The sequence below is a fragment of the Gastrolobium bilobum genome, unplaced genomic scaffold, assembly GCF_033153095.1.
Source record: "Gastrolobium bilobum isolate Gb01-03AN ecotype WA unplaced genomic scaffold, APGP_CSIRO_Gbil_v1 utg12771, whole genome shotgun sequence".
NCBI classification, from domain to species: Eukaryota; Viridiplantae; Streptophyta; class Magnoliopsida; order Fabales; family Fabaceae; genus Gastrolobium; species Gastrolobium bilobum.
In genome coordinates, this window is record NW_026896441.1 from 1,419 (window position 1) to 72,696 (window position 71,278).

General features: G+C 32.6%; 6 protein-coding genes, 2 long non-coding RNA genes and 1 pseudogene across 10 annotated transcripts; 8 read left to right on the forward strand and 1 right to left on the reverse strand.

The window, feature by feature from the left end:
• Positions 1-5,755: 5,755 nt before the first annotated feature.
• Positions 5,756-11,696, forward strand: LOC133299759 (protein NARROW LEAF 1-like). 2 transcript variants are annotated; one of them, XM_061499241.1, is made up of 6 exons: positions 5,756-5,969; positions 7,040-7,540; positions 7,674-7,817; positions 9,418-9,658; positions 9,756-10,256; positions 10,992-11,696. In XM_061499241.1, exons 2-6 carry the CDS (start codon positions 7,052-7,054, stop codon positions 11,423-11,425), a joined length of 1,809 nt encoding a protein of 602 aa, XP_061355225.1. In that variant the 5' UTR covers positions 5,756-5,969; positions 7,040-7,051; the 3' UTR covers positions 11,426-11,696. The 2 variants fall into 2 exon arrangements, with proteins under 2 accessions (XP_061355225.1, XP_061355226.1); XM_061499242.1 differs by having other exon boundaries at positions 7,052-7,540.
• A 1,665-nt stretch (positions 11,697-13,361) lies between these two features.
• Positions 13,362-19,114, forward strand: LOC133299762 (serine/arginine-rich splicing factor SR45). Its single transcript, XM_061499246.1, has 12 exons — positions 13,362-13,598; positions 14,324-14,392; positions 15,407-15,495; positions 15,969-16,015; positions 16,103-16,183; positions 16,278-16,443; positions 16,539-16,767; positions 16,843-16,911; positions 17,015-17,134; positions 17,739-17,802; positions 17,882-17,916; positions 18,773-19,114. Exons 1-12 carry the CDS (start codon positions 13,411-13,413, stop codon positions 18,840-18,842), a joined length of 1,227 nt encoding a protein of 408 aa, XP_061355230.1. The 5' UTR covers positions 13,362-13,410; the 3' UTR covers positions 18,843-19,114.
• Positions 19,115-21,420: 2,306 nt separating this feature from the next.
• LOC133299751 (uncharacterized) lies at positions 21,421-25,909 on the forward strand. The gene is made up of 3 exons (XR_009749976.1): positions 21,421-21,502; positions 25,571-25,679; positions 25,775-25,909. It is a non-coding gene; the product is annotated as an uncharacterized LOC133299751 (long non-coding RNA).
• A 498-nt stretch (positions 25,910-26,407) lies between these two features.
• On the forward strand, positions 26,408-27,764 carry LOC133299752 (uncharacterized). Its single transcript, XM_061499235.1, has 4 exons — positions 26,408-26,494; positions 26,892-27,017; positions 27,273-27,453; positions 27,577-27,764. The coding sequence occupies exons 1-4, from the start codon at positions 26,408-26,410 to the stop codon at positions 27,762-27,764; spliced, it is 582 nt and encodes a 193-aa protein (XP_061355219.1).
• Positions 27,765-28,291: 527 nt separating this feature from the next.
• Positions 28,292-31,849, forward strand: LOC133299750 (uncharacterized). The gene is made up of 3 exons (XR_009749975.1): positions 28,292-28,319; positions 31,406-31,667; positions 31,753-31,849. It is a non-coding gene; the product is annotated as an uncharacterized LOC133299750 (long non-coding RNA).
• Positions 31,850-31,929: 80 nt separating this feature from the next.
• Positions 31,930-33,762, forward strand: LOC133299753 (uncharacterized). Its single transcript, XM_061499236.1, has 8 exons — positions 31,930-31,933; positions 32,046-32,097; positions 32,393-32,525; positions 32,619-32,776; positions 32,852-32,975; positions 33,091-33,273; positions 33,374-33,439; positions 33,529-33,762. Exons 1-8 carry the CDS (start codon positions 31,930-31,932, stop codon positions 33,760-33,762), a joined length of 954 nt encoding a protein of 317 aa, XP_061355220.1.
• A 65-nt stretch (positions 33,763-33,827) lies between these two features.
• On the forward strand, positions 33,828-37,304 carry LOC133299754 (uncharacterized; annotated as a pseudogene).
• Positions 37,305-38,560: 1,256 nt separating this feature from the next.
• LOC133299764 (uncharacterized) lies at positions 38,561-44,304 on the forward strand. Of its 2 annotated transcripts, none has more exons than XM_061499247.1 (4): positions 38,561-38,681; positions 39,201-40,295; positions 42,325-42,689; positions 43,636-44,304. In XM_061499247.1, exons 2-4 carry the CDS (start codon positions 39,254-39,256, stop codon positions 43,696-43,698), a joined length of 1,470 nt encoding a protein of 489 aa, XP_061355231.1. In that variant the 5' UTR covers positions 38,561-38,681; positions 39,201-39,253; the 3' UTR covers positions 43,699-44,304. The 2 variants fall into 2 exon arrangements, with proteins under 2 accessions (XP_061355231.1, XP_061355232.1); XM_061499248.1 differs by having other exon boundaries at positions 42,325-42,661.
• Positions 44,305-58,119: 13,815 nt separating this feature from the next.
• Positions 58,120-62,851, reverse strand: LOC133299755 (uncharacterized). The gene is made up of 4 exons (XM_061499238.1): positions 62,640-62,851; positions 60,870-60,925; positions 59,415-60,522; positions 58,120-59,296 (listed from the first exon to the last, which is right to left on the reverse strand). Exons 1-4 carry the CDS (start codon positions 62,849-62,851, stop codon positions 58,120-58,122), a joined length of 2,553 nt encoding a protein of 850 aa, XP_061355222.1.
• Positions 62,852-71,278: the final 8,427 nt, after the last annotated feature.

Consider the following 71,278-nt stretch of genomic DNA (forward strand, 5'->3'; position numbering starts at 1 on the left):
ACCTTCATTAACCATAAAATGGCACTTTTCCCAATTCAGAACAAGGTTAGTCTCTTGGCACCTTTTCAAAACTTTAGACAAGTTAATTAAACAAGAATCAAAACAAGAACCAAAGACGGAGAAGTCATCCATAAATACCTCTAAAAATCGCTCTACCATGTCAGAAAAAATAGAGAGCATACACCTTTGGAAGGTGGCAGGTGCATTACAGAGACCGAATGGCATTCGTCGGTAAGCGAAGACTCCAAATGGGCAAGTGAAAGCTGTCTTCTCCTGGTCTTCAGGGGCTACTGGAATTTGATTGTAGCCTGAATAGCCATCTAAAAAGCAGTAATAGGCATGGCCCGCCAGTCTTTCCAGCATCTGATCAACAAAGGGTAGTGGAAAATGATCTTTCCTGGTAGCCGTGTTCAACCTTCTGTAATCAACACACATTCTCCAACCTGTGATAGTTCTAGTTGGGAATGACTCATTGTTTGCATTTTTGACAACGGTCACACCACCCTTCTTTGGAACAGTCTGAACCGGACTTACCCAAGCAGCATCAGAAATTGGGTAAATCATACCTGCATCAAGAAGCTTCACAACTTCTTTTCTGACTACCTCCTTCATGATCGGGTTAAGCCTTCTTTGCGGTTGTCTCACAGGTTTGATGTTTTCTGCCATAAGAATTTTGTGTGTGCAAATAGAGGGACTAACACCCTTTAAATCAGAAATAGACCACCCTATGGCAGTCTTATGAGCTTTTAGAACTTCAACAAGCTCCTCTTCTTGACCAGGAGATAGTGCCGTATTGACAATTACAGGATAAGTCTCTTCATTCCCCAAGAATACATATTTCAAAGTATCAGGCAGAGTTTTCAACTCAACCTTGGGTGGCTTATCTTCTATATCATCAGCTTTTTCTTTAAGCTCTTCCACAGCAACTTCTTTGCCTTCAAAAGGAACATGATCACGGGCTCTCAACTCATAATCATTTTCTTGTGGACGCATCTTCTTATGTTGCTCTTGAAACACTTCAACTTGAAAACAATCATCATTCTCAGCTGGTCTTTTCATTGCCTCAAAAACATTGTAATTGAGTTCCTCATCATGCATCCTTAATTTAATCATTCCCTGCTCAACATCAATTAGAGCACGGGCTGTAGCCAAAAAGGGCCTACCTAAAAGTAGAGGCTTATCACTTCCTTCCCCTGTATCCAACACCACAAAATCAACAGGAAAGATAAACTTGTCAACTTTGACAAGAACATCTTCAATGATCCCGTTAGGTTTCCTCACAGATCTATCAGCAAGTTGAAGAGAAACTTCTGTGGGTTTCAATTCTTCAATTCCCAGTGACTTATAAATAGAAAGAGGCATCAAGTTGATACTAGCCCCAAGATCACAAATAGCTCTGCCAATGGCAATATCATCAATAGTAATGGGAATATTAAAACTACCTGGATCACGAAGCTTAGCAGGAATCTTCTGCTGAATGAATGCACTACTTTTTGCAGTAAGTTCAACGGTTTGGCATTCTTGCAGTTTATTCTTCTTCAACAGATCCTTCATGAATTTTGCATATCCAGGCATATTTGCTAAGGCTTCTGCAAAAGGAATATTGATGTGCAACTTCTTGAAGATGTCTAAGAACCTGTCATAATGCTTGTTAGTAACCTCTTTCTTGAACCTTTCTGGGTAAGGTGCTTGAGCCATTATATATTCATGGGTCAATGGGCAGTTCTTATCAAAGAAGGATGGTTTTTCCTTTTCAATGACGGCTTCTTTCTCCTTTTCTTTCACAATTACTTCAGCCTCTGGTTCAATTGCTCCTTTCTGCTTCTCCGCTTGTTCCTTGTCTTCCACACGATCAAGAATTGGATTTGCAAGCGGTGCTACAACTTTGCCACTTCTAGTGATAATAGCCATGCAATCTTCCTTTGGATTGATAACTGTATTACTAGGAAAAGTACCCGGAATTCTTTCTGAAACCTGCTTTGCAAGTTGGCCTATCTGATTCTCCAGGTTCTTTATGGAAGCACTTGTATTTTTGTTGTTGGCTCTTTGCTCCTCCATGAAAGCATTTGAATGTTGAGCCATCTGTGCCACTAGCTTTTCCAATTCAGAGGGTTCCTTTGCTTGAATTTGTGGAGGCTGCTGGTAGTTATTAGATTTGTAATCCATGCCAGCTCCTTGAGTTCTTCGCTGAAAATTTCCACCACCACCTCCAGCACCATAATTATTGTTCCTTGGAAAGTTTGACGGCTGAGGCCGCTGGTCATACCATATTCCATTCACCTGTACTTGTTGAGGTGAATCATCTGATAACGAATTAGAGCATTCGTTGGATTTGTGAGCTTCCTGAGGAGTTGATTGAACATGAGACACTTGGAATTTTTGAAATCGCTGCTCCAAACTGTCAAACTTACTATCAATCTTTTTGGATAACAGTTCAGCGAGCAAAGTGTCATTGTTTTCTTGTTTTATCACTCCTCTTTTTACTGAGGCTGGAACACTCTCATTTTCATCTCTTGCCAACTTCTTTATCAGATTGAGGGCTTGCTCTGAGGTACTCTGCCGAATAGAACCTCCAGCTGCACCATTAATCACCAACCTTGTTTCAGGAGAAATGCCATTAAAGAAAATTGCTACCTTTCTGTCATTGTCTCCCTCCCATTGTGGACACTTCCGGATAAGTTCTTGGAACCTATTCCAAGTTGCACACAATGATTCTCCTTCAAATTGACGGAAATTCGTGATTGCATTCACCAGCTGATTATATTTCTCCATAGAAAAGAAATGGGCAAAGAATTTGTTTGACAAATCTTCCCATGTTGAGATACTATTTGCTGGTTGCCTTTCTATCCATTTGAGAGCACTTCCCTTAACAGCAAAAGGAAATAGTCGGAGCCTGATAGCATCAGCTGGCACACCATTGTGCTTCGTAGTGTCACAAATCATCAGAAATCGATCTATGAACTCATGAGGGTCTTCCTCGTCAGCACCAGAATATTGAGCTCTTGCCACCAAAGAAATCAATGATGGTTTCAACTCAAAATTGTTTGCTTCCACCGTCGGCCTGACTATGCTTGAGTTTGGCCTATTGAACACTGGTGTCAGAATACTTTCCAACAATCTTGGGGGTGGATTGTGGCCTATGCCACCATCATCGTTGTTGTCTCCTTCCATCTCTTGTTTTGGTTGTGCAGGTACGCTTTTCAAATCTTCCCAAATTATCTGCCTAGCCGCCTTCCTCAGTCTCCTCTCAGTCCTTGAAATTTCAGGATCAAGCAAAAAGTCTTTAGATGGAAGTCTACCTCGCATAAAACTCAGAAAATTTTGTTAATAGCACCTGTAAAATGCAAACAAGAATAATAAAATAAAATAAAATTCAATCTCAAAGATCAAAGATTATTTATAATATTGAAATTTTCAATCCCCGGCAACGGCGCCAAAAACTTGATGCTATCCGGCAAGTATACCGTTTCGCATAAGTAGTAAAGTAGTAAGAAAGATCGTCTCCTCAGGGATTGAAAACCAAGTACTAAAATAATCAGTCACTTTAAGTTGAAAAACTTGATCTTTTGTTGGGAATATTAAATTGAATCTTAGTAACCATAAAAGTAAAGACTTATTTTTGAGTTTTTGTATTTTCAAGAATGAAAAGAAGAATAATAATGGAGTTGGTTTTGAAAATATGAGAAAGAATTGCAGTCAGGGAACACTCTCCCTATGATCCCCACTTATTACTTTGGATTGATACAAAATACTTATTTATATAATTTCTCAGATAATTATGATCTCAATATATTAATAGTTAAATCCCAATCCCTTGGTAACTTAACCCTTTAACCTCACTTAGAATCCTAATCCCTTAGTAACCCCTCATGAGAATTAAGCAATGAACACAATAATTCCAACATCTGCAATTAAATAGACATCTATCCCTAGTATGCATACCAATAGTTATCTTATCTCCTTTCGAGATCAGAAACCCCAATATCCCTATTTAAGGTTCTAACCCTCAAACTATTTTCAACTATCAAATTGATCAGGTTTAATAAAGAAAATATCAAATACGCACAAGATAAGATAAAGAAATTTATGTAAACGAGTACAATAATTTAAATCAATCCGTCATAACAAGGGTTCACATAGGGTTGTGACCCTAACTACAATAAAAGAACTTAGCCAGACATAGTCATATCCGACATAAACAAATATTCAAAAGAAAGCATAAAAACTATAATTACTAGAAAGAATGGAGAAGAATTCTTGATCTTCAGTCCTCTATTGCTTGCTCTGAGTTGTCAATTGGTTACTTGGTTGTGCTCCCAATCTCCTTAATTATAACCACCGGCATTGAGCCCATCCAAGAGTTTGTATTTGATTTAAACTTTGTTTCCTTTTTTTCATGTAACAACCTTGGAGATTTGATTGATAAATTAGAATTTCAAATCTTGATTCAATCTTACCACAAATCATCTAATCTTATCTCTAATTTGGATAGAGATCTCATTGCTGAATCAAAAACTTGATTTTTAAATCTTTTTCTTTTCCAAAATTGCCCCGTTGCAAAACACGGGGTCTGAGAATTCGCAAACTGACGCTCTCAGCGTCAACTTTACGCTTCAAGCGTGAACGCTTCTGTCTGAAAAATTTCTTCCACGCTGCCAGCGTGAGATCCACGCTTTGAGCGTGGATTTTGATTTTGCAAAATCCTCGTTTTGCTCCAGTTTGTTTGCTTTTTCCTACAAAATTAGCATAAAATCAGTATTCAATCCTTGATTAAGATTCTGACAAATTAACAGTGATTCTTGCTCTTTTTCTCAAGATTTCATCAACATTCTTTCTCTTTTTGGCTCAGATTTCCTTATATGCTAGGCGCATATCATACCTCTTTGAGGCGAATCAGAACTTCTGGTATCTCCACGGGTTCGACTCTTTGAGCCGCCTATGAGACTAATCCAGAGTTTGGATGCGAGTCCAAGGATTACGGTACAAAATACTATCTTATTTCTCTCATGTTGTTAGAGAGAATTCCTATCTTATGGTGAGACAAATAAAGTGGGACCCATTATTTAAAAAAAAGTACCATATCTTAGGTGAAATGAGAAAATAGTTTTCCAAAAACTAATTATATATAAATCTAAATATAAATTAAGCACAAGATTAACAACGAGACAAATACATGCCCATACAATTATACAAACTAATAATAATACTAAAATGAAAGAGGTATGGTATACCGTAAAAGAATGAAAAAGTTAAAATGTCACAAAATATCAAATTGTTCATAATTAATTTGTTCCAAACATAAAATTGTCGCACGACACGACCGGGTGCATGTCTAATAAGATAAGACCCTCCCCAATATGTTATTTTAACTTCTTTATCAGTATCCTTATTGGTTATATAATTTTTGTCAATTGTTAGTTTTAATATTAAACCTATAGAGTGCATGAAATATAAATAACGTATTAATAATTAATAAAAATATCTATATTTGATAATATCGATGCTGGAAATATTTCCATCCTTCATATATTATAAAAAATTGTGTGATAAAAAAAATAAACACACGTGTAAATATGTAAGGTTTAATGTATCTCTAATCAGATAAATATTATTTTAAGGTCATAATTATAATTAATTATTAAATTATATTAATTATCTTCCAAAACGACTTGGTTTTGGGTATGTAATGACAAGGAGCACATTGTGTGTGTTGGTTTACTTTACCACATTACAAAGTACAAAGAGACACTGAGCTTACTTTACCACATTTCTATGCAGCTTATGGGATTGAATTGCAATCACCACTTAGCTCCATTCAAACCACCCTCTAAATTCTGCAACTTTTCTGCAAATTCTCTTTCCAATTGGCCTTTTGGATGAACTGGGTATCTCAATGAGGCTCTTCCAATTTCCACTCTGCCCCTGAACCGATCACTGCTCTGCCCCTGAACCGATCACTGCCTGCCACTGTGTGTTTGTTCTCTCTCTCTCTCTCTCTCTCTCTCTCTCTCTCTATATATATATATATATATATATATATATATATATATATCTTTTCAGCATGAAATGGCCATCCTTAAAGCTGATACATGTGTATATGCTATTTTCTTTTTTCTTTTTTCTGAATTTTTCTTTTTCTTATGGTTTTTGGGTGTTTTGGGTCACTGGGGTTCTGTGGAAACCTGCAAAATCTTAGCTTTATGGCGTTTGATTGTTAAACTATAGACTACCCATGTTGAAATTTCCGGAAACTAAGTCTCTGACACAGAAAGGACGTATCTTTTGTGCTTTAAGGACCTTAATTTGTCTAATGGAGGAATACAAATTTGTTCTTTGCTGTTTTTTTTTTAATTATTATTTATGGATGAAGTATCCTGAATTTCAGTCTTTTTTTTTTGGCCTTGTTTTTGGCGTGTATGGTAGCTTCCAAAAGAAGTTTAGCATGTCTGAAACTTAGGGGGTAAAACTTGCTTCTGCTATTCATTCATGGGAGTGACTGTCACTCTTCTATGGTTTTCTGATTATGTAGTATGCTGTTCTGTTTTAATTACATACACATCATGTATAATATAATACCATGGGATACTTTTCTTACTCACCATTTAACAATTTGTCATAGTTCATAGGTGGCAAAATTTCCTTCTTACATTTTATAATCTGGTTTTCCTTTAATCTCCCTTATCATTGCTTGTACGTTGTACCTTCCTTTGCCTTTCTATTAATTATTCTAAAAGTAATTTAGAGTTTGATATTTTGATTTGATTTTTTTTTTCTGTGCTTTCTCCTTCTGTTCAAATTTCTTTTATTTATAAATGAAAACTATAGGCTTATGTGGTGAATCTCCCCCATACAAGTCCCCATTTTTGTTAACAATATGTTTAATCAAAAGCTGATTTTTAGTTCTTTTGTCCTAAAATTGATGTCCCTTCTCTCTTTCTTTTGAAGTTTGATTTAAGCTCGAGTTTGTATTGCTATCTTCTTCTTTGTCATTTTTTGAATTATATTAGTCCCCTTTTGTTTAAATAAAACATTGTTTTAGTTTAATCAAAAGATGGAGCGCCCCAGGCTTAACATGAGGGCTCGTTGCTCTGGTTCGACTCCATCGGAAGAATCAGCTTTGGATCTTGAAAGAAACTGTTGTGGTCATTCTAATCTGCCTTCACTGAGTCCACCTATGCTTCAACCCTTTGCTTCGGCTGGACAGCACTGTGAGAGCAATGCTGCTTACTTCTCATGGCCTAGCCGCATCCATGATGCTGCAGAAGAGAGAGCAAACTATTTTTTAAATCTACAAAAGGGGTTACTACCTGAAACCCTTGGTCGGCTGCCAAAAGGGCAGCAGGCAACCACATTACTTGAACTCATGACAATTAGGGCTTTTCACAGCAAGATACTGCGTTGTTACAGTCTTGGAACAGCAATTGGTTTTCGCATTCGGCGAGGTGTATTAACAGATATTCCTGCCATTCTAGTGTTTGTTTCCAGGAAAGTTCACAAGCAATGGCTCAGCCCAATCCAGTGTCTACCTACTGCTCTTGAGGTTCTTGGAGATGTTCTACCTTAACCTCTCTGATTCAATTTTTCTGTTCTATATATATTACCATGAATAGTCAGTAACAAGTTCCGTAGTACCTAGTGCTGCAGTAAAAATAGATGTTTACTTTGTGAATCAGGGGCCTGGTGGAGTATGGTGTGATGTAGATGTGGTGGAGTTCTCATATTTTGGTGCACCCGAGCCAGTTCCAAAGGAACAGCTATATACAGAGATAACAGATGACTTGCGTGGGGGTGATCCTTGCATTGGTTCAGGATCTCAGGTGTTTCTTTGCACTCTTAATTAATGTTTCCTATGAAGGGATTCTTCCAATTTACAAAAGAATAGCTTTTGATTAATATTCCAAATATGTGGTGATCAAAGAAGCATTTTTAGCCTGATATTGGGCAACCTTTTTTCACTTAAAAATCATATTGTGATTTGTAACTACTGTCATTAAGGTTGACAATTCGGGTTGACGTGACACAACACACCATGAATTTAACACGAACACGACACAAATTTGAAAAGGCTCAAAATCTTTGACACAAATACGATCCGTTTATTTTGCTGGTTGACATGATATGAATAACCTGTATACTAAATGTTACTTTCACCAATGTTGTGTTGACACAACACGACATGAATAACCTGTAAGAAGATGTTGGCGGGTCAATATCATGTTTACGGGTTGACACTCAGCATGACAGGGATTTTTTCGTTTCAATTTTTTGCAACACAAACACAACGTGAATTTTGAAAATGGGTCGACTTGAGCACAAATTTCTTGCATCGTGTTGAAAATTGCCATCCCTAACTGTCCTTTGATTCTATCAAGTATCATATTTGTTTTCCATGGTGGTGTTGTTCTAGTGGAAAGCTTTGCCTACATGAGTCTAACTTCGCAGGTTTTGTAACTTCGACAAAGCATCTTAAGTTTTCTCAAGACTCACTTTAACTTCACAAAAGTTCATGCTGGTGTCTTTATGTGTGGATGGACTTGACCTTCTATGATAGACTACTAGAGACATAGCTACTGTTGATTCATGACTTCTTTAAATTTTGGACCTTAGATTTCAAGATTCATATGAACTATCTAATGCTGCCTGGAGCTATTATGCGGTTAAATTTTTTATCTATCTTTATTTGTTTCTAATTTTTAACTGATACCTGTAGATGGATGTGTATGCTTCTAAACAATGGTTTAAGTATTTGATTTCCTCCCTGATTTGTATACGTGGCATTCACAGCATATATGTTTAACAGCTTTTGAAGTGGAACTTAACCATAAATCTGGTTCCCAATGTATTTTCTTTGACGATCTTATTATTGGAATGTCTCTGGCCAGACCTATGGGAATCAGCTTTTCTTTCTATGATCTTTCAACCTGAGCTCTTTGAATATGTTTTTGGGATACATAACTCTATATTTCTATATTTTCTGACCTGATTTACCTATAGACTGCACTTAGATGTTTCTCCTTGGGTGAGTGCATGAATTGACTAACATCTAAGTGCAGTTTATAGGGTGCTCTGATACCATATTGTAATATGTAAAAAAAGGGTTTTCTGAATTGATACAAATTTGTATGATAAATTAAATATCAGACTTTCAGCTGACCATTGTCCTCTTAATAAGTCAAATTTGTAAAAGAATTTGTTAAATATAAAGCCATTCTTGAACCTTTCCTACATGTATCTCATCCCTTTGTGTTCTTAAGTGAGTTGAATGTCCACATTATCATTATCATAGAATAGCTATCTAGCTATGGCAGATCACTTCACTTACTGTTTTCAGAAATCAATGCAGTTCATTGAAGCATTACTGTTAGTAAATTCCTGTAATCGTGTTCTATTTGATGAATTTATTGAATCTCTAACCAGGTGGCGAGCCAGGAGACATATGGCACTTTGGGTGCCATTGTGAGGAGCCAAACAGGTAGTCGGCAAGTTGGTTTTCTCACAAATCGTCACGTAGCAGTTGACCTAGATTATCCAAATCAAAAGATGTTTCATCCTCTTCCACCCACACTGGGTCCTGGGGTTTATCTTGGTGCAGTTGAGAGAGCAACTTCATTTATAACAGATGAACTTTGGTATGGCATATTCGCTGGAATAAACCCAGGTAACATAATTTTAGGAGTCTGATTGATTTAATTGTGGCACTTAACATTTGTTCGCTGCACATACTCATCAGTCATCATGGTGCGTTTCTCCTGCAGAGACTTTTGTGAGAGCGGACGGTGCATTCATCCCTTTTGCTGATGACTTTGACATGTCCACTGTTACTACTTCCGTGAAAGGTGTTGGAGACATTGGTGACGTGAAAATTATTGGCCTACAGTCTCCAATTAGTAGCCTTATTGGAAAACAAGTAGTGAAGGTTGGAAGAAGTTCTGGCTTGACTACAGGAATTGTTTTGGCTTATGCCCTAGAGTACAATGATGAGAAAGGAATATGCTTTCTAACGGATTTTCTTGTTGTTGGTGAGAACCAACAAACTTTTGACCTTGAAGGAGATAGTGGAAGTCTCATCATGTTAAAAGGCGACAATGGTGAGAAACCACAACCAATTGGGATCATATGGGGAGGAACAGCTAACCGGGGCCGCCTTAAGTTAAAAGTTGGGCAACCTCCTGAGAATTGGACTAGTGGGGTTGATCTTGGGAGCCTTCTCAATCTACTTGAACTTGATTTGATAACAACAGATGAAGGACTTAGAGGTATGTCATTCAATCTCTATCAGATCATTTTTAGGTTCCTCTGTTCTTTCATTTATTTTATTTTTTTGAGATTTCTCCACTGGTTCATCGATTAATTGACTATTCCGGTGGAGCCGAGCAGGACCACAAGGGTGGCAAAACTCTCCCTACCAAGTTTTTAAGTATATATATATATATATATATATATTTAAAAGCCCTCACCCCACCCTCACTATTTAGGGTTAACGGGGAGTTGTTATATTTCCAATTTAGCATTGTCAAATAATGGATTAGAGCTTACAATGGGGTGTGTTTTTAACTTATGATATACCAAAAGGCTTCTTCAAATTTAAAATGAAGTTTGGAAGATGTCCACAAAAACATCTGGGTGCTATTGATGGTCCGGAACTATGTCAATACTCGAAGGTATATGGTGCAATAGGTGGTAATTGACTCTTCTAATCTGATATGATCTTAGTAGGGTTAGTTCCTATATTTGCCTATCCAAAACCAAATCTAGCATAAAATCATTTTCTTGAAACCTGTTACTATATTACTATGATAATATTTATTTACAATGAAGATAGTGTGAAAATATGGACACAATTCATATAGTAATCATATCATATGGAGAAGTTTTTGAAAAGTTTGTTCTTTGAATTGATTAGGATTATCTACATGAAGTGAAATTAAAGGTTAACTACTAAAATCTGAAGTAATAAATCCTGATCCTGTTTTTGCTGCTGTTACATATAGTGGCAGTGCAAGAACAAAGAGCTGCCTCAGCTACAGCAATTGGCTCTACTGTTGGAGATTCCTCAACTCCTGATGGTATACTCCCCAAAGATAAAGCTGAAGACAAATTTGAGCCACTTGGTCTTCAAATTCAGTCCATTCCCTTAGGAGTTGAACCTAGCAGCCAAGACATGAAACCATCAACCATGGAGACTGAATTTAAATTAGAAGATGGAATCAAGGTAGGTCCGAGTATCGAGCACCAGTTCATCCCGAGTTTCATGGGGCGGTCTCCATTGCACAAGAAAAACATGCTTGACAGAGCTGCAACAGAGAATTTGTCTTCATTGAGGAATGAGTGTGATGAAGATTTAAGTGTTTCACTGCAGCTGGGTGATAATGAAGCTAAGAGAAGGCGTTCTGAAGCATCAACTAGTACTGAGGAACCTCAATGAAGTAGAAGATTATTTACATAAGCTGGAAGAAGTCAAGAACTGATTTGTTATGAATTTAATCCATCCCAGAATGTGTTGTTTTATGATCACTGTGATACTTTATTTATGATTAGCAGCTATGAGAGTGAGCAATGATCTGAGTGGAGTTCACATTGTCTTTGAAGTTCAAGTGAATTTGTGGTCTTGGAGAGTCATATGCAATTCCTGAAATGCTTGAATTTCTGAAGTTATGTCACTTTTCAGTTAACATATGCAGACTTTGCCTATACACTGATAGTTCACAATTTCTGGAGTTCACATTTTTTTTTTTTTACAAAATTAGACTAAAAGAAAAAGAAAAAAAACATATCTAGACTGTTTTTTGTTTTCTTTATTTGGCAAAAATTGAAACTTACATCCAAATGGGATTGGAAGGTGAAAAAATAAGTCAATTTGATGTTATAAAGTTATATACATTATGTGTGTCTAATATCTAATTTGTAAGAGATTAATTACATAATTGAACTGAGACCCGCTGAATCACATAGGTTTGAAAGAAAGAAAAGAAAAATAAATACATGATTTATCCCACCTTAGATTTTAGAATTTTATTTTTCAACACTTTGCGTAGAATAATTTTCACAAACCATAGGTCAAGTCTCAATCTCATATCTGATTTATCCACCTTTCCTTTTAACTTAATTTATCTCTCTAAATGTCAAGATGTCAACAATATATTTTAAACATTGCTTTTTGGTGAAATAATATTTTTTTATTAATTGAAGTTTCATGTTTGTTCGACTATGTTATTGGATTCTTATTTCTTATATCAATGTTATGAAAACCCACTGGGATGAGTGAATTTTGGGTGCAGTATATGTACGTACATCTTGCTCAAAAAAGAAAAAAATTTGGGACGTAGATGGAAACATAAGTTAAAAACTGGATTTAAAAAGAAGAATTTTTTTCATTTTTAGAAAAAAGATGTAGCCAAATGGATACGTCTACTGTAGTTAAGAAATTTTCCAACATGCTGATTCAATCCATAAATGATTTTTTATTTTGAAATTCTTACCAATTGACCAATGTCTAAAAAGCGAGCAAACTTTCGGTGTAAGGGGTGTATTTACACCTGATTAAATAAGTAAATTTTTTGGGATATAGAAGGACATTTAAAAAAAGTTTGTTTTTTTACGATGTTACTTTAGATAACTTTATCTAATGTTCATCAAAACGACGTCGTTTTGGGACGGAAATCATGGTATTTTTGTAATTTTAATTTATTTCAGGGTTATAATAGTCTTTATCACTCTAATTTTTTAATTTTTCAACATCAAAATGACGTCGTTTCGATGAACATTAGATAAAGTTATCTAAACTAAGATCAAAAACTTTTTTCCCTTTTAAAAAAAGGGTTAAAATAAATTTTTTATCCATTTTAATAAATGAGTGTACGGGATTAAGTACACCTGTAATATTAATTTTTTTTTTTTTTAAAAGCATAATAAATCAGTCATTATGTCAGAACCAATGTGAATCGATTTGACTAGTTTGATTTTTATAAAAAAAGTAATTTTTTTTATGTTGTAGAAAATACTTTTTTCAATAAACAAAAGTAAAATTATTTTCTATATATATAATAGTGTGTGAAATTCATATTTTTTTTTTCTTTGGGTCCATATATTTTTATATATATAAGAGATAATTAAATTACATACAATGATTGTAATACATACCTAAAAAATAACATTGAAAGAGATTTAAAATCTTAATCCGCCTCGAATCAAATTAGTTGCAAAGGAATGAACCGAATATTTAAAAAAAAAAAAAAATTAGGAATGAAATGAATCCATGAAAACTCGGATAGACCCGACCCGGAAATGACCTGCTCCAAAGTCCAAATAACAAAGGGATAAGCGCTTTGCACCGTGTGTGTGTTCATTCTTGGGTTCACTTCACTTCGCCATTAGCTAGGGTTTATCGAGGGTTTCGTTCTCTCTCTAACAATGGCGAAACCTGGGCGAGGTCGTCGCTCACCGTCGGGCTCCGTTTCAGCCTCTTCCTCTCGCTCCTCCTCTCCTTCCGATTCTCGCTCCTCTCGCTCTCCCTCTCGCTCCAGATCTTTCTCTTCCTCCTCGTCCTCTCCGTCGCGTAGTTCCCGGAGCCGGAGCCCTCCTCCTCAGAGGCGAAAAAGGTAGCCACTGATTTCTGAATTAATGTTTGCGATTTCGAAGTCGTGGAGGTAAAAATTGGAGCGTGAATTGAACTCGAGGTTCTGCAGCTTGTTTGTGTTGTTGAATTTGGCTTGTATAGAAAATAAATGCGAGTGTGCGTTATTCTCTGAGCTCCTATTTGATGTTGAAGTTGAGAACTTTAATTTTTCATTTTTTTTTTTTGGGATTTCATGCTGAAGATTTGAGAATTCAATCCTTTTTCGCTTGCGATTTTGCATTTTGAGTGTGGGTGCAGATTTTCGATTCTGGATATGATTTCGATCCCCTAGATCGATTGCTCGTTTTGTGATGTTTTTGAAGAGGATTGTTTAAGCATGTCAATGATCTCTTGGATTTTCTTTTTGTTGTTTGTGTTTGACGAGTTGTGCGATGTAATTATAACTGAGTAGGAGTTGGTCTGCAACTTTTCCTGGTAACCTGTGACAACTGAGTGCAGTTGGCTCTTTAAAAGTATCAGTAGCTCAAATCTGTTATCGCATAGTCTAGTGTTGTGATAGGTATCAGTTAAAAATAGCTGGTTAATCAGGGTACATCATATCATTACTTTCAGCTGTATAAAGTACAAACATCAAATTAAAGAGTAGACAGTGGAAGCAATTTTCCTTCACTTTGTGGTCAATTATATTGTTATTTAATGGTAGAGCATAATTGATATGGTACTATTTTTGCTTTTTTTGTCCTTTAGTCCTCCTGAAGCAGCTAGGCGAGGTCGATCTCCTCCAGCTCAGTCCAAGAGAACTTCTCCTCCTCCAAGGTAAAATGATTTCAAATTTACTACTTTGATTCTACTTTTTTTTGTCATACTTCTTGAGAATTTTGCATAGTAGTTAATTGCACTGCAATAGTGTCACGAGCCGCGCCGTATGGGCGTGGCGGTGCATTGCCGCAAGAAACCGTGCCGCGTTGCACCAGAACGCAATAGCGGCCATTGCGATCGCATTTACAGCCAAATTGCAGCCATATTGCTGTCATAAGGCAAAATGTCAATTTTGTCCTAAATTTAATTGTGTAACTGAAATTTTTTAAGGTTTTTTTAGTCAATCTGTGTCTCTTTCTATCACTTCTCTCTATCTGCCTTTAAAAAATGTTTTTTTTTGTCATTATTTTTGTCATATATCTATTCTGCTATTTCCGCAGCCGCAACTCGCTATAGCGTTTTTCAGGGTTGGCCGCCACATGCCGCAATCTGCATTTGATAAATTTGGAATTTTGTCCTAGAGACTCGAAATTGTTATTTCAATTTATGTTTTCTATATGCCGCATGGATACGATTGCTGTCCTTGTTAATGTTTAACATGGTGTATCATGCAAGTCAGTAAGATGCAAACTAATAGTGGAACACGACAGTTGACACAGATTTCTAGTGTCAGGTTTTAGCCTATTATTTCTTTTGTTGATAAATTTCTAAATGCAGACATTTCAAATACTTTGATCCCCAGTTCCTTGCTGACTAAAGTGATGTATGGAAGATGGCTAGTGAGTAGTAAATGTCCTAAGGTCACATTTGTTTTTATAATTTTTAGTGCAGAACTGAACATTTCATATTCAAGATTTAATGGATTTGAATTCTCATATGATCATATCTTTCAAATATTGTAAATTGTAATATTTATATATTTTTTATTTTGATGTTTCACTTCATAATTTTAAATTAAATTCAGCATGCTATTTATGTGATCCTTTTAAGTTCTTCAATTGAAAGACTTTCTTTCTTTTTGTGTTACTTGTGCCTTTTTCTTATGTGTTTATTTCTTATGCCTGATCTTAGGAAGCCTTCTCCTGTACGTGAATCACTTGTTCTTCACATAGAGAAACTCAGCAGGAATGTCAATGAAGGCCATTTGAAAGAAATTTTCAGTATGTTCATTTCTTTCTAACATCTAGTTTCATCTTATACTGTGAATGTGATAGTATAGGTTCTATGTTGACATCCTCATGGTTGTCAAATAGTCGGATGAGCTCTTATTTGGTAATTCACATTTAATTGGTCTTGTCCAATGACAACGTGAGCAATCTCTCATGGCAGTGCAATGAGCATCCAGAAATTAAGCCCAAGGAAACTTCTCTTATGTTTCTTTTTTTATTTATGTTTCGATGTAATTATACTGTTACTTTTTCGTCACCGAGATAGTAATATTATTATTAACTTTTAAGACATTTACACTATCTTATTTCTTACATGGAATATCAATAGTCGAAAGAGACCTTTTAATAACCTTATGGAGCTTATATCAGTATCTGGAAGAGAGATTTTAGTGACCTTTATATCTTTAACGTGCTCTTATCCTCTTTTGGTGATTTTTTAGTAACCATTATGCATTAATTTTCAGGTAACTTCGGTGAGGTTGTTAGTGTTGAGTTGGCAATGGATCGAAATGTAAGTTTGCATAACGTTGGCATGATAGCTTGAGAGGGATTTAGTGTGATATGGTGTTTTCAATTTGCTTTTTGTTCTCATTTCCAGGTTAATCTTCCAAAAGGATATGGATATGTGCAATTCAAGACAAGAGGGGACGCTGAAAAAGCACTTCTGTTCATGGATGGTGTAGGTTTCTGTGAACTGAGTAGGACTAATTTCCATAATCAAGCTTGCTGGCTGCTGCATTTGGAAAGTGATGCCTTTATTTTCTGTAATGCAGGCCCAAATAGATGGCAATGTCATTAAGGCAAGATTTACCCTACCTCCAAGACAGAAAGTTTCACCACCCCCAAAGGCTTCTGCTGTTGCTCCAAAGAGAGATGCCCCTAGGACTGATAATGCTAGTGCAGATGTTGAAAAGGATGGGCCAAAACGGCAGAGAGAACGTATATACCTGATGTGTTTGTGCAGTATTTTTTTTGTTTGCATTGATCATGTTGGTGGGTTTTATGCGTACTTAACTGCAAATTGATGATACCAGCTTCTCCTCGGAGAAAACCTCCTCCTTCACCACGGAGGAGATCTCCTCTGCCTCGAAGAGTTGGATCTCCAAGACGACCAGATTCTCCTCGCCGCCGTGCTGATTCTCCTGTCCGTCGTCGATTAGACTCTCCTCCTCGTCGTGGTGACACACCACCTAGGAGGAGGCCTGTGTCTCCTGGAAGAGGTCGTTCTCCATCTCCACCAAGGCGCCTTAGATCCCCTGCAAGGTTGGCTTGTAATTGCATATGTTTGATTAACATTTTCCTTGGTCAGGTCTACTGATTTAATTATCATTTCTGTAGGGTCTCACCTAGAAGGTTGCGTGGAAGCCCAGGCCGGAGACGTTCTCCTCCTCCTCCTCCTCGGCGCCGGTACCCAAATTGATTGATCACTTTCTTTGATTATCATTTTGTGTTTTGCTTTATATCATACATGCTATTGGTTACCCATTGAAAAATAAATATTTTCCTCCAGTTCACCCCCACTCAGACGAGCTCGTAGTCCTCCTAGAAGATCTCCAATCAGTCGCAGACGCAGTCGCTCTCCAATTCGTAGGTCTGCACGCTCACGTTCAAGATCATTCTCACCTCGGAGGTAATTTTCTTTCATGCATATGTCTCAGTTTACTAAATAGGCTGATGTTCTTCCTTTGTTCCCTATATTATGCCCTATTTTTTAAGTATTCATTTGCCTTTTTTGCATTGTAATATTTTGATAGAAGCAAAAAAGGTGTGGGCTGTCAATGAGCATGTGAAAATATGATGCTTGGCCCTGATGGATTTTGTAGTTACCAAGATCCTTTCAAATGGTGATATACGCAGGCCCAATGAAGGTTAAATTGATGCTTAACTAGTAATTAAGGATGTAGACCTGCATGTGTTAGAAAAATGACTTTTATCACCTGATAAATAATGGCAGAAGAGAAAGAGATTCAATAGAGTAACAATTGTGTTGCTTAGGAAGAATCAAAGAATTGCTTATTTATTTTCCAAAAAGAAAAAAGAAAAAAGAATTGCTTATTTCACAGAATATGTCCACTGTGTACTTCAATATGCATCCGAAATACATGAGAAGTTTTAATACTGTTATTTCTGGATTTCTATTTATGTTATGCACCAATTGATCCATTGAGATTGAATGTTTGAATGCTAACACTTCGTAAATGTGTCAACACTCCATGAAATTTACCTTTTTACAGAGGTCGACCCCCTGTGAGACGCGGGAGGTCCTCGTCCTACTCTGGTTCACCTAGTCCCCGCAAGGTTTGTGCCCCCCTTCTTTGCTTTTGACGTTATTTCTACTTTTGATGTTCTATAGCTTAGCCCTTCATAATTTTGACAGGTATCCCGGAGATCAAAGAGTCGCAGTCCAAGAAGGTAATGTATATGGTACTTTTGATATAATTGTTTTCTTGTTTAATCTTTCATTTTATTTCCTTTTCTTGTTTGGTAACATCCACAGTTTTATTTTGCTTGGCAGATTGCTTTCTATTGTGTTTAGAAGCTCTGGTGTTTATTTTGTTGCTGCTGATGTGTTTTTCTCCCTTTTCAACTTCTATAATAATGTAATCATTTATGGCGTAAAACAAGATAAAAATAAGCTTCATGTTGTTTAGAATTTCCACTGGTGACTCTCTTGGTATAAATTTTCCGAAGAGAAGGATTAGTTCTCAGTTCTCTTCTTTCAAGAAAGGCACTTAAAAATATAATATAAATGAAAACCAACACTGACTGCATTCAAAGCTCAAAAGCGGTAACGGATGACCATATGAAATTGATTTAACTGATATGGTTTTGTTGCCTGTCAGACACCAGTTTGTTTCGGTGCTTCACACATGACACGAGGATGCAATCTTAAGTAGATGCTTATATGTTTGATGTAAATAAGATTGGCAATCTTACGTATTTTCCCTTCCTGAATGCTAACAATTAATCTGCAGTAGGATCTCGGGTACTCGAGTTTTTTTTTTGTGTGTGGTGGTATTCTCTTATTGGAATATTTGAACTAGTATTAATTAATTTTTTCAAGCGCACATCTCCAGGACAACCTCCTAGGCTTGTTAAAATAGTTTAGCATTTGTAGATTTTCATTAAATGATATGTTAATAAGCGATGTCAACTTTAGAGTTAACTTGCAAAGTCTGCATTGATGTTTCTTCTAATTTAAGTTATTTAATTGAATTGCATCTTCATTTCAGTTCTTTGCTGTGTTAAAATTTCTTCCTAAATGCAGGCCTTTGAGAGGAAGAGGTATTAGCAACAGCAGCAGCAGCAGTTCACCACCCCCAGCTCGCAAACCATAGACAATTCCTGTACATCTATTGTCTCATTCTGTTGATGTATTTAAAAGATTCTGTACTGAAAACTTACTCTAGCTGCAACGTGCTTGGGGATGTAGCTTTCTATTGTCTATTTTCTAACATGTTTTCTTTTAGCACTTAAAATAGTTTCGGAAACTTGCTGTTCCATTCATTTGCTTGGATTTCTTAGCTTTGTCAATTTTCTCTGAAATGCAAATTTTGGGAGATTATGGTGCTTGAATTTCTTACATCCAATTTTGATAAATTGGTTGAATCTATTTAGAAATTCAGTGGAATCCCCCTAATTTCTTCAGAAATTTGAGAATGAGAGTAAAGTAAATGTTTCATGTGATTTAGTTTCTTAGAACTAGTACAAATGCAAAATATGAGATAAGCTCTATTTAGTTTCTGAGCTTGGTTATCATTTATTATGAAGGCCATAATATACGGTGTTTTGGAAATTTCCATTGGTTATTATTTGTATCAAATTGTCTAGTTTGTGGTGAATTGAGAAAACAAGCGCACCGGGCTTCAAGATATCAACTGAAATTTTAAGTTTGGAAATTGTATGACGAATATTTTTTTTTCTGGTTGATTTTTTTTTTAACGAAAAATTTAGTTTCAAATGAAATTTCAACTAGTAGTCTCCCAGTGTATAAATTTGTTTAGATTGGATGCACTTGAACAAATTTTTAATCAGATGGTCAAATGGTTGTGATTTAATTTTTGAAAGCAAGTCATCTGCTGAATGATGTTGTACGTAACTAATTCAGCTTTTCTGAATTAAAATAAATTATAACTATCTGTTTCATATAATTAGAAGTTGTATACTTATTCATTTCATAAAATTTATAAATTGTATTTAAAACAAAATATTATTAAGTGCTAGATTTTTAATTTTGTAAAAATAATAATAATTAATTTTAATGTACGTACAATGTGTTTGGTTTCCTGTTTCACCTTAAAATTATAGATTTGCCAAAAATTATACAAAATATATTTGTACATAAATCTAAATCGAAATAGCATGATAAATCAATAGATATTGACAGCATGATTTATAGTATATTAATAAGGAATAGCTTAAAACCGTTAGCTATCGTCGATAGATTATTTCCTACTAATAGCTTGTTGGCCATTTTTTTTTTTTTTTTTAAGTTAACAGTTACTTTTAACTAAAGATAAAAGAAAGAGCTTTATTTTAATTTTTTTTTTTTTTTGTTAACTCATGCAATACTAATACCAATTGCGGATAAGGATAGAGACAATCATCATTCAAGATAAATAATGTCTCTTTTTTAAGTATAAGACATCAAAATCTCATGATATGATCATCATCAAAATCTCATAATATGGCACGATCATCATCATATTTATTACAATTAGAGGTGATTTATCTACACTATCTTCTTTACTGTCGTGATCATCATCACTTTACCTCTTATATTCTTATCCTTTTTTAAGTGTTATCCATGCATTAATATCCATAATCTTAATAGCAAAATACATTTGATCGTCACAATCGATTGACTAAAGCACATCAAAAGCTCTTACGCATATACATTCAATATTTATGGTTTTACTTTGCACAGAAAATGTTTATGACAATAAAATAGAAGAATTTTGGTTACCTTTTTTTTCTTTTTCTTTCACAAGTGGCAAATTGGCCGCTTACACTTATCGTTGGTTTCTTAACTTAATCTGGCATGTAATTCAATCCGAGAGTGTATAAACTTGTTTATATCAGTATTGAAGATTAAAGCCCTTCAAACTTGGCAACGGAACCTCAGTTATTGTTTTATAGACCAGCTCCATCAAGATTAACATGTTTCTTGAAGCAAGATGAATATAATACAAAACAATTCAATTTCTATAATAATTAAATGAAGATCTGAATTGACATGTGACTTACCTAAGCAATAAAATAAAAAATATATATTTCAATGTAAGTTAGAACTTTACTACTTGTAGCTATTCTTCTGGATCTTTTTATTTGTTGAAATTTTTACAAGAACATGAACCATGTCCGAAATGATGGAATCTAGTTCTCTCCCTAACTATTAGTTCACTACAGTAAGCCTCTGAGACCAGTTTTGCCATTTGGTGACAATCAACACACATTCTAGTTTGTAGTCACAAACTTACAAATACATACTTGAAATTATAATTTGGGAAAGGGCAAGGAGAAGATATATCCAATAAAAAAAACAATCAATACTAAACGATAAAATCACATTTCTCGCTCTATTTGAACACGTACGGGAAATCAGGTGTCATCCACAAAAATATAAGTCAATCCAACATAAAGAGTAATAGTTGGACACAATCAGTCATGTGATAAACCAATAGATGTAAGAAATCAAATTTATATAAGAACTAGTCCTAAATCAAACATGTTACACATTATCTTCCCTTTATCATAGGGAGGAGGATGAAATAGATAAAGAATCTAGCTCAACATCCCTAATGTCAAAAATTAAACTTTGACTTTGCCACTCATTATTGACCCACCGCCATACGAGAAAAATCTACAGGACTTGATAAAAATAAGTTCTTCCGCCATCTACTAGAAGAGCCTAGGAAGAAGGACATAGCTTAAGATATAAAGCGCAGTGCAGCCACCCCGACTTCCGTCCTATCCTAATAAGAGACCTGGAGAACAGGTAAGCTCCAATACATAGTTCATCTATAAAGTTGGTATCTTCTACTGCCATTCTTGATGTTTCCAGTTATGATGAGTTGCCAATAGAAAAACAACTTTTGGTTGCCGACAAACAATTCAGAATTAAACAAATAGCAAAAAAAGGAAGAGAAGACAACACAAGTCGGTAGTAGCAGCCTATAAATACACATGTATGTTTAGGTGTGTATTAGTGAAAAAAGAAAAGCAGAGTACCCAATAGTAGAAAGAAAGTGTCGTGGCACTTAGAAAGAGAAAAAAGAAAGGAGAGAGTGACCGTGAGATCAAAGAGTGTGTTCTTGTAATTTTTTCTTTTTTAGCCAATTTTAATTTAATGCAAAAGTTTCTTCATCTATCATTCTTCATTTTTCTTTAAATTTCCAACAAGTGGTATCAGAGCCACGCCACGGTCGATCAAAGATGGCGGAGATGATGCAAACACAGATTCCAAAATTGTCAAAGAGTAATTATGGAAACTGGAGCATTTAGATGAAGACGTTACTAGGTTCCCAAGATATATGAGACCTTTGTTGAGGATGGATACATGGAGCCCGCCAATGCAGTTGCTGAAGCAGTTTTATTAGATGCTCAGAAAAAGATCCTTAAGGAGTTACGGAAGAAGGACAAGAAGACTCTTTTCTTAATTTTTTAAGGTGTTGATGAATCAACCTTTGAGAAAATATCAGATGTAAAATCATCCAAGGAAGCATGGGAGATTTTACACAAGTCTTGCCTGGGAGTTGACAAAGCTAAAAAGGTACGACTCCAATCACTTAGAGTTGAGTTAGAAAACTTAAAATGTAGAATACAAAGCCAGTTATAGATTATTCCCACGAGTGCAAAAGGTGGCCAAAAAGATAAAAAGAAATGGAGAGATTTTAGATGATGTCCGAGTAATGGAGAAAATTCTACGGTCACTAACAAGAAATTTCAATTATATTGTCACTGTCATTGTCATTGAAGAAGCCAAAGACTTGTCATTTATATCTATTGATGAGCTTGTGGATTCTCTTCAAGCTCACGAGCAAAGAATGAATCTTAATGAAGGTTCTAGCAAATTGGAGCAAGCTTTGCAAAGTAAGTTATCTCTTGATGTAAATCATGCCAGCAGCAGCAACTATGGACGTGGCAGAGGAAATTGTGGTAGATATAGAGGAGACTTAAACACCTGAGGTGGATTCAACACTCGAGGTGGTCGTGGCATACGCGATGGATATAGTCAAACAAATAGAAGATTTCAAATTGATGCAGCAGCATATGGACGTGATCAAGGAGCATATAATCATGGTCGAGTTCGTGGTTTCGTGACCCGAGGAGTAGGAAAATTTCAACAAAGAGGTGATAAATCTCACTTGCAGTGTTGTAATTGCAATAGATATGATCATCTCGGCTATGAGTGTAGAGATGTTGCTAAAGTTGCGGAGAGAAGTCATTATACAGCAAATGTAGAGAAAAATGATGAACCGATCATGTTGTTCACTTACAAAGGCGAGGAAGATAGTGAGAAAGATGATTGGTACCTTGATACTGGAGCTAGCAATCACATGTGTGGCAAAAGGAGTTATTCACAGAGCTGAATGAGGAAGTCCAAGGAGAAGTTACATTTGGTTATCTATCAAAGATTCCAGTTAAAGGCAAAGGTAAGATTATGATATTCACAAAGATTAGAGATAGAAAATGCAAATACATTTCAGATATCTATTATATACCATCTTTGAAAAGCAATCTCCTCAGTCTTAGTCAGCTTATAGAAGAAAGATATGATATACATTTGAAGAGTATTTCTCTCATCATGAGAAATCAGAAAGGACAATTGATTTCGAAAGTTGATATAACAAGAAATCATCTATTCGAGCTAAACATCCAGACTAGTGCAATAAAGTGCATGAAGACCATCATAGAAGATAGTTTGTGATTATGGCATCTCAGATTTGGTCATCTTGGATTCACTGGCCTAAAGCTGCTATCAAAAGCGAAGATGGTAAATGGATTACCAATAATAAATCAACTAGTTCAGCTGTGTGAAGGATGCATGAGAGGAAAGCAACATAGACAAAGCTTTCAAGTTGGCAAATCACGGAGAGCAAAAAGACCACAGCAACCAGTTCACTCAGATATAGCTGGTCCATTTGATATTCCATCTCTTTGAGGAAACATGTACTATATTACTTTTATTGACGATTTCAGTAGAAAAGCTTGGGTATATATTCTCATAGAAAAATCATAAGCCCTTGATAAATTCAAGGAATATAAAGTAATGGCCGAAAAACAAAGTGGACAGTATCTAAAGGTGCTCAGAACAGATAGAGGAGGTGAATATACTTCCAGATTATTTGAAGCATTTTGCAGGGCACATGAAATAATTCATCAATTGACAGCTGCCTACACGCCACAACAAAATGGAATTGCGAAAAGGAAAAATTACACAATTCTTGATATGGCGAGGATCATGATTAAGGGAAAGCGAATGTTTTGGGCCGAAGCAGTTCAAAGTGCTGTCTATCTATTGAATCGATGTCCAACAAAGAGTGTCAAGTTCAAGACACCAAATGAAGCATGGAGTGGTAGAAAGCCAGAGGTGAGCTATCGAAGAATTTTTGGTTGCATAACATATGCTCATATTCCAGATCAGAAGAGGAAGAAGTTAGATGATAAAGGAGAAAAATGTAGCAAAGAGAATTTTAAGATATATCAAAGGAACCATCATTCATGGATTATTCTATACGCATTCCCAAGATTCAAGGTTAATTGGCTATGCAGATAGTGAATATAATGGACATGTAGATGATCGAAAAAGTACTTCAGGATATGTTTTTCATATTGGCTCAACAATTGTTTCATGGTCGTCAAAGCGACAACAGACAATTGCTTTATCATCATGCGAAGCTGAATACATAGCCGCAACAGCGTGCACGTGTCAAGCGATTTGGTTAAAAAATATTTTGAATGAATTTCATTATGAGCAAGAAGGTCCAATTACTATATACGTAGATAACAAGTTTGCTATATCACTTGCGAAGAATCCAGTCTCCCATAGCCAAAGCAAGCATATTGACATGAAATATCATTTTATTCCGGAGCAAGTTAAAAACAAATTTGTGAAATTAGTCTACTGCAAAACTGAAGAACAATTGGCAGATATTTTTACGAAACCATTGAAGACCAATATGTTCAACAAACTCAAACATATGATTAACCTGCAAAGTCAAATTTGAGGAGGAGTGTTAAAAATCAAACTTTGACTTTGCACTCATCATCGACCCACCGCCATACGAGAAGAATCTACAAGACTTGATAAAAACAAGTTCTTCCGCCATCTACTAGAAGAGCCTACTATCTACAAGGCTGGTATCTTCTACCGCTATTCTTGATGTTTCCAGTTATGATGAGTTGCCAATGGCAAAACAACTTTTGGTTGCCGACAAACAATTCAGAATTAAATAAATAATAAAAAAAGAAAGATAAGACAGGACAAGTCGGTAGTGGAAGAGAAGACAACACAAGTTGGTAGTCGCAGCCTATATATATTCATGTATGTTTAGGTGTGTATTAGTGAAAAAAGAAAAGCAGAGTACCCGAGAGTAGAAAGAAAGTGTCGTGGCACTTAGAAAGAGAAAAAAGAAAGGAGAGATTGAATGTGAGATCAAAGAGTGTCTTCTTGTAATTTTTTTCTTTTTTAGCCAATTCTAATACAAAAGTTTCTTCATCTATTATTCTTCATTTTTCTTTAAATTTACAACACTTATAGCCTTGAAATTTGGCTAGTTAAGGCTAGATTGAACTAAACGATAACAAGATTTCAAGATCTCACACTAAAACAATCAAAGCTTCAATGGAAATAACTAGTTCAATCTTGGTTCTAATCAGTGGCGGACGTAGATTGGCGCACGTGACCGCACTTGCGGACATAAAAATCTGAAAAAAAAATCTCAATTTTTTTTTTGAGTTTGCAATTGTCGTTGGGTACTTGGGTTCTTCTATCTATCTTATCTGAAGACAGAAGCTGATTAAAAAAAACCCTTGGCTCCTTCTCCTTCAATCAACCATGAAGATTGAAGTACAAGGACGACAACAACAGGGAAGCACAACAAAAACACCACCATAGGAATCGTTGAGGTCCGCCACTGAACCAGACCCTCAGAAGTCAGAAATGTTCAAAGGTATGGTTTTTATTCCCCCAAAATACTTGTTTCTTCTGTTTAGTTTGTTGCATGCAATTTTTGCTCAGAATTTCATAAAAATAAGGCATTTTCAGGATATTATTGGTGTTGGTCCTGAGTGTGACGTGAATCTTGAAGAAGGGTCTTATCATGAATTTGAGGACAAGGCTTTCACTAGGCGCTTCCAAGCCTTGATTGCTGTTTTTTTTTTGTGGTTGTCTTCTCTGTGTTTTGCTTGATCATATGGGGTGGTAGCAGGCCTTACAAGGTAGAAGTTACTGTCAAGGTAAGCAAATTTTTTCAGTTTTGTAAGGAGTAAATTTATGCCACTCTTCTGTATTTTATTTTAATGCAAAAGTAGTTGCTGTTGCTGGTACATGATAAATTGGGAGTAAACATTTTGTGACTTTTCTTGGTGAACCACTTTTCTGATTAAGTCGTCAAAGATGATATGAATGCTAATTCATAATCTGTTAAGACACTGTTACTAGAACTCGATTAGCTCTTGCATTTACTTCAACTATAGAGTATTAATGTTTAGGAGATAATACTCATGAAGCAAATCATAGGATCAAATGAGTCCTGTAAGGTCTAGGATTATAACTAGTCTCTAATTACTTGCTAATTACAAGCTACCTTCTCAAATTAAATAGTACTCCTTGACATTGTGATCCAGAAGTACTAATTAAATAGTACTTCTCAAATTAAATACTACTTGCTAATGGAAGATGACTTTTCTTTATGATACAGAAGCCCAAATAATTGTGGGTGTATCTGGTACTAAATTGTTATTAATTAAAAGGGACAATGCACGTGTATATATATTATTTAAACCAAAAGGACATCAACACACAGGATTCAATAGCGATTTGAATGAATCTGAAGGGTGCAGGTGCCTTAGATCTTAGTGACTTGCCCAAGTAAAAGATAATAGCAGAACAAGAATCCAATACGCCATATATGTAGACTAGGTTACATAAGCCTACGCCCTTAGTCACTGTGCCCTGAATTTTAATAATATCTCGCCTAAGCCCATTATTCTTCTTTATTTTAAAGACCCCATAAACAAACCCTTCTTCATCCTATTATTCTTCTTTACTTCAGGGCACAATAAGGTTTATTTCTTGAAACTCTAAAGTTTTATACTAAGCCAAATAAAGAGATGAGTCATGTGGTCTTGCAAATCACAAATTGACTTCACCAAAAATTCAGAAAGATCTTGCTCAAGCTTGTTCTGATTTGACTGTTAAAGCAATAATTAGTGATCTCGATGATGATTACTTTTCGTTGCTAGTTGATGAAGCTCGTGATGTTGCAATTAAAGAACAAATGGCAGTTGTACTTCGGTATGTAAATAAAAAGGGGTCCATTGTTGAATTTTTTACTGGCATAATTCATGTTTCAGATACTACTGCACAATCATTAAAAGCTGCAATTGATGGGTTGTTTTCTAAACTTGGTTTAAGTTTGTCTAAATGTCGCGGTTAAGGCTATGATGGTGCTAGTAATAAGCGAGGTGAATTCAAAGGGCTTAAGAGTTTGATTTTGGCAGATAACAAATCTGCATTCTACATTCATTGTTTTGCTCATCAGTTACAATTGGCACTTATGAAGGTTGCAAAACATTACAAGAAGATTCAAGAAATTTTTGACATGCTTCAAAAGATGGCTACCGTTGTGGGGGGTTCATGCAAACAGAAAGAAATTCTTCAAATGAATCAATATGAGCAAATAGTTGAAAGAATTGCTCGCGGTGAAATACCAACTGGAAAAGGTTTAAATCAAGAGACAACATTAAAGTGACCTGCAGACACTCGTTGGGGTTCCCATTTTGGTTCAGTTACAAGTGTTATCTCATTATTTTCTCCAATAATGTCCTTGATGAAAAATATTGAAGACGAGCCTAAGAATGATGCTGCAAGAACTGATGCAGGTTGTATTTTGTATGCTATGGAGGATTTTGAGTTTGCATTCTTGTTGCATCTTATGCAACTTATCTTGGGGATTTCTTATGAGTTGTCACAAGCACTACAAAGAAAAGATCAAGACTTTTTAAATGCAATTGATTTAGTGAAGGTAGTCTAGTCTCGCTTATCTGACCTTGCTTTGAAGATGGTTGAGAAGAGAAAGAATATTGTTTATCCAATGGTCTATTTGTTGATAAAGTTGGCACTCCTTCTACCGGTAACAACTGCTAGTGTTGAGCGATTTTTTTTCTGCAATGACTTTTGTCAAGGATAAGTTGCGCAATCGGATAAGTGATGATTGGTTTAACGCATGCATGCTAACTTATGTTGAAGTGATAAATTTGAGAAGATTGATGATAAAGATATAATGCAATATTTTCAAGCAATGAAGAATCGAAGAATGTTTTTGTAATCGTTCTATTGTAATAGCTTAGTTTACTCTTGATTATTTTCTTTTCTTGTTTATATTATTTAGTTTGGCCACTTTGGAACTTTATTGCATTTTCCTCCATTTTAGTGTACCAGCTTTTCATGGAGGTTAGTTACTGTTAATTATGCCAATGCAGATGTTAAATATCTTTTTTGTATTGAAATTAAATGTCACTAATCCTGATGTATACTATTTTTCAGGTAGTACCTGAAGAGATAGGATGGCTTGATACTTGCTTCACTGGTAACATTTAATTTATGCATCATTTTTACTAGTTTATGTTTCTATCTACCTAGAGTTGCTATTCACCCTATATGTTTTCCTTCTTTCTTGACATTCTTAGTCCGGGTTGCTAAGTATTTGTCTGTAAAATCATTGGGCTGCTTATGACAAATCAGGGTAGGCTGGTTTTGTTGGGAAATGTTATATCATTCTTATCAATGCAGGAGCATTGATAAGTAACTCCTCCATGTGAAAGTTATATCAAAAAAAAATTTCGGGGGCAGTACGGACATGAATTATTTTATCTGGGTCCGCCACTGGTTCTAATCAACCCAAAACTCCTTTATTCCATAGCAAAATCTAATGATTTCGTTTGAAGAGATTGACTGGAAAATGATAAAGAATGAAACAGAAAAACAACAAATGCAAATAAAAGGTGAAGAATTAGTAACGTGATAAACTGAACCCACAACTACGATTATAGTGAACGATATGAATGCATAGAAAACATACACAAAAAATGGAGGAAGATCGACTTTGCGAGACAGACACGGGGGCAGAGACATCGATGACAGCGCTGACAACTCTAGTAGCGACGACGAGCACAATATAGCAAAAGAAAATTCAACTATAGTAAAAGCGAATGAAAGATAACAAGTGAAAGTAAGAGAAAAATAGCTTAGATAAACAGAAAATAATGTGGCTTTAACGCATGAAGACCAAGTAGTAGCAGAGAGAGTGTACCTTCGAGAACGAACGGAGTGAAGCCGAAAGAGATCTGAATGGTAGAGAAAGAGAGGGTGAGGATGATTAAAACTATATGCAACGCTCCAAAATCGAATGGACTCTAAACCTATGTAGCACCGACACCGACACGGGACAAGTGGCACGATACGATACAACACGACACTCCGACACGTTAATTTTAAAAAATGTTAGATTTCGACACGTTAGGACACGTTTTACTATTAAATAATATTTTTAATTTATGTTGTGTATATTATATTTATTATTCAATAATTTAACAAAAAATGAAACTAAACTTATAATATTCATCAATTTTGCAAAGAAACATAAGATATCCCAAATATTTATATTAAACTCAATAAAATGGTAATCGTAATCCAACGAATCTAATAGTTGGAACTAAAAACTCAACGCAACACAACCTTTAATTTTTTTTTTGAATTTTTATAATACGAGTTGGAGTGTCGGGGACTGTCGGACACGACACGTCAGAGTTTTTGCAGTGTTGGTGCTTCATAGCTCTAAACTCAATCTTAATGTTTCGTTTTAAGCAAATCTGACAAGAGCTTAAAAAAAAAATTTCAATTTTTTTTATTATAAGAGCTTTTGTGAAAATCTATTTGACTTAACTTATACTTATGAGAAGATAAGAGCTCCCAAACTAGCTCTTAGTTTTTTATTCTATTTTAGTACTTTCCTAAATTTTGAATATAAATCAAAGTGAAACTAGTAATAGAATTATACAAACTCGATTCTTATATTCCCATTAGGTGTGTCAATATAGGTTATGACACGTGAGTCGACCCGCGACACGACACGAAAATTCGTGTTCGGGTTGACCCGTAAAAAAAATCGTGTCGTGTTCGCGTTAGGAAAAATGACACGTAAAAAATTTGTGTCGTGTTCGTGTTTAAGTATTCGTGTTCGTGTCGACCCATATTTTTTTTAAATTATTTTATTTTTTATTTTTTATTATTATTTTTTAATTTTGAACCATTTTTTTTAATTTTTTTGTCAATTACCGTTCTGACCTTTATTTTGCGTGTTATTCGTGTCGTGTTATGTCAACTCGCAAAAATCTGTGATGTGTCAGTGTTGAAGATTTTGACACGAATAAAAATTCGTGTCGTGTTAGTGTTGTTGTATTTGTGTCGTGTCAACCCATTTTGACATCTCGAATTCCCATATTTATATAGGGCAAAAATATTTCTTCATAAAGTTATATCTTATAATCTCAAAACGACATTGTTTTGGGATTTAGGATAAAAACAAAGGGTTTTTTTTTTAAAATTACTTTTCTCTTGAATTATGAATTTTATTAAAATATATAGAATTATTTCTTTTCAGAAACAGTTCCAGGAATAGAATAGTTGTTATGCACACCATTTATCTCTTGTGACAGAAAACTTTAGTCCCTTTATATATTTGTGGTAATACTTACTTGGTAACCAGTTTTATTCAAAGGGTAGTATTTTTGTTGTAGTGGATAATGTAATATTATCTCCAACACATTTAAAAACGTGTGGGGCCCATATGAGACCATATGCAAAGGAGAGAAAAAAAATAAGGATCTCACATATTTTTGTGGGTATGTAAAAAATAATTTGTATCTCTTAGAGAAACATCTATATTATTCTAAAGTAAAACCGTTTATTGGAAACTCTGATGATGTGTCGCATTCTCCTTGAATCTGAGGTTTGTGTTCACACCTACAACAATTTAAAAAGTTTCCTGTTTTGGTAGACATTTGAAATTTGAATTTCGAAAATTAAACAAATAAATACAGAATAAAAATATTTGTAAGTCCGAAAATATATTAGTGGCAGACATCCAATTAAAATCCCACCTATTTCTTTCATTGGTAATTGATGAACGTAATAATTACTACTGTTGTACCCCATTGGAAACTGAAAGTAATTATTCAATGTTTTGAATGTCCCAATGTCTCTCTCAGACTTCTAATACCTTCTCTCCCCATTGTTATCATTTTTTACATGAAACCTCCTCCATTTTTCTCTGGTCGACTCATTCATCTTCTTCAGTATCTTGCATTTTTCTTTCCTTCTTATTATCATTCGTTGTTATTCCCTTCTTCTACTTGCTGCTTTAGTCATGTTTTCAAAATACGATTTTATAAAATATCTAAATTCCTCTAAGGATGATTGGAGGATTAAGGTTAGGGCCATTAGGACTTGGAAGGTCCCTAATTATGAGAAAAAGGGATTTGATGACAATCTGGAGATGATTCTGACATATGAACATGTATTTTTTTTTTTATGTTGCAAACTTATTTTTATATTTTATTCTCTTTTTTTCTAATTCTTCGATTCTTCTTGCTAATTTATGTTTGAATTATGTAGGGTTCTACGATCCATGCTACTGTCAGAGGGACTTTGCAAGTTAGAAAAAAAATTATAGAAGGGGAAGCGTACTTTATTAGAAATTTTGGAGTTGGATTGAATGGTGAAGGTTTCAAGGCAACTAGGCATGTTTACAAAATTTCTTTCAACTTGAGGACAGATGTGAAGGCCATTGTTGATGCTACCATACCTGTCAATTGTTTCAATTTTGTCGAGTTTGATTTTATTATACAGCAAAAAACGGTCTCTCCTTATTTATTGGGTAATGTATTCTTTTGTTATTTTTTTAAATAATTTATTTACTTGGAAAAAATTGTTTTCATTAATCTGAATTATTTTTTCTGTAGATTTCATCGGTTTACTGACTGGAACTAGCGAAGTTGAAGAGCATGATGTGTTTGGTAGGAAAGCAAAAAAAATTGTGCTGGAGCTTGACAACCGCAGGTATTTTTTTGTTGTAACGATTTTGAATAACGTATGTGTAATGTGTAATTTATTTTATGTGTGGTAAATTGATGTCCGTAATGAGTTGTGTATATTTTTTTAAAAACCTCTGCGAAAAAAAAGAGGTCACAAACTTGAATGCACATTGTGGGAGCATTATGTTGATGAAGTGCAGAGTTTTTTGGCAAATAATCAGGCTTCTCAGAATGTTATAATAGTTCATCTTGCAAAGATGAAGGATTTCAGAGGTATTTGTCTTCATAAATATCTATTTTGTCTGTCTCCTTCTATTACTTTTTTTTTAACGGTAGCTCTTTCCGTTTTTTTCTCTCTTTTAATTGTGTAGGTCAAAAGTCAATAACTAATACAAGATATACAACGCGTCTCATTATGGATTCGAATGTAACATAAATTATTGAATTCAAGAAACAGTAAGAAATATTTTTTATGACCGTTGCAACTCTATTATTCAGTATAAGTTCTGTTATGAAATTTTTGTATGTTTGGATTCGTAATTTATATGTTACGTTTGTTTTCTTTTAGGCTTGGAAATGTTTCAGCGGATTGTATTCGTGGATTGTCCCAGTTGTCTACTCAATCGACATATTCCTTTGAGAATGATTTTCTTAAAAATACAGAAAGAAAGTGTATTACTGATATTAAAATTTCTACCGAGGTGAATATTTGTGATTGGGATAAAGTTATGCTATCTTTTTTAAATTATTTTTATTTATTTTTAATTGTCGTTAATGTTATATTTTTTTTTCAGGTTATGACGTGTATTGCTTACGGAACTATCAAAGCAATTGAGAGTAAATACAACTGGTGGTACAAATCCTGTAAGAAATGCCCGTATTCTGTTTTTGAAGATTATGAGAAATGGTTTTGTAAAAACTGCCAAAAACATTGGAGTGATTATCAACCAAGGTGAGATTATTTTGATTTTTAATGTTTTCTTATACTACGTAATTGACGCTGATAATAATAATTATTATATTATAGATTCAGTGTTCAAGTCAGAGTTGTTGATAATACCGATTCTGCATCATTCATTCTCTTTGATAGAGATTGTGTTACTTTGTTGGGTATGAGTGCTTCTGATTTGCGTGAATTGCAATACAAGAGGGTTGGTATTCTATTTTTGCCCAACGCTGTGTTCATCAACTGTTGTCATATTAATTAGTTCTAAATTCTGATATTTTTATTGGTTGGAATCTTCTTCTTTTTTTCGTTTTTTCTAGGGTGCTGATTTGGAACATTATCCAAAAGAATTTGATGTTCTTATTGACAAGTCCATGCTGTTCAAGATTAATGTTAGAAAAAACAATTTTGACTCATACAATGAGCCTAAATATCAAGTTTCTAAAGTTTGCACCGACGAAACTATTATGTCTTCCTTCATCAAGTCTGCAACAGAATTAAATGTACTTTTTTTTTTGTTTTGTGTTTGTCGCTTCTTTCATATAGTTGCCTTGCATACATTTTTCTTTTATATCTTCCTTTTCTTCTACCAAACAATCACAGGATGAAACTCTGTTTGATCAAGCTTTCGACAATGACATTGTTGCTGCTGAAAATGGAAGAGCTGCGGTAAGTTAAATAAATTAACTTTAAATATTTTTATGCATTCTTATCAATCTTGATTTTCATCATCCCATAATATATATTTTTTTCGGCAGGATGTTGCGAGTCAGACATGTGAAAGTGCAGATCCTGTTAATGATTCTCTGTCTATGATTCTCTGCATTATTTTTTTTACGTTTTTTAATACAAATTATTGTCGTTTGTTTTGCTTGAAATTAACAGATGTTTGTACAATTGAGTTTCAAAAACGTGGGTTGCCTCATCTCATATTCTACTGTTCTTGCATTCCTCTAACAAGCCAGAAAATGCTCTCGATATTGACAAATTGATTTCTGCGGAGATTCCTGATAAAGATTCTGATCCTTCATTATTTGCAGCTGTAACAAGTTATATGATGCACGGTCTATGTGGTCCTAATAATTACAAATCTCCTTGCATGAAAGAGGGAAAATGTTCAAAGAAATTTCCCAAAAAATTCAACTCCCATACAATTATTGACGATGATGGATTCCCTCATTATAAAAGAAGAAATAATGGGAGATTTGTTATTAGGAACGGTGTGGAGCTAGATAATCGTTCTGTTGTGCGTTACAATGCAAACCTTCTTTTAAAATATCAAGCTCATATAAATGTTGAATACACCTGTCAGACCAGTGCTATTAAATATCTTTTTAAATACATCCATAAAGGAAATGATCGCGTGACAGCTGCTATAAAACATTCAGATCCAACTCTTGACGCATCTCGAAAAAATGATGAAATTCAAATGTTTTATGATTGCAGGTAGTGAATTTCAAATATATGAATGTGTGATTTTTTTCGCTTATTTGAACTGAATTATGATTTTTTTTTCCTTTCTTTGGAATAAATTTCTTCTTTTATTATAGGTATGTGTCTGCATGCGAGGCTTCTTGGAGAATTTTTGGCTTTGATATTCATTTTAGATATCCGCCTGTTCAGAGATTGTCATTTCACTTACCTAATGCAAAGAATGTTGTTTTCCGGGATAATGCATCAATATCTGATGTTAAGACAAGAGCTGAGTCCAGGAGGTCGATTTTTGAGGCTTGGATGGAAGCAAACAAAAAATATCCAGAAGGAAGACATCTAACTTATGCTGAGTATCCAACCCATTTTGTTTATAAAGAAGATACCCAAGAATGGCACCCTAGAAAAAAAGGATTTTCAATCGGTAGAATAAATCGTTTCTCAGCTAATAATGGAGAAGATTCATATCTTCGGATGCTTCTTACTTTTCAGAAAGGTTGTACGAGCTATTATGATTTGAGAACAATTAATGGTGTGCTTTTTCCTTCATTTAAGGATGCATGCTATTTTCTGGGTCTTTTGGATGATGACAGAGAGTATATCGATGTTATTAAAGAGGCAAGTTCATGGGGGTCATCTTCTTATCTTCGTAATCTGTTTTCTCTTCTTTTATTTAGCAATTCAATGACTAGACCTGAATTTGTTTGGGAAAAGTCTTGGAAATTCCTCTCTGACGATATCTTATATCTACAAAGGAAAAATATCGGATGTTCATGTATGTGCTTATATCAATTTTCATGCATTATTTCTAAAGACCAGTGTTTTACTGCAACAAGAGATATGTTTTTCATGTTGATTACTTCAAGAATGACATATACTTTCATGTTACTGTATGTATAAAGTCCAACATTATTATCTGTTTGCTTTGAGTTCAAAAAAATTAAAATTTTATAAATTATTTCACCTTTCTTTTTTATTAAAAATTTAAAACATTTTCAGTTATTATTGTTGATACTGAAAATAAGTTGTTACTTTAAGTTGAAATAAATGTTAATCTTAAAAATATTGTAACCTTTGTAAATAAAACATTATTTTTTATTATTGATGTTACTGTTTAAGTCTGTTACTTCACATTGAATTAAATTTATTATAAAAAATTTTAACATTTTTTTAGGCTCCTTACAATATATCATTGTTGTTTCTCGGATCTCAATGGTGAGAGAGTTTTATTTGTCATTTTAAAAATTAATTATACTTTCTTAAATTCAAAAATATTAACCTCCTCTTTTTTTAATTCATTATAAAAAGTCCGTTCATAGAATAAGTCATTTTGAATTTCATATATATTATAACGCATCTTGAAGTTAATATTTTTTTTTTAATTTTTTCTTTTGTTAGTAATTCAATTTCTTAGTATTATGTTTTATTCTTTGTTTAGATGCATCTCTTCCAGAAGATTGTATAATAAATTCTACACTTGCTGAAATAGACAAAGTACTGCAGAGCAACGATAGATCTCTATCAGATTACCCGTCAATGCCTCGCATAATGATGGAATCATTACTGGATATACAAAATAGATTGGTGCTTGATGAGTTATCGTATGACAGGTTATTTTTTATAGAAGAACATAAGAGATTATTACATTCCCTAACTGATGGAGCAGAAAGATGTCTACGAGAAGATCATTTCAGCGGTTTCCCGAGGCACATGGGGGTTTTTCTTTCTTTATGGGTTTGGAGGCACAGGAAAAACATTTATTTGGAATACTTTGTCTGCATCTGTTAGATCAAATGGAAAAATTGTACTAAATGTTGCTTCGAGCGGAATTGCTTCCCTTTTGTTGCCTGGAGGACGTACAACACATTCCAGATTTTGTATTCCTATTTAGATCAACAAAGATTCAACGTGTAACATAAGCCAAAATTCTACTCTTTCTGAGTTGTTGTCGAAAACAAGCTTAATTATTTGGGATGAGGCCCCAATGGTATACATATTTTGCTTTGAGGCTCTTGATAGAACACTTAGAGATGTTCTTAGATTTTCTAATCCGAGTTTCTGTGATAATCCATTTGGTGGAAAAGTTGTTGTTTTAGGAGGTGATTTCCGACAGATTTTACCTGTGATTCCTCATGGTAGCAGACAAGATATAGTTCATGCCACTATTAATTCGTCTCATATTTGGCCGCATTGTAATCTATTGACTCTGACCAAAAACATGCGCCTAACTTCAGGAAATAGTAATCAAAATTTAATGGAAATAAAAGAATTCTCTGAATGGCTTCTTAAAATAGGATATGGTGATCTTGGAGATGATGTGGACGGGGAATCTATTATAACAATTCCAGATGCACTATTGATCAAAGAATCAGAAGATCCACTTTCAGATTTGGTTGATTTTGTGTATCCGAATATCTTGAATCATATTTTTGATCCTGCTTTTTTCAAAGAACGTGCCATTTTGACTCCTAAATTGGCAGATGTTGCTATCTTAAACGAGCGGCTTATGAGTTTTATTCCGGGTGAAGAACGAACATATTTCAGTTCAGATAATGTTTTGAAGCAAGATGGAAATTCTGAGCTAGAGGATGTTGAATTCTCTCCTGAGATTTTAAATACCTTCTCATGTTCCGGACTTCCTGATCATAAATTAACTTTAAAGGTTAATGTGCCGGTTATGCTTTAGAGAAACATTGATCAATCAAAGGGGTTATGTAACGGCACAAGACTGCTTATTTCTAGATTAGGCAACCATGTTGTTGAGGCAACTGTTCTTACAGGATGCAATATAGGAGAAACTGTCTTAATCCCTAGGCTCACTGTCAACCCGTCTTCTCATACGTTTCCTATAAATTTCCAAATAAGACAATTTCCCTTGGTGGTTTCATTTGCAATGACTATCAATAAGAGTCAAGGACAATCGCTTTCTCATGTTGGAATTTATCTTCCTAGACCTGTTTTTACTCATGGACAATTATATGTGGCGCTATCAAGAGTAAAGAGCAAACAAGGATTGAAGATTCTTATATTTGATGATAATGGTTGTGTTGCAAATAGTACCTATAACATTGTCTATAAAGAAGTATTTCAAAGGTTAGTGTAGTTGATTTGATTTCTTTTTGCAGTTCACAAACTTGAATGCATTTATGATGAAAGAATCTTTTTATTTTTTTTAATTTTGTGCATGTCCTTTTGATTTTTTTTACTTATGATTCCGGATAAAGTTATGCTATATTTTTTAATTATTTTTATATATTTTTAAATGTCGTTAATGTTATATATATATTTTTCTTTTTTCAGATTATGATGTGCATTGCTTACGGAACCATCAAAGCAATTGGAAGTAAATTCAATTGGTGGTACAAATCCTATAAGAAATGCTTCTATTATGTTTGTGAAGATTTTGACAGATTGTTTTGTAATAACTGCCAAAAACATTGGAGTGATGACCAACCAAAGTGAGTTATTTTGTCCAACGAAATTTTCTGATTTTTAATGTTTTGTTTTACTACATAATTGAAACTGATAATTTTTAAGTAGTCATTTCATATTTTGTCGAACATCTTATATATGTGTAATATTTTGGCTGATTGTTTATGTGATAACAATTCCCGTACCTATAGTTATATAAGTTAATAATTTTTATTAAACGTCAATTCATTTAGAAGGATGCGACAAGATTCGGTCGACAACTGACTGAAATTTTTTTCCCTCCGTGCAGCGCACGGGTAAATAACTAGTTACATCCTATTTTTAATTGGTGTCACTTATATTAGTTTAGGGAAAACATTTGTTCATGTTGCATGAGAATTCAATTCTCATGTTGTGACCCTTCGATTTGCGTGCAAATGGTTTTTTTTTTAATAAATATGGGATCCACTACTAGTTGAATCATAACATGAGAATTAAATTCTCATGCAACATGAAAAAATCAAACCCCATTAGTTTATGCTTTGCTCGTTTAAAGAAAAAAAGACAAATGTTCAAAAGCACATGAAATTCTCTGCCACTGAAACATAAAATTTATGCTTTCTCCCTCTATTATTTTGTTTAAGCAGCAGAGAGAAAGAATTTTGTCTGCTTTTTGAAGCAAAAATTATTTGCCCAATAAAAATACAAAAAACAAAAATTAAGAAAATTGTTATGTTTCGGATCCAAATAGCCCCACACAGTGAAGTCCACAATTGCGTCAATGGACCTATTTCTCGACCCGATCCATATCCACATCTGTCACCATCTCTCTCTCCCTCTCTCTCTCTCTCTCTCTCTCTCTCAATTGTGTAATTTTTGTTTAGGTTTCGATTTTTAAGTTTCATTTCCAAATTGGTCTCTCTCTCTCTCTCTCTCTCTCTCTCTCTCTCTCTCTATTCGCGATTTTCTCCTAATTTCCAATCGATGCTTCCAAAGAGAACAAGTTGAAATCGTTCGCGCTTCCCACAGCTTTGAATATTTACAGAATGAAAATGGCAAACGCAACAAGGTAAAGTTTGGTTTTTCACAAAATTATTAATTTTTTTTTTCCTTCCTTTCCTCTATTTATGGTCTTTACTTATTTTATCATATAATTTTATTGAATATTTGAAGCATGAAAGTTAATTGTTTGCCAATATCTTTTTTTTACTCAAAAACTTTGAGCTTAATCAATTTCCATTTTTATTGGAATTGATTCAATTTTAAATATTCTTCTGATTATTATTGATGTAGTTCAGCTTCAGCTCCTATATACAAATGTGACATTGGGAACTTGGACCCTATCCAGATTTGAGAACCTGTTATTTTGTTTGCCTTTACTTGAACTCAAATTTAATGTTCTCTGTTTGCACCATCTTGTTATAATTTGAGGACTGATATGATGGTTTAGCTCCCAGATCATCCAGAATATCCCTTGAATGATAATGCTTTTAGTGCAATTGTTACAGTCACAAATTTAACTTTCAACATGGTGCTTTGGGAATATGCTTCTGTTCTGAGATTTGTTGCTTTTCATCTGTGCTGACAGTTTAGTTGGTTCCACCTATCTAGACTAAGGTAGCAAGCAGACTAAGGGATTTCATGGCAGGCGGTGGCCTGCAGTCTTTGGGTCGTGTGAAGCTCACTGATTTGGTTCCTTCGGAAGGGTTACCATCCGATTCCTATAAAATATCGGTTTCAATTTTGTCGCAATCTCTGGCTCAGTTTTCAGCCGTCATTATCCAGTTTCCGGCAAGTGATGGGGCTCTTCTAAGATCTGGTTTAGAATCTGCCCGTCTCTATTTCCATCAAAGAGAAACGTTTCCACCTGCGGATATAATCCATACTAGTGAGTCTCGCGAGTGGTGCAAAACATCTGGTTATTATGCAGATCCTCATTTGTGGCATGAAACCTATGATTATAGACCAGGCTTGACTCCTTCAGAGCCAAACAACTCAATTGAGTTCCCTCCGGCAGGTTTGCCAGATATATTTGCTTCATTTGGAAAAGCAGCAAGGGATATTCTGGATGCAATTAGCTTCCATTTGAATTTGCGCAGCTCTCCATTCGCAGAAATACTGGATAATATTCCCCTGAGAAATCGGGAAATTTCATCTTCAGTCTTGTCTGTTTGCTGTCATGCTAGGCCATCATTTCAGGGGCCGCAACATCATAATATAGCTACTCCGGAGGATGGCCATTTGATTATGTATCCTGACCATGATCACCAAGTTGATAAAAGCTTGATATCTCTTGTTAAGTCTGACAGGGCAGGTTTACATGTAAGAGACTTTCAAGGTCGGTGGATTCTTGTGGATGGAGATCTGGGCCCACAAGAAGCTATTGTTTATCCTGGGCTTGCTCTGTATCAAGCAACTGCAGGATATGTAAGCCCTGCATTGCACAAAACTGAGATTAATATGGAGGCTAATATGTATGGACGGTGTTCTTTAGCCTTCAAACTTTTGCCTAAATCAATGACCAGTCTTGATTGTTCAGAAATGAGAGCGGCAGGTTATGGAATCGAAGCTCAATTCCAGCTTCCTGTTCCAGTAGATGATTTTATGCAAAGATCCCATCCAACTGATCATCTCTTTAACAGGCCCGGTTTCCAGTGCTTCAATTTCCAACCAACACATGATGGTATGTAGCATTCTAATTATCTGGAATCTGATTTGTTATATAGGTTGCTTGTTTATATTCTTCAAAACTTGATTTAAGAACATGCTTAATTTAGAAAGATGCCTATGTCAATAGCTGTAAGCTTTCTAGAGTTCTGATGAAAATAAAATTTCGAAATAATTACCATTCCAAACTGTTGGATCTTTCTATTTTTAAATGAGATTGGGCTAAAAACATAGTTATCAAATGCGGATTGCAGACGGTTACTACCAACCCCGAAAACGCTATATCGCCATAGCAGGTTGGGGAATAAAATCTAGATATATCACGCATATAAATATTCAAAAATAAAGACATTCATTTAGACATGCAAAATTAAAAATAAAGCTCCTATTATTCTCTGGTTTTAAATACCAAAATAGAATTTGACACCCATAAAAAACAAGGACAGAAATGGGCTTCATATCCCTCAGTTTCTAATTGACTATCAGACCAACTATAGCAAGAGAAAGACCAAGGACAAGATGAAAGATAACAGATGAAAATTCCAAACTTCTCTCTTCTCCTTCCCAATATTCCCCTTCTTCTCTCGGCTATTCTTTTTTTGCCCCTTTTCTTCCTGATATCATTCATTAGATTATAGCAGAAAGCAAGAGAATGTCAGAATGGGTACAATAGTAGAATAGGTACCGTTAAGCGATGAGAGAGATGAGAGAGAGAGAGAGAGAGAGATGCAGAGACACGAGAGAGATGAGAGGGATATGATTGAGAGTGGGGAGAGAGAGGGGGTGGGCTGAGGGTTTCGTACTAAAACCCGGTTAAAAGACAAAAAAACACTCATGAAAAATAGCTGTTAGAAATTAAAGCCGAGGGCAAACTTTGAATTCCACGTCATTTCCCCATTGTGTGATTTGGCCGCAATAGCTGCAAATCTTACCTGTTGCATTGTGATGTGGCCAGTAGTGGCCACTGTCCGCAACCTGCTCTTGTAGCGGGATTGCGCGCAATTGATAACCCTGGCTAAAACATGGTTATTACATTCCCCCAATCATGAAAGGCTAATTGATGCTACATTTTTTTATTTTTTTTTTGGGCTGGGGGGAGTGGCAGAGCAAAATAAATTGTTCTTTGGTTGCTAGAAGATTATGCAGAATGTTGAATTTATTGTTTTTCATGTTTATCCTTTGTTATGTAAGGGATCTTGGCATCTTGCACGCTACATGAGTGCTTGACGGTTTCCTCCTATTGCTTTATTTGATAAAACCAATATTGCCCGATTCTAATGAATACTAGAGAGAATATTAAAAAAGGTTGAAATAAAAGGTTCCAGCTTCTTTAATTTCTTTAAATCACATGGTAGAACCAACTCTGTCAAGTTTGACCTAACTTCATCTTTTTGTCCTGCAAAGTATCAGCTCCCAACTTATGTTAAGTGATGAATAAAACGATATTATCCATGGATTAACGGATGTAAGGAAATGACTATATTTAAGTCATGTACTGAGCTCGATATTTGTTTTAGTCAACATTTGAGACTTCCGTATTTTTTACAGTGGACTAAACATTCTGAATTGATGATTGGTGGTGTTCTTAAAGGTGCTTGCAAACAGTACATATATCTTGTATATATTTTTACTGCAATGTATCTTTAATAATTAACGCAGATGTATATGTTATAAACGTTCTAAAGTAGTCATCCTCAAGATGAGTTGCAAGATAAATTTAAAATTATATTATTATTGCTTGACCAGTTTGTATTTAGATTCTTTCATATATATAAGGAGTACTTTTAGCTCAAAGTAATGACTAAATGGAATAACGTTCATAAATTTTGCTCTTGGATTATTTTTCTGGCAGAACTGTAGCTTCTCTTTTCCAGATGTCCTGGAATTTAGACTTAAGTGTTCGTATTTGGTGTTTCATGAAAACTTATTCATTGTTCCATGAGTTTTACTGTATTGATACTGAATTAGGGTCATTCTTCTTTGAGAGTAGTCCTTAGTGGAAAGTTTTAACAGCAGGTCCTTGGATCGATGAAATGCTGGTACAGGATCTATGAAGACCTTGACGCGGAGGAGGAAGCAAAATCCTAAAAGCAAACCTCTGCCTCCTTCCAAGAGGTTAAGGCTTGAGGCGCAGAGAGTTTTGAAAGAAAGGGTCCAGGATATTGCAGATAAGAAAGGCATCAAGCTGCGGTTTTGTAATCTCAAGGAATGTGAAAGTCACATTCACACCCTAGATAGCCCATGTGCAAATATACGAATGGAGATTGGATGGCCACCTGGAGTTCCATTTGTCCACCCCCATGATTTACCTAATAAGGCAAAGCTCGGTTTTCTTGAGGCTTATGAACCTGGTTGGACAGAAGCCCATCAAAACTCAGACAGGCTAGTCAACCCTCGGCTAACTTTAACTGTAACTCTCCTTTTGCAAGTTTCATGTCCATATAACCATGCATATACTACTTTGTTTTAATGTCTGTCAAGTAAAATAGTTGTGGTATGTTTAAAACTGAGAATATGCATATTTTGTTTTCTGGGAGATGAAAAAGTTAAGGGAAGTTGCAGCTTAACATAAATGATTAGTTCACATAACCAATTTCTCTTCATAACCAATGTGTTCAATGCTGCAGAATTGTGCTTCTAGCAACATAGAAAAATGTTGATAACTCTTAATTACATATGGAAAGAACCATGGACATTAGGAAAGAGTGAAGAGTTGAATGGATGTAAAAGCCATATAAATAAGATAGACTTTCATCACTTCTATAACTTGAACTTTGTTTGCATCGTTAGTCAGAAGTTTGCTGATCCTTTATCATATCCGCATCTGTTTATTTACTTTGCTACTTAAGATTGGCAACAACGTCATTTTTCCGAGATATCATTTTCTTTATTAACCTGCTGCAAACCGAATGCCCTGAGTTATATACATCTTAGAGAATGTAACTAGAAATACCAAGAGGTGTAGGCTATGTAAAGTGAAATACCAAAAAGGGGAAATGGAAGCTCGTTGATGGGCACACCCGAAATCCAGTTATGTAATGATCGGAGGTTGATGGAAGAACTAAAAAAAATGTCATTGTGGTGTAATTGTGATACACATTGTTTCAGTGTAGGCACAATAGTAAGATTCAATATAACAAAGTTGAGTCTACTTGATCATTTGGGACCTATATTGTATCACCTTCTTAAATTGTGTGGAATAGTACTATTGTGATGCATTTATTTATGTTTGTTTCAGGTCTACTTAACATCTGAGATGTTCACAATCTATGTTGTTTTATGATTAATTTAACAATTCAATTATGTTCTCTTTCGGGTGATATTAACTGATTGTGTGCATGTTCTGGTGTCTGCAGGAATCAGTCCCCCTGATTTCCAACACATGGCCAATATATGATCAGGTTGTGAAGGTCTTGTAAGGATACGCCTACAGTTCTCAGTGGGTATTTGTGGCTAGGTTTTTGGAATTTTATGCCTGCTCTGTATATTTTGCCATCATGCAGCTTTTGAAGCAGATGAAAGAAAGACATGCTGCATTGAATTCCCTAGATATGTTATTATAGATCTTTTAAGAATCTTTAAGGATTATGAGACGCCAATCCAATCAAAATGAAGGGTAGGCTTAGCTGGACTTGCATACTCAAACTGATGGAGGTCTTGCTGTCCAGTCTCTACTATATATAAAATGAAGAGAAGACAACAGGTTACAAATTAATAGAATAACTATGAGATAATGAGCCTCTCTTATTCGGTCGTGAATATGCATGAATCATCCATTTCTACCTGGAGGAATGCAGTGACTTTTAACAGGTCTGAAACAAGTTTAGTTCTAACATTTTGTACTCGAGTTATGTCAAGCTGAAAGAAAGTAATTCAACCAGTGTGAACTCGATAACTCTGTGGTGAGTTAGCATTGCAGCTTTCCTTGTTAGTTTAGTTTCTTTTCATTATAAAGCTGTAATTTGTCACAATGCTATGTAAAGCTGTAGCTTGATATGTTTACTTATGCTGTTGAATTATAATTGTGAAATCAAATGCAGTGCATAATCTTTCATTGCACTGAAATTTACTCAGAAGGAGCTCCAATATATTGAATAAAAAAAAACACTAATCTTTCATTGAATTAATTTTTATTTTTATTTTATGATTTCTTCTTTTTAGAAAATTCTCTTTTAACTTAGTATTAGGGAAAAAAAAAACACTAAAAAATGTTTTTATGATTTTTTCTTTAGAAATTACTCTTTTGAACTTGGGAGAAAAGCACGATATTGTTTGTTCTTTCGTTTAGGTTTTTTTTTTTAATCTAATTATCTTAAAATTGTTTTGAGATTTTTTTTTTTAAATTAAAAAAGTATTTTATTTTATTTTTAAAAAAATAAACAAAGGGGCTTACGTTATATGTCCATGGAAGAGCTACTTCATAAAATTTATTCTCGAGTTATGCTTATAAAAAAACCTATGCTAGAAGCTCAAAGGAAGTTGTGCCAGCAAACTGGGTAACACTCGAGTTTTGTTCCTAATATAGTAGAGTCACATGAAAACTAGCATGTGGCACTGGACTGTTATGTATGTAAGAGAGAATACAAAACATTTTGAGATAGCTACTTCAGTCTTCAGTGCACCTCTTGTTCGGAAGATTAACTTTTTTCACTTTCCTTTGGTCGATCTGTAACAATAAATTTTCATTATTTTGGTCATCCAACCAAGTTACCAAGTAAGCCACGAAGGACAAGCCCTTCGCTTACTGTTTGTACTGCTACAAGTAGAAAAACATACAAATTGATATGTTTGATAAGAAATCAATATTTGTTCATATCAGTCTTTTCAAATTTAAACTTAACCAGTAGCATTACAAACCTTTAAGCTTGTTTGCTGACCTTCAAACCTTGATGACCACTTACAATAGGATAGTTTTAAAATTCCATTATATATATATATATATATATATATATATATATATATTGACATCAAATCTTAACCGTTGAATTCCATCAATCTATTGGTTATAATTTATTGAGAATTAAAAATTAATTAATAAATGTGAGCCAATAAATTATAACAGTAAGATTGACGAAAATCAACAGTTAAAATTTGATGTCAAACTTTTTAATTTGACACCGATAATAACAAAGAATCCTGCCTATATATATATATATATATATATATATATATATATATATATATATATATATATATGAGGAATGTTATACTTACAACCTATTTTCGTTTACAACCTCTTACAATCATATCTTAACCGTTGATTTTCGTCAATCAACAGTTAAGATTTTCGCAAATCAAATTTATTAATTAAATATTAATTCACAATAAATAATAATTGTTGATTGGCGAAAATCAATGGTTAAGATGTGATTGTAAAAGTTTGTAAACGAAAATAGGTTTTAAGTACAAATTTTTCCTATATATATATATATATATATATATATATATATATATATATAATTTTTTTTTCTTATGTTGTATTATCTCTTACACACATAAAAATATGTGGGGCCTATATTTTTTTTCTCTCTATCTTTTCCTCACACGGTCTTATATGGGCCTCATACACTTTTATGTGTGCGTAAAACATAAAATTATCTCCTACAACATGAGAAACATTAATCACACACACATATATCTTAATATATAGAAAGGAGAATCAAACTTTGGAAACTTTGCTGACGTGTCACTTCCTCCTTAATTCTTAGCTTTGTGTTCACACTGGAGATAGTTTGAAAAGTTACTTCTTTTAGAAATGTTTTTTATTTCGTAAATAAAAAAATTCTACAAAGGAGGGAGAGTTTCTTTTAAATCAATATAAAATACTTAGTGGCAAACAACTGTATTAATGATGTTCTCAATTCAAAATTCAAAATTGAAATTTGAAATGGATGGGAAGTGTATTAATTGAAATTGAAATAATTCAGTCACCTAACAATTAAGTTCCCTCCACTATTTTCTGCATTGGTAACGGTGAAGTGTATTCTACAAGCTATTTTTTTTTTAAATAAATAAATTACGACTTTGCTTATAAATAGGGAAGTGTTGCTTCTTTTTTGTGTCTTGCTTGCATTTTTTTTCATTCATGTGTGTAAGGATTGTTCTATTGGTATAATTTTCTGTTTCTTTATGAACAAACCCTATGAATTCGTTTTCATAAATTTTACACTGACTGATTTATTCATTTTTTCAGGATGGAAGGATTCATAATACTGCTACCACATCTCATTTTCTCAGTGCAGCGGTAAGATTTTTTTTTTTTTTTTTTAAATCGTAACAAAATTTTCTCACTGCATCTCATTGTTCTTTGTTCCTTTTGGATTTGTGAATCTGAACTTTTTTTTATTGAATAATGTTAGAAGCTTTGCGTTCAAAGATTTGCATGGATAGATCTGCATCTGTTATGGCTTTAAAGTGAAAACAGTTAAAAGGTAAAATTATAGGATATTTTTCTTAGATCTGATCTACATCTGTTATGGTTTTTTTATTTTTCCACTTCTCTCTCATTTTTCTTTTGATTCTTCCAATTCATCTCTTGCAATCAATCTTGAACCTGAGATGGATCGGTATTTTGTTTATCTTTTGTCAGAGCGGGTTGGTCATGGAAGTAGATTTGATGATCATTTGTTCAGCAAACGAGGTTGGAAGCATATGTCCTCAATGATCATTAATAATGTTTTTATAATTCTAAATAGTTAGTGCGAAAATCAGCATTAATTAGTGGAGACAGGTGCATCAATATCCCACTTCTTTTTTAGAATTCAAAATTCAAAATTGTATCGGTGGAAAAAGAGTTTAACATCTTTTAGTGAGAGACAACTGTATTAAATTTCTATTATTTTCTACATGAGAATTGTTAACTCTCGTTTTAAAAAATATTTAATGTTTTTTTTGCATATTTATCAAAAAATCAAAAGATCCCAAGAAAAGAGTTCAGCATTAATTAGTGGCAGAGATATCACATATGCATTAATATCCCACTTTTTTTTGAAATTTCGAAATTTGAAGTTGATATAGGTGGAAAAATAATTTAACATCTTTTAGTGAGAGACAACTGTATTAAATTTCTATTATTTTCTACATTGTTAACCCTCATTTTAAAAATCATTTAATGTTTTTTTTATATTTATCGAAAAACCAAAAGACCCAAAGAAAAGAGTTCAGCATTAATTAGTGGCAGACAGGTTCATTAATATTCTTTTTTTTTTTTTTGAAATTTCGAGATTTGAAGTTGATATAGGTGGAAAAAGAATTTAACATCTTTTAGTGGGAGACAACTGTATTAAATTTCCTCTATTTTTTACATGAAAGTTGTTAACCCTCATTTTAAAAAATATTTAATGTTTTTTTCTATATTTATCGAAAAATCAAAAGACCCAAAAAAAAAAAAAGTTCAGCATTACTTACGCTTTTTTACTAGATATAAAATTTAAATTCACAGATGATTAAAATTAACATTGATTTCTTCTCTCTCTTTTCTAAGACCATAATGTCTTATATCTCGAGAATGAGAGAGAGGAACTAACGTAGGTTACGCCATTGAAGGAAAGGAAGGGCATAAATGTCATTAAAAGGAAAAGACAGTCGGTTGGGTTTTAAGGTGTAGGTGAGGGCTAGGCTTTGGGAATTGAAGTGGGAGCAGACAGGCTCATAAGAGAGATGAAGTTGAAACGTCTAGCTAGGTTCTCAGCCTCGGAGGTGACTTGAATTGTGTGAACTTCGAATAGATGGTGAGTGTTGTAGTGGTTGGAGGATCATATATATTTGAAATTTAAATGAAAAAATTGTTATACCCCGTGTCCAAACTTTTACAATACCAACGCAGCAAGGATTAATGACATTTTAAAAAAAGGGGTTAATTGGGTATAATTACAATTTTTTCGAAGTTATAAAAACTGCACGAAACGTCATTTTAAAAAAAGACTTTTACGTTTTACGCTGATGTCCAATCTGTTGACCTACATGCTAATAGTTACGAGTAAGTGAAACTTCATTTTAAATGGCATCTAAGTAGGTAAAGATAACATATATGAAAATTTAATGTACAAATTTAACGGAATATATAAAGACATAAATCAAACAATATTAATAGTTATAAATGTCATTTATTATCATTGCCACCTAAAACGTAATTGTCGTTGCCACTATAAGTGGTTTTTCTGATTCTTGAACTAAAATGACACACTGTAATTGCTCAACAGATTCAATGGGATCTTAAATTGCAAAATAAAGGCTAAACAGTTTAAATTAAATAAATACATAATTTACTCTAAAAATCGAATTAAAATAAATTGAAATTTAAGTGAACCATTTGTTGGTGGCAGACAACTTATTCGATGTCTCACTGCTTTCTACATTGACTTCAAATTAATAATAACTCATTATTTTCTGAAATATTTATTTTAAATTTCGAATTTCATTTAAATTTCAATTTTGAATTTGGATTTTGAATTTTAAACTTTGTAGTGGTGGGAAAATATTTGGACAATTATTGGTGGCAGCTCATTTATTATACCATTACTTCCTACATGAATTTATGCCTAAGGTTTGGATGAGAATCTGACATTTACACTATATAGGGATTGTGATATTTCTGTAATTCTTTAGGAAGCACTTTTAAGTTTGCACTTTTGATGTAAGAGTTTAATTAACACAATTTTCTATGTTGTGAATATTACCTAGAAGTTATTACTTAGAGAATGTGTACAAACCTCTATGCATGTTTCCCTTTATTTTTTGCATAGAAAATTGTTAAGTCTATTAATTTATTATTATGTCTATTGGGAGAGAAAATATTTAATACTTAAAATTTAAACTTTCTAAATTTAAATTTTGAACTTGAGAGCTGAGAAAAGATTCAGCATTTAATATTGCTCACTACTTTCTGCATGAGAAATTATTAAGCATATTAATGATAGTTATTATTATGTCTATTGGTCTTAATTATTATACCTATTAGAATTAATTAAAAAAATTATTAATTAATTTTTATAAAAAAAAATATTTAAAATTAAAAAAATATACTTTAAAATAAAGTAAATTAAAATCTGAACTAAAAATACTGATACAAAAAGGAAAAAAAATTCGTACAAGAAACTTTTTAAAAAGTACTTCAGATAAATATTTTAAATGTATATATATATATATAAATTAAAAGAGAAAAAAATTATTTTTTAAAATTATTATAATTAATTCTATTATCATGTTGAATTTTAAATTTTAAAATTAAATATATTAGAAAGAAATCAAACTTTCATTCTTTTGATGTAAGAGTGTAATTAACACAATTTCTTATGTCGTGAATGATTAGCTAGAAGCTACTACTTGAAGGTTGGAAAATGTGCACAGACTTCTATGCATGTTTCCCTTTATTTTTTGCATAGAAAATTATTAAGTCTATAAATTTATTATTATGTTATTGGGAGGGAAAAATTTAAACTTTCTAAATTTGAATTTTGAACTTGAGAGGTTTTTAGAAATTATTAAGCATATTAATGATAGTTATTATTATGAGAATTATTATACCTACTATGTATAAATTTAATTTAATTTTAATAAAAAAATATTTAAAATTATAAAAATATACTTTAAAATAAAGTAAATTAAACTCACTATCATTTTTACATTGTGTTCACACTTGCATGTCAATTTAAAAAAAATTACATAATAAGTTTTTAATTAAATAAGGTTTTTAATTGTTATATTGGAAGATGGATGGTTCTTTATTAATGTTATTTGAAAATGGAAAACTCATGATTTGATATTTTCTTATAACCTTCAAACTATTTAGACGCTTAATCTTCTGCCTCCTGTGTGTTCTCACTTGCTTGCCAATTTTGAAAATAAATAAATAACCAAAAATTAAGTTTTACGTAAATTAAATATCGAAATTAAAGTATTAGTGGCAGACATCAAATTAATGTCCCACTATCATTTTTACATTGGAATTGTAAGATTTTTAATTATTCCGTTGGAAGGTGAAAGGTGCATTACCAATGTTATTTGAAAATGAAAAATCCTTCATTTCATGGAGAATATACACAAGCTTCTATCAATGTTTCTCACTACTTTTAGTATGAAAAATTATTAAATCTATTAATAATATTTATTATTATGTCTATTGGGTGAGAAAATATTTAATATTTCAAAATTCAAACTTTTTAAATTTGAATTTTTAACTTGATAGGTGGAAAAAGAATTCCGCATTAATGTTTCTGTAGTGAAAATTTATATATATGTATAGTAAAATAAAATTTAATATATTAAATTATAGATTAAACAAAAAATTATTTAAAATTTATAGAAATATATGTATAGTTGATAAAAAATAATTTAAATTTGAAATTTAATTGAAAAAATTAGAAATGACATATTTATACCTTAAATAAATTAAATATTTACTAAACCGAAATACAAAAATTGAAAAATATTTCCACATAAGTATTTTTTTAACATAAACATTTTAAATATATATGTATAACCAATATTAAAAAGTATAAAAATTATAAATTAAAAGAGAAAAAAATTTAAAATTTTCAAAAATATGTCTAATTAATACAAAAATATTCGATCATATTAAATGCAATTCAATTCAATTCCCTAAACATTCGATTTAGTAGAATACTTTTTGTATCAACTCATGTTTGTTCATCATATTTGTGTTACAAATATAAAAAAATATGCACAATGAAAATAAAAGAATTTAAACCAAAAATAAAAAATGACATTTATCATTCTGTAAAAAAATAAAAATAAAAATAAAAATTAGTCACTATAACAATACGATTTTTAATTTAATATATAAGAAAGAAATTAAGCTTTCATTCTTTTGACGTAAGAGTAAACAAAACACAATTTCTTATATTGTAAATGAAAACTAGAAATTATTACTTGGAGAATGTGCACATCCTTCTATGCATTTTTCCTCTACTTTCTGTAAGGAAAATTATTAAACCTATTAATTATTATGTTTATTGGGTGAAAATTTATTTAACATTTAAAATTCTAATTTTTTAAATTTGAATTTTGAACTTGATAAGTGAAAAAAGCGATCAGCATTTAATGTTTCTATAATGGAAAAAAGAGATATATATATATATATATATATATATATATATATTTATATGAAATTCTAATTTTAATATAAAATTATAGATTAAAGAAAAAATTTAAGGATGCTGATAGTTAAAGGTTGCATACTAAGCTTGGCACAGAGGGTCTATCTGCCCCGCCCACCAACACGTTTTTATAATTAAATTAAAATTCTATTATTCTTTTTTTATAGTTAAATTCCTAATTCAGATTTCAATTTTTGTAAATACAAATTTATAAAATTCTAAATAGTAACGACACAAATCCTTGCAAAAAATAATTATTTTGTAAATATAATTGTAATAAATGAAAATTCATCTCTGAGATAAAATATAAAAATCTAGACGCAACTATAAGAGCATTTTTGTGTGGATAAATATAAAAACCTATTACAATTCCTAATAGTTAGAGGTGGCAAACTGGGCTCAGCCCAGAGGGCCGGCCCACCAACACATTTTTATAATTAAATTGAAATTTCATCCTTCTTCTTTTATAATTAAATTTCTAAATCTTATTTTGATTTTTGTAAATACAAATTTGTAAAATTTCAAATACAAACGACGCAAATCCTTGCAACAAATAATTATTTATTATTATTTTTTAAATATGATTGTAATAAATGCAAGTCCATCTCTGAGATAAAATATAAAAACCTAAATGTGACGATAAGAACCCTTTTTTGTGGATAAATATAAAAATCTATTGCATGCTGATAGTTAAAAGTGGCAAACTGGGCTCGGCCCGAAGGGCCGGCCCACTAACATTTTTTTATAATTAAATTAAAATTTCATCATTCTTCTTTTATAATTAATTCCTAAATATGATTTTAATTTTTGTAAATACAAATTTGTAAAATTCAAAATACTAATGACATAAATCCTTTCAAAAAAATAATTATTTACATAAAATGTTGTTAGTTAAATTTTGTAAACTGGGCTTGGCCCATAGGGCCCGCTTGCCAACACGTTTTAATAATTAAATTAAAATTTCCCTATTCTTCTTTTATAATTAAATTCCTAATTCAAATTTCAATTTGTGTAAATACTAATTTATAAAATTTCAAATACTAACGACACAAATCCCTGCAAAAAAAATTATTTATTATTATTTTGTTAATCTAATTGTAATAAATCAAAGTTCATCTCTGAGATAAAATATAAAAACCTAGACGCAATTATAAGAATTTTTTTGAGGATAAATATAAAAACCTATTACATGCTAATAGTTAGAGGTGGCAAACTGGGCTCGGCCCGGAGGGCCGGCCCACCAACATATTTTCATATTTAAATTAAAATTTTACTATTCTTTTTTTATAATTAAAATTTCACTATTTTTTTTTTCCCGTGCATCACACGAGTTATACTTAACTTTGAAGGAGTTTTTTATGTAGGGTGTTGGTTTTGAATATTATTCAATAAAACTTAACGTTCTTAATGAAAAATCCATGTTATTTAAGGTCAACGTAAAAAAAACAATTTGGAGTCATATAATGAGCCAAAATATCATGTTTCAAGTGTTTGAAGCAGCGAAGCTATTGTCACCTCATTCTTTAAGTCTTTGGTGGACCGGAATGTATGTTGTTGTTTTTTAAAAATTTATCATCGTGGGTTCTTTATATTGTTACAAGTTTTTAGCATGTATATTGATTTGATGCTGTTTAGACACCTATAAGATTATCTTTTCGTCCAAAAAGTCCAAAACAACCACCATGTTTATACTTTTGCTCAGTAGGGTCTGAACGTAATTGAGTAATCCTTTTATACAAATTCTTTGCTTTAATCTAGATTTAAGGGAAAGACAGATAAATGAGTTGAGTAGTTATTAAATTTGTTCCAGTGTAAGCAAAGATTTTGACTCATAAATGACCATTTGATTAATTTGCTTTCAAATCCCTTTCAAACAACGTTTTTTGGGTTCTAAAAAAAAAATAACCCATTTTTTTTGCTGAGACTATTACTTCTGGGTGTTAACATATTAGCGTAATTTATTTAATGAGCATTTGCATTTTGTATCGTAGGCATAAATATGATGGTAGAAGAGGACGTTCCTGGTAATGCATAAACATAGAAAATCACATGTTTGGTATGTGTTGAACTCATCCCTCCATTGATTGCTACAAAATGATACTGAATTAATAGCGTTTTCTTATTATAGGTACATGTTGATCTTTTTATTCCATATTTGCTTAGTCTGTTTGTTACCTTGATTTTATTAGTGGCTGTTGTAGTTAGCAATAAGTTGTATGCATTTTTTCTCTTTTTAGCCATCCTCATTTTTTATTTTTTTTGATAACAAGTCATCCTCATTTTAACAAGTCAACTATAGCGTATTTATTTTTTCCATAACTCATCGAGTAGATAACTATATTTATTTGCATAATATTGATCACTCTGAATAGCAGATTTTTGTTTATGATTGATATTTGTAAAATTCTGTGTCAATGTTGTAGTTTTTTCCACCTGAAATATAAAACAAGATAGCAACACAGATTTTTGTAAGTATAAGGTTTGCAGTGCGATTAACCAACCACAGCGGAAACAAATATTTTGTTCTTTTCCCCCCTGGTATCGCACGGGTAATTCACTAGTTTTGATAAATAACCCATTATAGATCCATTTCATACTACTAGCAAAGATCCGTTAGGATTAGGATTAGGTTAAGATTAAATGTTTATAAAAAATTAAATGATAAAAATGTATCATTGCTGTTATTAGGATTAGGTAAAGATTTTAAAATTAAATGTTTATAAAAAATTTATTTAAAAATCATATCATCATTCATGACTGTTATTAGATTAGGTTAAGATTTTAAAACTAAATATTTAGAAAAAGTAATTTTTATTTAAAAAAGAAATCATATCATTACAGTTATTAGATTATGTTAAGATTTTAAAATTAAATAAATAAATCATATCTCTCTAACCGTGGAACGGTAATTAAGGTGGTAAAAAAATAACAAAAAGAGAATGCTTTGATTTAATCTGAGACATGACTATTTCTGTAACATTAAGTACTGAAGAATTAGAGAAGAGATGAAAAAGGAGGTAATAATGGTTTGTAAATGAGCAATAACTGGGGATTAAAAAGACGGATGACATTCAAATTGCATGTTGCAGTCTTTCATTTAGCATGTCGGAAACATTCAAAATGTACGTGAAACATTCAAAACGACGATAGGATTAATTTATTTTTAATTTTTAATACTTTTTAATTAGTTTAAAAATATCTAAATAAATTAATGCAATTAAAATAGACTTAAACGACGCGTGAGTGCATTGTGTTGCGTATTCAAGGGTTGATTTAGAATCACGTGTCAATGCGAGCCTGTATATGTCCTTCTTACAAAAAGGTGTATAAGACTCTATTAGTTGGTAGTTAAATTTTTTATAATTTTAATAATCAAATTGAGAATAAAGGTTTTTAATCAATTTTCTATGTGTTTGACGTTATAAATATCAACTCACATTTTTTTTAGTTTTAGTTTATACAACTGTTTTAAATAGTTATTTATCTCAAAAATTAAAAGAACTAAATTCGTCAAAATTGAGTGTTATATTTTTATTAAGCATCAAATAATTATTTTTTCCTAGATAAGATCAATTATCCTTTTTAATTTATTATATTTTGTTTTAAATTACTCATTTCATTTCTTTATTTTAGCTGTATCTCTTTATTTCATTTTCTTCTGAATAATAACTTATGTGATTATCTTGAATTCATGATAAAATTAACAATAATATTCATTTGTTCTTTGTAAAAGCCAAGTATTTTAAAATTAAGAGTGAAATCCCTGCAATTTATTATTCGTAAGATTTTAAAACATTAATTTGATTCTTATAAGATTAATGATATTAAATTGATTTTCAAATAATGATTTTGCATGAAAAAATTTAGTCGCTTGAAAAATAATTTTTTAACCATTTTGATGTATGAAAAGGTATTATTCAAATACTAAATCAATATAATAATCTAACTATTAAAAAAATAAATATAATATCTTTAAGAACCAAATTGAGATTTTGAAAATTTTACTCAGAACGAAATGAGCTTTACTCATCTTCCAACATTTACTCATCTTCCAATTGTTATACTGACTTTATTTTATTTAATAGTTGATTTATTTCATTACAAATTTTAATTATTAATTTTATACTAGCAACTTAAATCAGGATCATTTTACACCGGTGTAAGATTAATAAGTCTTACACCGCATCTCAACAGTTGATCATCAACAATTGAGATGCAGTGTAAGACTTGTTAGTTTTACACAAATATAAAAAGATCTCGCCCCATATATATATATATATATATATATATATATATATATGAAAAAATATTTTTACAGTCACTTTAGATAAGGATATACACAACTATCCTAAAAACCACGTCATTTTGATTAATGGAAGGTGTTTCTGTAATTTTAGGTGAATTAATGAAGGGTATTTCAGTCAAATGAATATGATAAAAAAATAAACAAAATTACAGAAACACCCTTCATTAATCAAAACGAATTAGTTTTTGGGATAGCTGTAGATAATTTTATCTAAAGTAACTGTAGAAATATTATATATATATATATATATATATATATAAAAGACAACATAATAGCTGCGAAGATCCAATTCTTTTTGGGCCATTCATTAATGGATTATTATTATGTTTTTTAAAACATGGTATGGAATAAATATTAATATATTAAGTAACTCATTATTTATAATACTCGCTTCAAATATTATTTTTTTGATACACCTATTGCAAAGCCTTTTGTCTGAAGCTAATTCATTCTTGAGTCATGTGATTATGATTTATGATTAGTCTATTTGGAGAAATCTCAAGCTAATTCATGTCATTTTAAAGTGTTTAGATTTATTTGGAGAAATCTCAAGTCAAAAAGTTAGTGTTCAGAAAACAAATATATTCTTCTCAAAGAATACCTCAGAGGATGTGGCAAGAAATATATCAGAAATTTGTTTGTAATTTCAAGAGGGTGAGGAATACTGGGAGATACTTGGAAGCTTGGATGCAACATGGCCGAGTCAATGAAGAATCATACAAGGCAACAGTGGATAGAGTTAACGATAAGGTGAATGGTTGGAAGTCAAATTGCTTGTCTCAAGCAAGTAAAGTCACTCTTTCCCAGTCAGTCCTTGCTATTATTCCTTATTTTCAAGTGCAGGCTAGTGGTCTTCCTAATTTTGTGTATATGGAAATAGAAAAAATTCAGAAAAAATTTATTTGGGGTGATAAAGACGGCAAAAGACATATGCATCAAGTTGATTGGGAAACAATTACTAAACCAAAGATAAAAGGTGGTCTCGAATTAAAGAAGCTTAACATCATGAACGAGGCTTTCATGGCTAAACTAGCTTGGGAGGTCTTTTCCAGCCTCATGCCCTTTGGGTTCAAGTGCTCCAGGAAAAGTATGCTCATGGTAGGGATGGTGTCAATATGTCCAGATCAAAAACAGGGGATTCTAAAACTTGGAAGCAAGTTTGCAATAGCTAGAAAAAGCTAGAAGAGCTGTTAGTGTGGGAGTTTGGAGATGGTAATTCAACATTTTTTTGGAAAGACAAATGGGTTAACAATTTAAGGAGACTTCTTGATCAAACTGTGCAACCAATTGTGTGGGATGAAGCAAATAAAACAGTGAATTATTATGTGAATAAGGAAGGTAATTGGAAGGTGGAGGAGCTTAGAAGGTGGCTGCCACATGATGTCATCAACCAAATCAGAAGCTTTCTTCCCCCGAATTGCAATGATGGTGCTGATAGGCTTACTTAGCATGTCCATGGTTTTCCCTGACTATCAGTTAAAGGTCTTTATACTACCTTTTTGGATCCTGGTAATATGTAGAGCAAGATTGCTGAACTGTGGAAAGTTATATGGAATTGGATGGGACCTCAGAGAATTTGAATTTTTTTTATGGAAGTGAGGGCATGATTAACCGCCAACTAAGAGTAGATTAAATAAAATCAATTCGGGTGATTCAACTTGCCCAGTTTGCAATCAAGGGCGGAAAGTACCTTGCATTTGTTAAGAAATTGTTCAATTATCCGAAATATTTGGATTAAGTTATCTCCTTAATTGGCTGTTTCATTTTTTTTTATCTGAACTTGCAATATTCTTACATATATATATATATATATATATATATATATGGGAAGGATCATTTGACTCCCAGAGTAAGATTAAAAAGTCTTACTCCTCATCTCAGTCTTTGATTTTCGATCATCCAACGGTTATAATTTAATAAGTTACAACAATTAATTAATTATTAATTTCAAATAAATAATAACCGTTGGATGAACGGAAATCAAGGACTGAGATGAGGAGTAAGACTTTTAAATCTTACTCTGCAGTCAAATGATCCCTCCGCATATATATATATATATATATATATATATATATATATATATATATATATATATGTAAGAATATATATATATATGTATGTAAGAATATTGCAAGTTCAGATAAAAAAAAATGAAACAGCCAATTAAGGAGATAACTTAATCCAAATATTTCGGATAATTGAACAATTTCTTAACAAATGCAAGGTACTTTCTGCCCTTGATTGCAAACTGGGCAAGTTGAATCACCCAAATGAGGAGTAAGACTTTTAGTCCAACTTATAAAAACTCAGTTGTTCGAAGTATAAAGCTTGAAGAAGACATTAGTTACAAAACAGATTGAAAATGTACAGGTAAAGTCACCTCATAGAAACATTAATTCCGAAGGAAGTAAGAATTCTCAAAAAAAATATCTAGGATCAAACCAACCAGCTAGTAATTGCTCCTTTGTGTTGTGGAAGTTCTCCAAGTAGCAGCCTTGTCCATCGTAATGAAATTTTCTTGTTTCCAAAGAAAAATACAAAATATTATCGCCATGAACTCGAGGAAAATAAATCCTATTGTGCATACCCATGATCCTTGTCTCTATAGCAAGACACGATAATCGGCTAACTAGAAAAGTGTAATTTCCCAGGCTTTCTACACTTTCCCAGCTCATGGTGGTTGAATTCAACTTTAAAACTTGAACCCATTTTCCTGTGTGACCGACAAAGACTGACGTAACTTGTCCATCCCATTCTAATATGTAACTTAGTTGGTAAGATTCACAGGGTGTTGGATTGTTAAAAACATTCCAGTGAATATTTTCCCAAATGCCAACCCCTTGCACTTCATACTTAAAGACTAGCAAATTTCCTTCTTTACCCAAAAGATAGAAATTTCCATCATGAAAAACAGGAGGACAACTTTGATTCATCAAAAATTCACACTCCAAAAAAAAGGTATGCCATTCTTCCTCTGCTTTAATACCAAGGATAACTCCAATACCTTCAAAACCTTGTTCGAACCCCACAACTAGACATTCTGGAGAAGTAGGAAGAGTTGAGAAACCCATGACATCAGAAATAGTAAATCGATGGGGTACTTCACCTGGTAAGTCAAGTGTAGCCTTGGTCAACGGATTATAATAAAGAATTACATTCTCGCAATCAGACATCATCAGCCAACCATCTTTTACAAAACGCAACTGAGCTTTCGCTAATGTTTCTGGAACTGTCATAAAAAATCTACAGGTATGCTTTGAATCAAGAAAATTGTGAAGTGTCATATCGTTGCTAGGAAACAGGAGCCATGGAAATAAAGAGGAGCCTTCCAATTTTTCTAATGCTTGTTTCCTCTTGAGTGAAGGAACTGCCAACCAACAATCCCTTGAAGCAGCCCGAAATCTCATATGGTCAAACAGGTTTAGGAAATTTGAAATCAATTGCAGAACACCCATTGGAAGGCCATGAAATTTTGTTGTGGCTACCTCAGTTTCTTTCATACTATCTTCTTTTTCGTCAATTTTCTTACTACTCTCAGCACCTTGCTTTTCTTTAGAGGGTTTATTCTCCACCGGTTCATGGTTGCTGGTTAACCTGTAGGGGAGTAAAATATCAGAAAACAAATATGTAGGTGTTTAACATAACCAAAACATGAGGCATATATACTTATAGTATAGACAAAAATTGGGACTATAGTGAATAGTGCAACCACCTGATGTTAGATCTGGGCATCAAAAACATTGGAGAACTCTGAGATGTTGGTAAAGTTGGACAAGGTGAATTAACCTTTAGATGACAGTCTTTCATGTTGAAACAGTAGAAGCAGCAGTTGTCTTCATCGGCTATGAAGTATATGCTATCACATTCTATTCCGTTCTCAGATGATGCTGCATAGGAAATAGCATAGTGTCCATTGAAGAAAATGGCTTGGCCCATTAGATTTGTCACTCTAATCCAAATCATTCTAGTAAAATCCAACTTGAAAGCGTTCACCTGAATAACTTCATTGGATTCTACCCCAATGGCACCATAAGAAATGTAGATACAGAAAAGTTCCCCACGTGATTCAGCGAGAAAACGTCCAATATGCTTTGTGTATGTGCTGAAACTTGGTCCTTTGCATGATAAAGATTCTATAACTAGTTGGTCATCTTTGTCCACCTTGATAGTTGCTAGATTAGAAGACATATTAGATGGCAAAGAATATATTTTACCATTGCAGCACAAACAATCTTCCAAAAAGAAGCTGTCATCATTATCCATTCCCATATCACTGATTAGCTGACCATAAGGGATCTCAACCCACTCCTTCTGTTCAGCTTCTGGTCGAATGAAAATCAGAGATAGATTAGTTGCATCAAACAACATGATCGCGCAATTGGGGTCACCAGGTGGTGATGACACAGTGCAACAATGTAGCGCTTGATCGGGCTTTAAGGAGAGCGGGGGTAGAAGGATTAAATTGGAGTCGGTGGGATTCCAAATAGAGTAGTGAGTCTCTCCTTTACATAGAACCAACCAGCCAGAACAGTAAGCCACAGTTTTTGTAACCCCACAAAGCTCAGGGATGCTCTTATGGAAGATCTCGTGGGGATGCGACAATGAGCAAAAGGTTTGGATGCTATGCTGTTTACCATAATAGACAACCCACGGATAGTGCTCAGAAGGAAGAAGACATTCATGGTTTTTCCATTCCCTGGGTTTCACCATGCTTCTGCTCACAGTACTGGACTTGGCAAATTCCCAGCTGTCAGTATAAGCTTTCCCGAAACCATGATGGAATTTATAGTTATCAATTACTGAATTTTTAAGAGACTCACCTTAACCTTGACAAATGACACAAACATAAACAAACAAAGAGATACAGGAACTAAACATGCACCCCGATAAAAACAAAACAATGCTCTTTAGAGGTTCTATTGTAGCTTCTCGCAAGGTCAGTATTATTTAAGATATGTTAAATTTGGCAGCCAACAAGGAGTAACAAGTAAAAGGAAAAATAATGCAAGACGATGGAATAACTATATCCGTTGAATTAGTATTTTAAAAGACTCCTATATTGGTGATGAGGTTAGTGATTGGGGAATGCAACGACAAATTTTCTTCGAAGGCTAAGGTTATTTGATTTTGCTATTGGATAGAAAGTAGTTGGTGTTTGTTAACTTACATTTATAATGCACGCCAAAAAGAATGAATGGTGCAGATGATGAATCAGTATGAATACTATTGATTCAAGTACATGTGAGAAAGAAATTAGAAATATAGAAGAGTACGGAGTACACACCTCACTGCACTGGTTGTTGAGAGCGTAACATTCATGCAAATTAATACCAATTTATTTTGTAATAGTTGTGCGTAGAGTCAATGTATCATAAACAAAGTAAGGAAGAATTAGTATATCTACAGGTAAGCAAAGTGAAATTAAAGATATCAAAGAGGGAGTTTATGCATCACGATCAAGACTTAATTATTTACCATCCGTATAAGCACATTTAAATTGCAGTCCAATCATAAAGCAGGAAAACGCATAACAATCAGATGGAAAAATAAATAAATAAAAATCATATTTCTTTCACAAGAACATGCATTTTCCATCTGAAAGAAATATGATTGGTGAATTGAGGGAGACGGAAATAGATATCTTTGGAAGTGTTCAGTCTGGTTACCTTAGCTGGGTGAGATGCTAACCATGCAATGGTTGATTCTGATGCTTCGTTGACGGAAAGGTTGTATACTTGCAGAGAAAGAATGCAACGCTCAATTCACTTTCTGATTACGGTGGAATGCGAACCGGATATGAAGTATACCCAGGGATTAAGTCCCTATACTAATAAGCGACTGTTATATGGGCCCAGACCATCTATTCGGTGAGATGACTAAATTATTTTCATGCAGAATTATTTATACACATGCAAAATTAATTCTCAAGAACATATATATGACTAAATTATTTTCATGCAAAATCATTCATTTGAAAACTAATTTAACGTCACCAATCTTTTGAGAATCAAATTAATTTTTGAAAACATTATGAATATTAAATGGCGGGAGTTTTACTCTTAATTTAGAATAACACTAGCTGCTTGTTGAATGATTTTTACATACAGCAAACGAAAATTATAGCTTTATCAAGGCAATCATGCACATAAGTTATTCTTTAAAAGAGAATGAAATAATGAAATAAAAATAAAATAAAGAATTGAAAAGAATAATTTTGTTAAATATAACGACCCGAGAGACATACATATACTAAAATTTCATGTGTTTCAACTACACAACGAAAACTCTATTTTATAACTAATCAAGAAGAATTGCAAAGAGATATACATGATCTGAGAGTTCCTCTCCCACACTAAACTAGTCTATATTACTCGACTTACAACACTTCATGTTAAGCTGGAGCATATAGAGAATTATCTATAACCAGACTTGCCACTTGGCCTGCCGTTGCAATTGCCTTCAAGTAGATATTAATCTTCGCATCTGTCTCTTTACTGGACAACTCTGATAGAAAGCCATAAAGTGAGTCAATCCCTTGGCACCTTGCTGAAAAAGAGTTTTCTTCCCTTTGCAGAGGCGTTTACCTTGTCTATATTAGATGCACAACATTTCTTGAACCAGTTGGTCCTTGGTGAAGTAGAAGGGTCGGTTTGCAATTGCAAGGCCGCAAACTGAAACGTCAGCGATCAGGTCCTCCCACTCTTAATTAATAGTGGCTCGAGCTGTTGAGATTAGGAGTGCAAAGGTCAACCACGCTGAGACCTATGCCCATTTAGTTGATGTTGCTTAGGTCTTTCAATCCATGAAGTCCAAATGCATAATTGGGCTCACAAGCCCAATACTTCAGGAAGATATCATATGAACCATTATTATTTCCAAATTGGTCTAGAGCTATATCAATAGTTACTAATAAGTTGGGCCGGGTCTAGAAACTGACCCAACCCAATTCGACCCTGCAAGGCCCTCTAGGGTTTCTCCAGCTTGCATCAGCCTTCCTAATTCATGGTTGCAGCACAACAACTTCTCTGCCCTCACATAGAATTTCAAGTCCAATGGCTCCAACAATGGTGGTAGGTTGAGCACCACCGTCAGTGGCTGTGGTGATATCGTTTCATGCACCATCTCATCTGAAATCTTCTTCACAGTCATGTATTCATCCTCTATTCCATTTTTCTGAGTTTCTAACGCACTTCGTCCGTTGCATTAAATTTTTTCCCGCAGTCTCTGATCCTTTGCTTCCTTTCCTTCCATAGCTTCCATTTCATAATATCCTTTTCATCAATCCCAGCCTTGTCCTGTCCTATTCTTCCTTGGGATTTTGCTCGGTTTATTCTCAACGTCTCTGTGGTTGTATTTCTTTGAGCATATTGTTTTTGTGGGCAAATTTACAACCACAATTTCTTGGATCAGGAGCTCTATACTAATTGATAGAAATCCACTAATAACAACAATCTACAAAAGAATAATATAAGGAAAATGGATGAAGAAACTGATATTTGTAACTGATTGTGTCTGAAACAATACAAAGAGTCAAGGAAAAAGATACAAGGCTTTGATTAATTGAACAGTACCAAAGAAATTACAGGTAACAAAAAATGAAAACAACTTTGTATAAGGTAAAGATCCCCATAATGATGCAATGAGTGATCCATAAAAATGAACTAGACAAAACAAAATGAAAATCTATTTTCTCCGCAAATTCTAAATCTGGATTCTCTCATTCAAATTCAATTTACCTGAGTCATTTATCTAGTTACCAAAATGCAGGTTAACTTATTGAGGTATGGATCATCACCTTGAAAAGGTATAAGGGTAAAAGGAGGAAAAAACATTTGAGACAGGATAAGACCCTAAAAAATTAAACGCTTGAACTAGCAATGTGTGATCCCTAAAAAAGTAAATTATTAAAGATACTGCGGCCAAAATCATTATATCATTGTAGCTAATAATTATCCATAATCCATATATGTTATATTGTCAATGGAAAACAATAAAAAACAAGAATAGAAAATAAAATATTTACCACAGCATGATCAAGAGAATCAGCCGATGCTTTTGATGATGAGACACACAAGTGCAGACCAACTGCTGCAGCAGCAGTACGTTGCAAGGGTTCAAGCATCTCTCTAGTTAGAGCTGGAAGTTGCCTAAACAAGAAAAAGAATAGCAATTACATCATCTTGCCCAATGTAAATGCCTATTCAATATGATTTATGATCCTCAATTCACCTATTAAGTTTTTTAATTGGCATGGAAGAATGCAAAGTAAAAGGAGGTACGAGTACCATTTAGATATATCGTAAAACCATTACTAGACAGTATAAAGGCAGCCCCTCCCAAGAAAAACACTCATTTCAAAACTAAATGTGAAAAATTCAGATTAGAAAACAACCTTAATAAGGAGCAAAAAGAAAAACTTTTAACAATTTGTTGTGCAACACAAACATTAGCAGTAAGCATAAACTCCTCCACCATTTGGTTGGCATCTCAGATATGGTACATGCCTGAAAATAAATCAAACAGTAGAATTAATTTTTTTTTTGTAGAAACCAACGGGTGTCCAAAACTCTAACAGCTCGACTAATCCAGTTTCGGTTTGCCTCTCCAGAAATTACTACTCTCGGTTCCTTCGATATTATTTGATGTTATTCTTTATTCCCAAAATGGTATTTGACAACAGGGACTCCCAAGGTACTAGTACTAGTAGTAAGTTTGAGAAGAGATGTGCACACTAAGATTGATGTGTTAATGATGGCTAATTTTGATTATACGTGTTGGCAACAGTGTCTTTCGAATCATGTGGGTAGACTGGCAACATGACTCATTCTCGGATCTACGTTCTCTTCCTACTAAATTCAATCATTGAACTTAATAAAGATAAATATGATGAATAATGAAATTTGATACTCGGTCTGATTATGATGAATATTTAAGTTGTGATTATTATTAATGTAATATTGTAATTGACGCTGAGCTGAATATATTAATTGATTAATGGATTCGCTTTTTCTACAGTCAATGTAGATAACTTATCTACAGTGAGCTCAAAACGACGCCGTTTTGAGGCGGAAATCAAGGTATTTTTGTAATTATAATTTATTTCAGGGTTATAATAATCTTTTTCTTTATAATTTTTTAATTTTTCAACCCAAAATGACGTCATTTTGAGAGCAAATGTAGATAACTTATCTACATTCACTTTAGAAACATTAAAGCCTTGATTAATTTATGATTATCCTTAATAAAACATCGTTGAATTGGTTATGCTAATTTATCGAGTTATAATTATTCTAAATAAAATATGCCTTGATTGATGATTGAGTTGATTGTAATTATTGATTAACTTATGACTATCCTCGTTGTGTTATGGATTGGGATCATCAGCTTTTGTTGACTGTTTGTGTTTGTGTGCTGCAGTGATCCTTCGGGGGAGCAAAATTTCAGTGAAACAGGTTGCAAAGGATGGGGCTAGCAGTGGGCAGTAAGTACGGATAACGACTCAAAGATTTCTAAATAGCTCTAGAGTTTAATTATTATTTTTATTTGTTTATGCATAAGATATGCTTCTTTCAGTTGAACTTTAATTGTTGATTTTATTTGAATGTAATAAAGTTAGCCTTACACTTGTTCCTGTACAAGTGCGGCGGTAACATCCCCAAATTAGTTTTAGATTAGCTTCCGCAATAGATATAAGATATTAATAAATAATTAAATGTTATTTTTTTTGAAAATTTCTCTATTATGGAAATATTTTATTGTTGTTAGAAATTTGGGATTGTTACAAAATGGCATCAGATCCCCTGGTTCGGCTGGGGTTTGCTTTTGGTACTGACTCGAGAGATCAAAGATTTGTTAAATTATTTTGTATTAATTATACAAATTTTTTAAAAAATAAATTTTATCTTTTAGTTTATATTTGAATGTATTTTTTAAATTTGTTATATATATATATATTTAAAATATTTGTTATTTTTTTAACAAAATACTTGTATGGAAAGATTTTCTCTTTTTATATTAATTTTTTAAGTTAAATTTTTTAATTTATTTTCTTTTAAAGCATAAACATGTCATTTCTTATTTTTTCAATTAAATTTAAAATTAAATTCCTTTTTTATCAACTATACATATATTTTTATAATTTTTAAAAAAAATTCGTTTAATCTATAATTTTATATTAAATTTTAATTTATTATTATTATTATATATATATTTCAGTTTTATAATTATTCCTAATATATATAATAATTAACACCAATAGAAAAAATAATAAATATTATTAATATGCTTAATAAATTTCCATGCAAAAAGTAGTTAAAAACATTAAATGCTGAACTCTTTTTTCACATATCAAGTTCAAAATTCAATTTTAAAAAATTTAAAATTTAAATATTAAATATTTTAGTAGACATAATAATAAATATTATTAATAGACTTAACAGTTTTCCATACATAAAGTAGTATGGAACATGTATAGAATGCTGCACACATTCTCCAAATTCTAGTTATTCAATCATGAGTCAAAGAAAATTGTTTTAATTACACTCTTACATTAAAAAAAATGAAAGTTTAATTTTGTTCTTATATGTTAAATTAATTTTTTTTTTTTAGTGATTAAGATTTCATTGAATGATAAATGTCAATTTTTATTTTTTATTTCAATATATTATTTAAAATTGTATAATTAGTTTTTCACTGAATGATAAATGTCAATTTTAATTTTTTATTTAAATATATTATTTCAAAGTTAAATTCTTTTGTATTAATTATACATTTTTTAAAATAATTTCTTTCTCTTTAAATTTATAAAAAAATTTATACATATATATTTAAAAAATTTATGTTAAATATGCTTTTAAAAGAACACTTATAATGAAAACTTTTCTCTTTTTGTATTTTTTTAAGTTAAAGTTTTAATTTAGTTTCTTTTAAAGTATAAATTATGACATTTCTTATTTTTTCAGTTAAATTTTAAATTTAAATTATGTTTTAACAAATGTGCATATAATTTTATAATTTTTAATATTTTTTCGTTTAATCTATATTTTTTTATTAAATTTAATATATATATATATATATATATATCATTTTTCCGGTTTATAATTAATCAAAAAAGGTATAATAATTAAGTTCAATAGATATAATAATAAATATTATTAATATGCTTAACAATTTTCCATGTAAAAAATATGTTATAAACAATAAATGCTGAACTCTTTTCCGCTTATCAAGTTCAAAATTCAAATTTAAAATGTTTAAATTTTAAATATTAAATAATTTTCCAGCAATAAACAGAATAGTAAATATTATTAATTGATTTAACAATTTTTCATACAGAAAGTAGTGAGAGATGTGCATGGAAGACTGCGCAAATTCTTAAAAGTAATTGCTTTTAGTTATTCATTCAGGACATAGGAAATTGTGTTAATACACTCATTAAAAGAATGAAAGTTTAATTTCTTTCTTATATATTAAATTAAAATTATTTTTATAGTGATTAAATTTTTTTTTTTTACACAATCATAAATTTTAATTTTAATTTTTACATTATTTTTTTAAGTTACATTTTAAACTTATTTTCTTTTAAACTATAAATATGTCATTTCTTATTTTTTTAATTAAATTTCAAATTTAAATTATTTTTTATCCTCTATACATATATTTTTATAATTTAAATATTTTTCATTTAATATAATTTTATATTAAATTAAATTTAATTATATATCTTTTTTCCAGTATTATAATTAATCTGAATACGTATTATAATTAAGCCTAATAGACATATAATAAATATTATTAATATGCTTAACAATTTTTCCATGCCGAAAGTAGTTAGAAACATTAAATGCTTAACTCTTTTCTCACCTATCAAATTCAAAGTTCAAATTTATAAGCTTTAAATTTTAAATATGAAATATCATTCCATGCAATAGCCATAATAATCAATATTATTAATAGGCATAACAATTTTCAATACAGAAAGTAATGGAAAACATGCATAGAATGCTCGGATATTCCCCAAGTAATTATAGTTTCTAGTTATTCTTTAACGACATAAAAAATTGTATTAATTACACTCTTACGTCAAAAGAATGAAAGATTAATTTCTTTCTTATATATTAAATTAAAATTTACTTTTTTATAGTGATTAAAATTTTATAATTTGTTTTTTACAAAATGATAAATGTCAATTTTTTTAATTCAAAACTTAAAATTTAAATTTTTTTTTTAATCATACATACTTTTTAATAATATAATATAACCCAATTAACATGTGAATCAAAATGACCTAATGCCAGCTTAGAAAGAACTTCAGAAATTCGAGTAGATCTCTTTTATCCTTCAAAACTTTTTACTTTTTCCGAAATATAAAATTGAAGATTTAGTACTATCTTCCCCAAATATCTCTTTAAATTTTCGAAACAAGACTTCTGGAATCTGATAATGAAATCCATTGTCCAGATATATGAATATATATTAAAACCCATAGACTTGATGACCTAACTTATTTTTTTTAATGTTTTGCTTTCTGAGTAAAATTAAGTAATAAGACAATTTGCAAAGAATATATTTTGAAAAGTTGTAAGTCTGCCTTGTTGAAAGTATAATTGTATGAATAACCTAACAATCAACGGACCTTCACTAGTCATAGAACCTAATAAGTTAGGTTATGCTGAAAAGTAACATAACTTAAATATTTCATAATATGGATTTAACCAAATCGACGCAAAAAAAACAATTTAATTAATAAGTTTAAGATGAATTCATTCAATAAAACTGTTAGTTTTGATATTACTCGTAGACAAAGCTGCAATACATATTGATTGATAGCCTGGCTATTTAACATGCAGTTCAACTACCAGAAGATATAGCCCAACTACCTAGATTTCTGCATGGATGTCTTCTCCACTAGCCTCCCTTTTATTTTCTTCGCTGTTAGTTACAAGCAAAATATATATTGTACCACCCAGATGATTCTGATACCATTGAGTAGCCACTAGGATAGCTGTTAGTTTCCCCACTCATTTGCTTCACATAAGTATTCTCTGATAATTAGGGTTTTATTTTGATTTTGATTTTGCTTAACATAAATATTCTAGGCCTGACTTAACCTACTCTAATTTTCAAATAGAGTAATTTTAGATTTTTAAAAAAATTCATTTAAAAATTAGGCCATAAACCCATTTAAAAAAGCCTGACCTAAAAGCTTGCATGCTAGCTTTTTAATTTTTTAATAATGTAATATATTTATAATATATATTGTTCACTTAAACACATATTATGAGATCATAATTTGTAACACTAATTTTCATTGAATTTATTTTAACAAATAATAAATATTTATTTAAAATTTAAAGCATAATATTAATTTTTTTTGGTAATCTAGCCTAATGTTAAGTTAAATTAGTAAAGAAAGTATAAACTATATATATATATATATGAAATTTTCATGTGATCTTTATGAATATTTTCATGTGATTTTTATGAACATTCTTTTATGTGTTGTTAATGAAAATATTATTCTCATATGATGTTTGCGAATAAGAAAATTTATATTTTATATTTGAGTCTATAATTTTTTTATTTTTTTTGGTAAAAGAGTCTATAAATTTTCACGGCAACAAACTTGCTATTTATAAATAAGAATCAAAGCACAACAACTTCAAGTCAAAAACATTTTGAAGGTAATGGTGACACGATTATGGAATGAAAAAAGCATCGCATTTAAAGGGTTAACATAAAAATAGGAGAAAGGAGTAGCTTTACAATCACATTCCACATTGATACACAAATTTTCTAATGGGTGGAATGGAACCTATAATATAACAAGTATTACTGAGAGTGTGACATGCAATATGGCGATTAGAAGCAAATACCCAAAAAGAATTGACGTGGCAGTGAGATCAATGAAAGCAGGTGGTATTCGTAGAGTCATCATACCTCCCTCCCTTGGGTATCAAAATACATCACAGTAGCCCATCCCACCTAATGTAGGACCTTTTTCTGCTCATGACTTATATGATAACTGATATGATTCCAATACAGCACTTGACAATTTGGGACCCAATGGTAATAACTAATAAGCAAAATCTTTTTAATTTTGATTGTTTTCACAATCAATTCAGGTGTTTGCTTTTTTCTGCATTACCTTGTCATGTTGAACAGGGCGGTTGAAAGCAGAGTTATAGTGTGTGGAATATATAGCCTTGTTTCTACAACAAAGAGACTTCTGAATTTTTCAGTTGACTGCACAATTTAACTGAAGTTGAAAAGGAGGGGGAGATAGAGAGGGAAAGAAAAAAAATAAAGGATTTAGTTGTATAGGATCTTAATACCTAACTGTTGGCTCTTCGAATTTTTAGCAGAAGACGACTTGTTAGATTTTATCAATTGGAAAATGAGTTACACATATTATGTGAATATGTGTAAAATCTAGATCATTCAGAACAAGTTGGAGTGGTCTTATTTAATGACATGGAGGGCAGTATTTGAGGAACATGCGAGCAAAGTGTGTGCAACTATTCATTACAGATAGAATATGGTACCAAATGATTGGTTTGCTTCGTTAATCAGTTGCCTTTAAATAGGCTAACAACATGCTAACAATATCAACAACTATGCTAACAAGCTATCAAATAGGAAACTACTAGGATTACAAGGAAACAGAATATATTTACATGCTAACTGCATATATTCTTCCAACTCTCCCTCTCAAGTTGGAGCATATAAGAATGAAATGCCTAACTTGGGAAGGAATGCAAGAAATACAGATTGTCCCAAAGCTTTGGTGAAAAGATCTGCCAGCTGAGCGGATGAGCGAACATGTGAAGTAGCAATGGTGTTCGCCTGAATGTGTTCTCGAACGAAATGGCAGCCTAGTTCAATGTGTTTCGTTCGCTCATGAAAAACGGGGTTAGCAGCAATATGAAGAGCTGTTGTATTATCACAAAATAACTGCATGGGTGTTGAATGATTTACACCAATGGACGCAAGGAATCCCTTTAACCAAATTAACTCTGTTGTAGCAGCTGCCATAGCTCTATACTCAGCTTCAGCAGAAGAACGTGCAACTGTGACCTGCTTCTTTGTTCTCCATGAAATAGGTGATGTGCCCAACATAACAAAATAACCAGTAACAGATAGTCTTGTAAGAGGACAAGAGGCCCAATCGGAATCACAATAGGCCTGAATGCGGAGATCACATGCGCTTTTTAATAGAAGTCCTTGACCAGGATTTTGTTTCACATACCTTAACACTCGTAGGACCGCATCGTAGTGACCTTGTTTTGGATGCTGCATAAATTGAGAAAGGACATGTATAGCATAACTCAAATCTGGTCTTGTAATATTTAAATAAATCAATTTGCCAATCAGTCTCCTATATCTCTCAGGATTTTCGATATCTGGGCCATCAGCAAGACCAAGTCTATGATTTTGGTCAATAGGAGATACAGCTGGTTTGCTTCCACTAAGACCTGCTTCATGTAAAATATCAAGAGCATATTTTCGTTGACACAAAAATATCCCTTCTTTGTTACGGGCTATCTCAATTCCAAGAAAATATTTTAGCTTGCCTAA

Coding starts and splice junctions, on each gene's coding strand:
- LOC133299752 (XM_061499235.1), top strand. CDS start 26,408: ATGACTTTTCTTTATGATACAGAAGCCCAAATAATTGTGGGTGTATCT. Junction 26,495..26,891: donor TTAAAAGGGACAATGCACGT/GTATATATATTA, acceptor CCAAAAATTCAG/AAAGATCTTGCTCAAGCTTG. Junction 27,454..27,576: donor TGAAATACCAACTGGAAAAG/GTTTAAATCAAG, acceptor AAAATATTGAAG/ACGAGCCTAAGAATGATGCT.
- LOC133299753 (XM_061499236.1), top strand. Junction 32,098..32,392: donor AAAGATGAAGGATTTCAGAG/GTATTTGTCTTC, acceptor GTTTTCTTTTAG/GCTTGGAAATGTTTCAGCGG. Junction 32,777..32,851: donor TGGAGTGATTATCAACCAAG/GTGAGATTATTT, acceptor ATTATATTATAG/ATTCAGTGTTCAAGTCAGAG.
- LOC133299755 (XM_061499238.1), bottom strand. CDS start 62,851: ATGACTGTGAAGAAGATTTCAGATGAGATGGTGCATGAAACGATATCA. Junction 60,926..62,639: donor GCAGGGTCGAATTGGGTTGG/GTCAGTTTCTAG, acceptor TTGAATCAATAG/TATTCATACTGATTCATCAT. Junction 59,297..59,414: donor ATGCCCAGATCTAACATCAG/GTGGTTGCACTA, acceptor ACTCCCCTACAG/GTTAACCAGCAACCATGAAC.
- LOC133299759 (XM_061499241.1), top strand. CDS start 7,052: ATGGAGCGCCCCAGGCTTAACATGAGGGCTCGTTGCTCTGGTTCGACT. Junction 7,541..7,673: donor GTCTACCTACTGCTCTTGAG/GTTCTTGGAGAT, acceptor TTTGTGAATCAG/GGGCCTGGTGGAGTATGGTG. Junction 10,257..10,991: donor AACAGATGAAGGACTTAGAG/GTATGTCATTCA, acceptor TGTTACATATAG/TGGCAGTGCAAGAACAAAGA.
- LOC133299762 (XM_061499246.1), top strand. CDS start 13,411: ATGGCGAAACCTGGGCGAGGTCGTCGCTCACCGTCGGGCTCCGTTTCA. Junction 16,768..16,842: donor CGCCTTAGATCCCCTGCAAG/GTTGGCTTGTAA, acceptor TCATTTCTGTAG/GGTCTCACCTAGAAGGTTGC. Junction 16,912..17,014: donor CCTCCTCCTCCTCGGCGCCG/GTACCCAAATTG, acceptor ATTTTCCTCCAG/TTCACCCCCACTCAGACGAG.
- LOC133299764 (XM_061499247.1), top strand. CDS start 39,254: ATGGCAGGCGGTGGCCTGCAGTCTTTGGGTCGTGTGAAGCTCACTGAT. Junction 40,296..42,324: donor TTTCCAACCAACACATGATG/GTATGTAGCATT, acceptor ATGCTGGTACAG/GATCTATGAAGACCTTGACG. Junction 42,690..43,635: donor ACCCTCGGCTAACTTTAACT/GTAACTCTCCTT, acceptor TGGTGTCTGCAG/GAATCAGTCCCCCTGATTTC.